The sequence below is a fragment of the Myxine glutinosa genome, unplaced genomic scaffold (genome assembly GCF_964187855.1).
Source record: "Myxine glutinosa unplaced genomic scaffold, kmMyxGlut1.1 SCAFFOLD_205, whole genome shotgun sequence".
NCBI classification, from domain to species: Eukaryota; Metazoa; Chordata; class Myxini; order Myxiniformes; family Myxinidae; genus Myxine; species Myxine glutinosa.
The window spans coordinates 409193-481281 of record NW_027616381.1 but is presented as its reverse complement, the minus strand read 5'-3'; the positions used below and the strand labels follow the sequence as shown (position 1 = coordinate 481281).

At 44.0% G+C, this 72089-nt stretch overlaps 1 protein-coding gene and 1 pseudogene across 2 annotated transcripts; one reads left to right on the top strand and one right to left on the bottom strand.

The window, feature by feature from the left end:
- The first annotated feature begins 30180 nt into the window (after window positions 1–30180).
- Window positions 30181–49785, top strand: LOC144888953 (alpha-ketoglutarate-dependent dioxygenase alkB homolog 7, mitochondrial-like). 2 transcript variants are annotated; one of them, XM_078768726.1, is made up of 4 exons: window positions 30181–30489; window positions 46459–46632; window positions 47225–47346; window positions 49605–49785. In XM_078768726.1, exons 1-4 carry the CDS (start codon window positions 30247–30249, stop codon window positions 49732–49734), a joined length of 669 nt encoding a protein of 222 aa, XP_078624852.1. In that variant the 5' UTR covers window positions 30181–30246; the 3' UTR covers window positions 49735–49785. The 2 variants fall into 2 exon arrangements, 1 of the variants encoding a protein (XP_078624852.1); XR_013621483.1 differs by lacking the exons at window positions 30181–30489; window positions 46459–46632 and adding an exon at window positions 49269–49371 and having other exon boundaries at window positions 47277–47346.
- Window positions 49786–50386: 601 nt separating this feature from the next.
- On the bottom strand, window positions 50387–56477 carry LOC144888950 (DNA repair and recombination protein RAD54-like pseudogene; annotated as a pseudogene).
- Window positions 56478–72089: the final 15612 nt, after the last annotated feature.

Here is a 72089-nt window from a genome sequence, read left to right as displayed (position 1 = left end):
ACCATAACACATGGTATTTTAGCACCATAACACATGGTATTTTAGCACCATAACACATGGTATTTTAGCACCATAACACATGGTATTTTAGCACCATAACACATGGTATTTTAGCACCATAACACATGGTATTTTAGCACCATAACACATGGTATTTTAGCACCATAACACATGGTATTTTAGCACCATAACACATGGTATTTTAGCACCATAACACATGGTATTTTAGCACCATAACACATGGTATTTTAGCACCATAACACATGATATTTTAGCACCATAACACATGGTATTTTAGCACCATAACACATGGTATTTTAGCACCAAATAACACATGGTATTTTAGCACCATAACACATGGTATTTTAGCACCATAACACATGGTATTTTAGCACCATAACACATGGTATTTTAGCACCATAACACATGGTATTTTAGCACCATAACACATGGTATTTTAGCACCATAACACGTGGTATTTTAGCACCATAACACGTGGTATTTTAGCACCATAACACATGGTATTTTAGCACCATAACACATGGTATTTTAGCACCATAACACATGGTATTTTAGCACCATAACACATGGTATTTTAGCACCATAACACATGATATTTTAGCACCATAACACATGGTATTTTAGCACCATAACTCATGGTATTTTAGCACCAAATAACACATGGTATTTTAGCACCATAACACATGGTATTTTAGCACCATAAAACATGGTATTTTGGCACCATAACACATGGTATTTTGGCACCATAAAACATGGTATTTTGGCACCATAACACATGGTATTTTGGCACCAAACACATGGTATTTTAGCACCATAACACATGGTATTTTAGCACCATAACACATGGTATTTTAGCACCATACTACATGGTATTTTGGCACCATAACACATGGTATTTTAGCACCATAACACATGGTATTTTAGTACCATAACACGTGGTATTTTAGCACCATAACACGTGGTATTTTAGCACCATAACACATGGTATTTTAGCACCATAACACATGGTATTTTAGCACCATAACACATGGTATTTTAGCACCATAACACATGGTATTTTAGCACCATAACACATGATATTTTAGCACCATAACACATGGTATTTTAGCACCATAACACATGGTATTTTAGCACCAAATAACACATGGTATTTTAGCACCATAACACATGGTATTTTAGCACCATAACACATGGTATTTTGGCACCATAACACATGGTATTTTGGCACCATAAAACATAGTATTTTGGCACCATAACACATGGTATTTTGGCACCATAAAACATAGTATTTTGGCACCATAACACATGGTATTTTGGCACCATAACACATGGTATTTTGGCACCATAACACATGGTATTTTGGCACCATAACACATCGTATTTTAGCACCATAACACATGGTATTTTAGCACCACAATACACGCTATTTTAGCACCATAACACATCGTATTTTGGCACCATAACACATGGTATTTTTGCACCATAACACATGGTATTTTAGCACCATAACACATGGTATTTTAGCACCATAACACATGGTATTTTAGCACCATAACACATGGTATTTTAGCACCATAACACATGGTATTTTAGCACCATAACACATGGTATTTTAGCACCATAACACATGGTATTTTAGCACCATAACACATGGTATTTTAGCACCATAACACATGGTATTTTAGCACCATAACACATGGTATTTTAGCACCATAACACGTGGTATTTTAGCACCATAACACGTGGTATTTTAGCACCATAACACATGGTATTTTAGCACCATAACACATGGTATTTTAGCACCATAACACATGGTATTTTAGCACCAAAACACATGGTATTTTAGCACCATAACACGTGGTATTTTAGCACCATAACACGTGGTATTTTAGCACCATAACACATGGTATTTTAGCACCATAACACATGGTATTTTAGCACCATAACACATGGTATTTTAGCACCATAACACATGGTATTTTAGCACCATAACACATGGTATTTTAGCACCATAACACATGGTATTTTAGCACCATAACACATGGTATTTTAGCACCATAACACATGGTATTTTAGCACCATAACACATGATATTTTAGCACCATAACACATGGTATTTTAGCACCATAACACATGGTATTTTAGCACCAAATAACACATGGTATTTTAGCACCATAACACATGGTATTTTAGCACCATAACACGTGGTATTTTAGCACCATAACACGTGGTATTTTAGCACCATAACACATGGTATTTTGGCACCATAACACATGGTATTTTGGCACCATAACACATGGTATTTTGGCACCATAACACATCGTATTTTAGCACCATAACACATGGTATTTTAGCACCACAATACATGCTATTTTAGCACCATAACACATCGTATTTTGGCACCATAACACATGGTATTTTTGCACCATAACACATGGTATTTTAGCACCATAACACATGGTATTTTAGCACCATAACACATGGTATTTTAGCACCATAACACATGGTATTTTAGCACCATAACACATGGTATTTTAGCACCATAACACATGGTATTTTAGCACCATAACACATGGTATTTTAGCACCATAACACATGGTATTTTAGCACCATAACACGTGGTATTTTAGCACCATAACACGTGGTATTTTAGCACCATAACACATGGTATTTTAGCACCATAACACATGGTATTTTAGCACCATAACACATGGTATTTTAGCACCATAACACGTGGTATTTTAGCACCATAACACGTGGTATTTTAGCACCATAACACATGGTATTTTGGCACCATAACACATGGTATTTTTGCACCATAACACATGGTATTTTAGCACCATAACACATGGTATTTTAGCACCATAACACATGGTATTTTAGCACCATAACACATGGTATTTTAGCACCATAACACATGGTATTTTAGCACCATAACACATGGTATTTTAGCACCATAACACATGGTATTTTAGCACCATAACACGTGCTATTTTAGCACCATAACACGTGGTATTTTAGCACCATAACACATGGTATTTTGGCACCATAACACATGGTATTTTGGCACCATAACACATGGTATTTTGGCACCATAACACATCGTATTTTAGCACCATAACACATGGTATTTTAGCACCACAATACATGCTATTTTAGCACCATAACACATCGTATTTTGGCACCATAACACATGGTATTTTTGCACCATAACACATGGTATTTTAGCACCATAACACATGGTATTTTAGCACCATAACACATGGTATTTTAGCACCATAACACATGGTATTTTAGCACCATAACACATGGTATTTTAGCACCATAACACATGGTATTTTAGCACCATAACACATGGTATTTTAGCACCATAACACATGGTATTTTAGCACCATAACACATGGTATTTTAGCACCATAACACGTGGTATTTTAGCACCATAACACGTGGTATTTTAGCACCATAACACGTGGTATTTTAGCACCATAACACGTGGTATTTTAGCACCATAACACATGGTATTTTAGCACCATAACACATGGTATTTTAGCACCATAACACATGATATTTTAGCACCATAACACATGGTATTTTAGCACCATAACACATGGTCTTTTAGCACCAAATAACACATGGTATTTTAGCACCATAACACATGGTATTTTAGCACCATAACACATGGTATTTTGGCACCATAACACATGGTATTTTGGCACCATAAAACATGGTATTTTGGCACCATAACACATGGTATTTTGGCACCAAATAACACATGGTATTTTAGCACCATAACACATGGTATTTTAGCACCATAACACATGGTATTTTAGCACCATAACACATGGTATTTTAGCACCATAACACATGGTATTTTAGCACCATAACACATGGTATTTTAGCACCATAACACATGGTATTTTAGCACCATAACACATGGTATTTTGGCACCATAAAACATGGTATTTTGGCACCATAACACATGGTATTTTAGCACCAAATAACACATGGTATTTTAGCACCATAACACATGGTATTTTAGCACCATAACACATGGTATTTTAGCACCATAACACATGGTATTTTAGCACCATAACACATGGTATTTTAGCACCATAACACATGGTATTTTAGCACCATAACACATGGTATTTTAGCACCATAACACATGGTATTTTGGCACCATAACACATGGTATTTTGGCACCATAAAACATGGTATTTTGGCACCATAACACATGGTATTTTGGCACCAAACACATGGTATTTTGGCACCATAACACATCGTATTTTAGCACCATAACACATGGTATTTTAGCACCACAATACATGCTATTTTAGCACCATAACACATCGTATTTTGGCACCATAACACATGGTATTTTTGCACCATAACACATGGTATTTTAGCACCATAACACATGGTATTTTAGCACCATAACACATGGTATTTTAGCACCATAACACATGGTATTTTAGCACCATAACACATGGTATTTTAGCACCATAACACATGGTATTTTAGCACCATAACACATGGTATTTTAGCACCATAACACATGGTATTTTAGCACCATAACACATGGTATTTTAGCACCATAACACGTGGTATTTTAGCACCATAACACGTGGTATTTTAGCACCATAACACGTGGTATTTTAGCACCATAACACGTGGTATTTTAGCACCATAACACATGGTATTTTAGCACCATAACACATGGTATTTTAGCACCATAACACATGATATTTTAGCACCATAACACATGGTATTTTAGCACCATAACACATGGTCTTTTAGCACCAAATAACACATGGTATTTTAGCACCATAACACATGGTATTTTAGCACCATAACACATGGTATTTTGGCACCATAACACATGGTATTTTGGCACCATAAAACATGGTATTTTGGCACCATAACACATGGTATTTTGGCACCAAATAACACATGGTATTTTAGCACCATAACACATGGTATTTTAGCACCATAACACATGGTATTTTAGCACCATAACACATGGTATTTTAGCACCATAACACATGGTATTTTAGCACCATAACACATGGTATTTTAGCACCATAACACATGGTATTTTAGCACCATAACACATGGTATTTTGGCACCATAAAACATGGTATTTTGGCACCATAACACATGGTATTTTAGCACCAAATAACACATGGTATTTTAGCACCATAACACATGGTATTTTAGCACCATAACACATGGTATTTTAGCACCATAACACATGGTATTTTAGCACCATAACACATGGTATTTTAGCACCATAACACATGGTATTTTAGCACCATAACACATGGTATTTTAGCACCATAACACATGGTATTTTGGCACCATAACACATGGTATTTTGGCACCATAAAACATGGTATTTTGGCACCATAACACATGGTATTTTGGCACCAAACACATGGTATTTTAGCACCATAACACATGGTATTTTAGCACCATAACACATGGTATTTTAGCACCATAACACATGGTATTTTAGCACCATAACACATGGTATTTTAGCACCATAACACATGGTATTTTAGCACCATAACACGTGGTATTTTAGCACCATAACACGTGGTATTTTAGCACCATAACACGTGGTATTTTAGCACCATAACACGTGGTATTTTAGCACCATAACACATGGTATTTTAGCACCATAACACATGGTATTTTAGCACCATAACACATGGTATTTTAGCACCATAACACATGGTATTTTAGCACCATAACACATGATATTTTAGCACCATAACACATGGTATTTTAGCACCATAACACATGGTATTTTAGCACCAAATAACACATGGTATTTTAGCACCATAACACATGGTATTTTAGCACCATAACACATGGTATTTTGGCACCATAACACATGGTATTTTGGCACCATAAAACATGGTATTTTGGCACCATAACACATGGTATTTTGGCACCAAACACATGGTATTTTAGCACCATAACACATGGTATTTTAGCACCATAACACATGGTATTTTAGCACCATACTACATGGTATTTTGGCACCATAACACATGGTATTTTGGCACCATAAAACGTGGTATTTTAGCACCATAACACGTGGTATTTTAGCACCATAACACATGGTATTTTAGCACCATAACACATGGTATTTTAGCACCATAACACATGGTATTTTAGCACCATAACACATGGTATTTTTGCACCATAACACATGGTATTTTAGCACCATAACACATGATATTTTAGCACCATAACACATGGTATTTTAGCACCATAACACATGGTATTTTAGCACCAAATAACACATGGTATTTTAGCACCATAACACATGGTATTTTAGCACCATAACACATGGTATTTTGGCACCATAAAACATGGTATTTTGGCACCATAACACATGGTATTTTGGCACCAAACACATGGTATTTTAGCACCATAACACATGGTATTTTAGCACCATAACACATGGTATTTTAGCACCATACTACATGGTATTTTGGCACCATAACACATGGTATTTTGGCACCATAAAACATGGTATTTTAGCACCATAACACGTGGTATTTTAGCACCATAACACATGGTATTTTAGCACCATAACACATGGTATTTTAGCACCATAACACATGGTATTTTAGCACCATAACACATGGTATTTTAGCACCATAACACATGGTATTTTAGCACCATAACACATGGTATTTTAGCACCATAACACATGGTATTTTAGCACCATAACACGTGGTATTTTAGCACCATAACACATGGTATTTTAGCACCATAACACATGGTATTTTAGCACCATAACACATGGTATTTTAGCACCATAACACATGATATTTTAGCACCATAACACATGGTATTTTAGCACCATAACACATGGTATTTTAGCACCATAACACATGGTATTTTAGCACCATAACACATGATATTTTAGCACCATAACACATGGTATTTTAGCACCATAACACATGATATTTTAGCACCATAACACATGGTATTTTAGCACCATAACACATGGTATTTTAGCACCAAATAACACATGGTATTTTAGCACCATAACACATGGTATTTTAGCACCATAACACATGGTATTTTGGCACCATAACACATGGTATTTTGGCACCATAAAACATGGTATTTTGGCACCATAACACATGGTATTTTGGCACCAAACACATGGTATTTTAGCACCATAACACATGGTATTTTAGCACCATAACACATGGTATTTTAGCACCATACTACATGGTATTTTGGCACCATAACACATGGTATTTTGGCACCATAAAACATGGTATTTTAGCACCATAACACGTGGTATTTTAGCACCATAACACATGGTATTTTAGCACCATAACACATGGTATTTTAGCACCATAACACATGGTATTTTAGCACCATAACACATGGTATTTTAGCACCATAACACATGGTATTTTAGCACCATAACACATGGTATTTTAACACCATAACACGTGGTATTTTAGCACCATAACACATGGTATTTTAGCACCATAACACATGGTATTTTAGCACCATAACACATGGTATTTTAGCACCATAACACATGATATTTTAGCACCATAACACATGGTATTTTAGCACCATAACACATGGTATTTTAGCACCAAATAACACATGGTATTTTAGCACCATAACACATGGTATTTTAGCACCATAACACATGGTATTTTGGCACCATAACACATGGTATTTTGGCACCATAAAACATGGTATTTTGGCACCATAACACATGGTATTTTGGCACCAAACACATGGTATTTTAGCACCATAACACATGGTATTTTATCACCATAACACATGGTATTTTAGCACCATACTACATGGTATTTTGGCACCATAACACATGGTATTTTGGCGCCATAAAACATGGTATTTTAGCACCATAACACGTGGTATTTTAGCACCATAACACATGGTATTTTAGCACCATAACACATGGTATTTTAGCACCATAACACATGGTATTTTAGCACCATAACACATGGTATTTTAGCACCATAACACATGGTATTTTAGCACCATAACACATGGTATTTTAGCACCATAACACATGGTATTTTAGCACCATAACACGTTGTATTTTAGCACCATAACACGTGCTATTTTAGCACCATAACACATGGTATTTTAGCACCATAACACATGGTATTTTAGCACCATAACACATGGTATTTTAGCACCATAACACATGGTATTTTAGCACCATAACACATGATATTTTAGCACCATAACACATGGTATTTTAGCACCATAACACATGGTATTTTAGCACCAAATAACACATGGTATTTTAGCACCATAACACATGGTATTTTAGCACCATAACACATGGTATTTTAGCACCATAACACATGGTATTTTAGCACCATAACACATGGTATTTTAGCACCACAACACATGGTATTTTAGCACCATAACACGTGGTATTTTAGTACCATAACACGTGGTATTTTAGCACCATAACACATGGTATTTTAGCACCATAACACATGGTATTTTAGCACCATAACACATGGTATTTTAGCACCATAACACATGGTATTTTAGCACCATAACACATGGTATTTTAGCACCATAACACATGATATTTTAGCACCATAACACATGATATTTTAGCACCATAACACATGGTATTTTAGCACCATAACACATGGTATTTTAGCACCAAATAACACATGGTATTTTAGCACCATAACACATGGTATTTTAGCACCATAACACATGGTATTTTGGCACCATAACACATGGTATTTTGGCACCATAAAACATGGTATTTTGGCACCATAACACATGGTATTTTGGCACCAAACACATGGTATTTTAGCACCATAACACATGGTATTTTAGCACCATAACACATGGTATTTTAGCACCAGACTACATGGTATTTTGGCACCATAACACATGGTATTTAAGCACCATAACACATGTTATTTTAGCACCATAACACGTGGTATTTTAGCACCATAACACGTGGTATTTTAGCACCATAACACATGGTATTTTAGCACCATAACACATGGTATTTTAGCACCATAACACATGGTATTTTAGCACCATTACACATGGTATTTTAGCACCATAACACATGATATTTTAGCACCATAACACATGGTATTTTAGCACCATAACACATGGTATTTTAGCACCAAATAACACATGGTATTTTAGCACCATAACACATGGTATTTTAGCACCATAACACATGGTATTTTGGCACCATAACACATGGTATTTTGACACCATAAAGCATGGTATTTTAGCACCATAACACATGGTATTTTAGCACCATAACACATGGTATTTTAGCACCATAACACATGGTATTTTGGCACCATAACACATGGTATTTTGGCACCATAACACATGGTATTTTGGCACCATAACACATGGTATTTTGGCACCATAACACATGGTATTTTGGCACCATAAAGCATGGTATTTTAGCACCATAACACATGGTGTTTTAGCACCATAACACATGGTATTTTAGCACCATAACACATGGTATTTTAGCACCATAACACATGGTATTTTAGCACCATAACACATGGTATTTTAGCACCATAACACATGGTATTTTAGCACCATAACACATGGTATTTTAGCACCATAACACATGGTATTTTGGCACCATAACACATGGTATTTTGGCACCATAAAGCATGGTATTTTAGCACCATAACACATGGTATTTTAGCACCATAACACATGGTATTTTAGCACCATAACACATGGTATTTTGGCACCATAACACATGGTATTTTGGCACCATAAAGCATGGTATTTTAGTACCATAACACGTGGTATTTTAGCACCATAAAACATGGTATTTTAGCACCATAACACATGGTATTTTAGCACAATAACACATGGTATTTTAGCACCATAACACATGGTATTTTAGCACCATAACACGTGGTATTTTAGCACCATAACACATGGTATTTTAGCACCATAACACGTGGTATTTTAGCACCATAACACATGGTATTTTGGCACCATAACACATGGTATTTTGGCACCATAACACATGGTATTTTGGCACCATAACACATCGTATTTTAGCACCATAACACATGGTATTTTAGCACCATAACACATGGTATTTTAGCACCATAACACATGGTATTTTGGCACCATAACACATGGTATTTTGGCACCATAAAACATGGTATTTTGGCACCATAACACATGGTATTTTGGCACCAAACACATGGTATTTTAGCACCATAACACATGGTATTTTAGCACCATAACACATGGTATTTTAGCACCATACTACATGGTATTTTGGCACCATAACACATGGTATTTTGGCACCATAAAACATGGTATTTTAGCACCATAACACGTGGTATTTTAGCACCATAACACATGGTATTTTAGCACCATAACACATGGTATTTTAGCACCATAACACATGGTATTTTAGCACCATAACACATGGTATTTTAGCACCATAACACATGGTATTTTAGCACCATAACACATGGTATTTTAGCACCATAACACATGGTATTTTAGCACCATAACACGTGGTATTTTAGCACCATAACACATGGTATTTTAGCACCATAACACATGGTATTTTAGCACCATAACACATGGTATTTTAGCACCATAACACATGATATTTTAGCACCATAACACATGGTATTTTAGCACCATAACACATGGTATTTTAGCACCAAATAACACATGGTATTTTAGCACCATAACACATGGTATTTTAGCACCATAACACATGGTATTTTGGCACCATAACACATGGTATTTTGGCACCATAAAACATGGTATTTTGGCACCATAACACATGGTATTTTGGCACCAAACACATGGTATTTTAGCACCATAACACATGGTATTTTAGCACCATAACACATGGTATTTTAGCACCATACTACATGGTATTTTGGGACCATAACACATGGTATTTTGGCACCATAAAACATGGTATTTTAGCACCATAACACGTGGTATTTTAGCACCATAACACATGGTATTTTAGCACCATAACACATGGTATTTTAGCACCATAACACATGGTATTTTAGCACCACAACACATCGTATTTTGGCACCATAACACATGGTATTTTAGCACCATAACACATGGTATTTTAGCACCATAACACATGGTATTTTAGCACCATAACACATGGTATTTTAGCACCATAGCACATGGTATTTTGGCACCATAACACATGGTATTTTGGCACCATAACATCGTATTTTAGCACCATAACAGATGGTATTTTAGCACCACAACACATGGTATTTTGGCACCATAACACATAGTATTTTGGCACCATAACATCGTATTTTAGCACCATAACAGATGGTATTTTAGCACCACAACACATGGTATTTTGGCACCATAACACATAGTATTTTGGCAACATAACATCGTATTTTAGCACCATAACACATGGTATTTTATCACCACAACACATCATATTTTGGCACCATCACACATAGTATTTTGGCACCATCACACATAGTATTTTGGCACCATAACACATGGTATTTTGGCACCATAACACATGGTATTTTGGCACCATAACACATGGTATTTTGGCACCATAACACATCGTATTTTAGCACCATAACACATGGTATTTTAGCACCACAATACATGCTATTTTAGCACCATAACACATCGTATTTTGGCACCATAACACATGGTATTTTTGCACCATAACACATGGTATTTTGGCACCATAACACATGGTATTTTAGCACCATAACACATGGTATTTTAGCACCATAACACATGGTATTTTAGCACCATAACACATGGTATTTTAGCACCATAACACATGGTATTTTAGCACCATAACACATGGTATTTTAGCACCATAACACATGGTATTTTAGCACCATAACACATGGTATTTTAGCACCATAACACATGGTATTTTAGCACCATAACACGTGGTATTTTAGCACCATAACACGTGGTATTTTAGCACCATAACACATGGTATTTTAGCACCATAACACATGGTATTTTAGCACCATAACACATGGTATTTTAGCACCATAACACATGGTATTTTAGCACCATAACACATGATATTTTAGCACCATAACACATGGTATTTTAGCACCATAACACATGGTATTGTTGCGGATATGGAATTTGGCCTCCATATCCGCTTGTAAATATTCCCCTATTTCCCCAATACTCCCCAACTATCCCCAATCCCCCATTCCCTAGTCCCATTGTCTGTAAACGACACTCAGTAGAGCCGACCTTCCCCTTCTTCCCCCATTAAATGTCGTGCCCAGGTCCACCGCATCTCACGTAGACAACTTTCGGACCTCTTGCTAGTTATTCTTAGTCTATGTCAGTTAAGGACTCGTTTCCATTAATTCTGACTCTTCGTTGCACCAGAATGTGATTGTATGGCACCAGTAGTGAGTTTAGGACCTTCCAATACCTCCCCACAACCTCATCTCCGCATCCTCCCATCATCTCATGGAACAACAACAACTACAACCACAGCGGGGGGCGGCGCGGCCGCGGTGCAGGGAGTGGGCGTCCTACCTCCGGCTCGGTTAGCCGCCATGGCCCATCTGCTCCAGGTTACGGGGTTACCACGAAGGGGCTGGCTGTCAGTTCCTCGTCAAGGGCGGAGCCCGGTAACCCCACCCCCCGCACCCAATGAGAAGCAACGGGCCGATGCCATCTGGGGCGGAGCTAACGAGCCGAGGGCGTGACTCCCCGCCGGATATACGAAGGACTCACCGGACGTGACGTGAGATGCGCCCCCAGCTTGAGACGACAAGTCACCACCTCCGAGCGCTGAGTGAGACCTCCCGCATCTTTGGGACTGGACCGGGTCGATTTTGCCCCTGAGCCAAGGTGCACCTTGAGCCATCGAAGACCTACCCCTCCTTGCCATCAATCCCCGTGTGAGTCAGTTTTGTCCCGTTTGTCTGTCGTCTGCCGGGGCTAATATAAGAGTGTGTCTAAGTGCCTATCTTCCTATGCTGTCCCTCATGTCGTTGTAATCTGACCTTCCGCCATAACAGAACCTCCTCCGGAGGTCTTGAGAACCGTATCCCTGGTGTCGTGTCATTTTAATCCCAGCCGTGTGTCCTTTTCCTCCATTGATTTAGCGTAGCGCGATTAGTCAACGTTCGGGTATAATCGGGTAACTTGTGCGGACACGGCGGCCATTCCGCTCGGCCCACCATAACATCAAAGTCGTGTCTGCAACAATTGGTGTCAGGAGTGTCGGATTCGGACCTGGGACTAAATTTGTTAGGCCCAAATTTTGGGAAGTAGAATTCGATCCGGAGCGCGAAATTTGATTGTGTTTTACAAAATATAAAAACCCGAATTTTGAAAGTCGCGCTATGGCAGACCAAGTCGGCTGGGGTCCGGTAGAGGAGAGTGAGGCAGGGTCGGTCCAGGACCAAATTGAGGGACGTGAGGAGAGCGAAGCAGCGAGGGTAGCAGACGCACAAAATAGCGTCGTTGCGCCCGACATTACGGGCGCGCAAAATGGCGCCTCGCTGGTCGCGGCGCCCGCGACCGTGGCAGCGCCCCTGGTGGATTCGAACCTTTTCCTCCTGCAAATGAGGGCCCTTATGGAACAAATGGGTGAGCAATTGGGAGACCAAATTAGAGGTTTGAAAAGCAGTATGGGACAAATGGGAAACGAAATGGGGGTAATGAGGGACGAAGCGAGGGGTACCGGTGAGGGATTAGACAAGAAATTTGGGGAATTAGACGATAGATTAGGGGAAATACAGGAGGGGTTAATGGGGGTAGAAAACAGAATGGCCGCTCAAGAGAATCAAATGGAAGGGATGCAAAAGGGGTTAGAGGGGTTAGAAAACAGTATGGAAGGCAAATTGAGGGACATGAGGGACCAAGCGGAAAGGGAAGTTAAACAAATGGGGCAGCAGATAGAGGGGGTCAGAATGGGGGTAGAAACCAAACTGGATGCTCACAGGGAGGAAATGGAGCAGATGAGGGTGGCATCTGGGCAGGAGATGCAAGTGATGGGAGAGGAGATCAGAAGAGGGGTGAGTGAGGAGGTCGGAGGAGTGCGCGAGGAGGTGAGGCACTGTAAGGAGCACATGGAGAAGGAGGTGAGAAAGGGGACTGTAAAGTTACAAGGGGGCATAGAGGACCTGACGCAGGAGGTGGAACAGCTGACGGAGGGACAAAAAGGACTAACGGAGCAGGTTCAAAGGAACACTGCGGTATTAGGAGGGTTAAAAGCGACACAAAATGACCTAAAAAATGACTTGGTAGCGACGAAGAGGGAATGTCAGATGGTACGTGAGGGACTGACAACGAGGTTGGACGAGGTGATAGAGGTAATGGAGACGAAGGACCGGCAGGTGAGGACGCACATGGAAACGGTCAAGGTAGCCTTAGGGGACGAGCTTGAGGAGACGTACCGGGGAATAAAAGAGGTGAAGCAGAAATTAGAAGAAGTGGAAGAAGGGGTGAGCGAAATTAAGAAGCGACAGAGAGAGGATAAGAAAGAGATAAAAGAGGAGGTTAAAGAATTGGTCCAAAGTCTGTGTTTGGATCGTGATGATGTGCTCATTAACCGGATGAGGGATTCGCAGGTGATGGAGGAGAAGCGAAGAGGAAGAGGACCCGGTGTAAGTGGTGACCAATATGGTCGTGCGTATGATGCGCCAGGTGATTTAAGAAGCTTGGGGGTCGAGATAGACCCGGGTGTTCGTGAGAGGCCGTTGGTGAAGTGTGCGACAGGTCTGGTGTGCGAAAAAGGAGGTGTGCGAGAAAGTCCGACTCTGGGGTGTGTGAGGAAAAAGTGCGTGCCAAGGAGTGAGGGTGCTGGCGAGAGTGAGTCGGTCGTAGCGCGTGTGCGAGGGGGTACATGGAAGCGCGGTGTGGTGAGTGTTACAGAGGATGTAACGAGGAGATGCACGCCTGTGGTGAGTGTTACAGAGGGTGTAACGAAAGAGTGTGCGCGAGAGGATGCGCGAGGAAGGTGTGTAACGGACAGGTGCGTGGGGAAAGAGAGCGCTGTCAAGAGTAAGGGTGAGTGCGCTGTCAAGAGTAGTGGTGAGAGTAGTACGAGTGGCACGGAGCGTGAGTTGGTTGTGACAGGTGAACGAGGATGTACACCTGGAATGGAAGGATGCACACCTGGAATGGTAGGGCATGAGTGGGAATGCACGCTGGAATTGGTAGTGAGGCACGTGGTAGGGTGTGCGAGTGAGAGCACACCTGTGATTGTCACAGAGGAGGTGACCGAGGAAGGGGCGCGAAGAGGTGTGTTGGTGAGGTGTGCGACCAACGAATGTGTGCCAAGGTGTTCGGTGGTCAGGTGTGTGACCAAGTCTGTGAGTGGAATGAGTGTACCTGGGTGTGTAAGGAAAGGTACGACGAGGAGCATGGAGACGGCTGGATGTGTGAGCAAGGAACGGGCTGCGGGGTGTAAGCATGCAGGTGAAGCATCGACGTTAAACGGAGCAGCGGTTAGGTCGACTTTTAGCCGAATCGGGCCCTCGGTGCGTGCCGGGCCTCGCTTTGAACGGCCGCATCCGTGCTCCACTAGGCGGAGCGGGCAGCTGGATAAGAAGGGTCGTCATGGCGACCACTTTTTGTGGAGACGTGCCGGCAGGTCGAGATCGGGACATTGGATGGCTCCACGCCGAGATGGTGCATGGGATCTCGGCCCGGGTAAACCTCCTTCCCTGCCCCGAATGCGGGACGTGTCCAGCCGCTGGCACCAAACAACCCGCATTCATGGCTTGGCTTTACGAAGCCGGGCTTTGGACGGGAATTGGCGCACCGAGAGGCATTAGTGAGTAGACTGGGTGATGAGGTTAGTGTTTTGGACCCAAAATTAGAGAAAAACAAAATTTGATGATTGGCAAAGGATTGGCAGTAGTGATTGGCAGATGATGGGTAGTGATTGGCAAATTTTTGATTTGTTGAAATTCGAGGTGCAAAATTGGTAGTGAGCGATGGGCCCGGTGGGTAAGGGTGGCATCCCTGCCACCCTTCCCAGGTGGGGCAAAGGAGCAATAGCTTATGGGGTGATGGCAGTGAAAACTAGCCCGGGTGGGTTAGGATATTGATAGGGCCCTAGAAGATGACATTAGGTAACGTTAAGTTTAGTTAGTGACTGATACCTGTAGTGGAGACGCAGGTAGTTTAGTGTGGATAATAATGACGTGGGAGCGCAATAGTTTAAAGGGACGACTGGGAAGCGCAAGTTTCAGAGGGGAGTAGTTAGATGAGATGATGCTGGGTGATTGAACAGGTGTGATTGCACAGGTGTGCAACTGGACGGGTGTGTGGAGCAGTGTGGAGCGGTGTGTGGAGCAGTGAGTGTTGTGGATCAGCGCGAATGCGCTTGGGGAGAGAAGGGTGCAGGCGGCACCAAGAGTGAGAGCACAGGTGTGCAAGTGCAGGTGTGTGGAGAGAGTTGGAGTAAGTGGTACGGAGTGGTGTGCATGGTGCGAAGGTGTGGATGGGGGAAGAGTGGACCCCTATCACGGATACCCGGGGCGGGTAGTGTAAATGTTAGGTAGAAGGTATAGGTAAATTGTGGTTGGATATTGGCATCTGTGGTGCGGATGACAGAATGGTATTGTGGATGGGTGCATTAGTGTTGTGGAAATGGCTGGGCGTGTAGCCTGTTAGTGTGTGCAGTTGGTTGGGCACTCCACCACTGTGAGGATGTCGGCCAGGTGAGGCCGCAGGTGGGCTCTGGGAGCCGGTAGAGTTGTGGATGGGGCCCGAGGATCCGGAGGACGGACCCGGGTAGCCCAGTGCCAGAAAGGGCACCGAGTGGGGAGAGCGCCAGAGGGCCTTCCCCAGGTAGTTAGGGTAGGGTAAGGAGCAGGTAAGCTCGGAGGCAACTGCAGTGGTGGAGGTGTGCAGGTGGGTAGACCTGCTGGGAGAGCTACACGTCGCGGCCCAGAAATTGTGCGAGGGCACCGAGTGTTGAATCGGGGGAGTGAGACCCCAAATTGAAAAGCACCACAGTTGGTCAATGGGAATTGGTTTTTAGAACCCATAGTGTAAGAGGGCCAATGGTTTGGCAGGAGAAAGACCCCGGGTAGTGTAAAGTTGTTAAAGTCCTTTAGGAAATAGTTAGGATTGATGAACCTGTCGCACCATACGCAGCCACTTACCTGTGGTGATGATGACTCCACACCTGTGTTTTCTTTGTTCTGTGTGCAGGAAATGAGAATTGCTGTTTGGATTTGTGAGACGCATCACGACGTGGATGAGACATTGGGGTGATTCCATCTCTCCCTCCTTAGGAGGGACTGATGATGAATTGGTGATGGCAAATTATGATGTTGAGTTGGAGATGGCAAATTTTGATGAGAGTTGAAAATGGCAAATTTGATTGGTTAGGAGGGAGAGAAGACGAATTTGGTTTATGGGAGGAACGGGGAAGACAGTAGGGACGGTTGTTGATTTGTAAAGTAGATGTTTATGGGTAGTGTTGTGTTTTGTGGATGCAGTAAAGGGTAAGGGAGGGGCCATGTAGGTTACCTGGTGGGGGGGGGGGGCGTACGGTAGGAACGTACCTGTCTCACCTGGTTCCCATGTGCCCCCAGTGTGCATCACCTTGTATTGCGTGCACTTTTGCGCCCTTACCACCTTACTCACTTGTCTTTTCTTTTGTCTCCCACCTCCGAGGATCTGGCTTTGGGGCAGATGGAGAGGAGAGAGGGGTGCTGGCTCTGCAGTTGTGGGCCTGCACTTTTGCTGCTTGCTGCTGGGATCGATACACCATATGGACCGCAATGTTTGTGGCCGCCCACCATGGACCGCAGTTCTTTTGCGGCCAAGCACCACCCGTGGATGGACCTATGGGTCAACGTGGCACCTATGCCATACAGGTGAACCACTTTTAGTTGACACCACTGAAGGCCACAATACAGAAATGGATGCGGTTGGCGCCTTTCTTTATTTTTGAAAGCAGTAAGAAGGCCAAGTGCACCACACGAAGAGCAAGAGACACCTGCAGGGTTAGGGGTTGTCGTTTTTATTTTAACGAACAATGGTGGTGCACCGGATGGTGCTGACTGTGCATGATGGGGTGGTGCTTTTGGTGCTTGGAAGGGGTGCTCTGCACATTATTAAAGGCCGTAAGGCCACAGAGCACTCGTGGGTTGGTGTATCGATGCTGGCATGCGTGCTCTCTCTATGCAATAACATCTGCATGTGTTCCTCCAAAAACAGGTCCTGGATCGTAGTGTAAATATCAGCGTAGTCTTGTAAATAATGCTCCCTACCGGCTGTATGTTTAGTTTGCGAATTCTTTCCGCAATTCGGTTATCCTGTGGGTGTGTTTCTGTGAGGAGAAGGGTGCAACGTCACAGGGGGACATATTTACTCATTTGTGAATATCTGTAAAACTGTCGCACTCAGGGTAGAGTTAATAGTAGAGGGAACTACATCTGAGTGCCACACTAAAATAGGTAAGAATTTATCGGGTCGGGACGCCCCGAGGGTAGAGAAGGGTGCAATGTTGCGGATATGGAATTTGGCCTCCATATCCGCTTGTAAATATTCCCCTATTTCCCCAATACTCCCCAACTATCCCCAATCCCCCATTCCCTAGTCCCATTGTCTGTAAACGACACTCAGTAGAGCCGACCTTCCCCTTCTTCCCCCATTAAATGTCGTGCCCAGGTCCACCGCATCTCACGTAGACAACTTTCGGACCTCTTGCTAGTTATTCTTAGTCTATGTCAGTTAAGGACTCGTTTCCATTAATTCTGACTCTTCGTTGCACCAGAATGTGATTGTATGGCACCAGTAGTGAGTTTAGGACCTTCCAATACCTCCCCACAACCTCATCTCCGCATCCTCCCATCATCTCATGGAACAACAACAACTACAACCACAGCGGGGGCGGCGCGGCCGCGGTGCGGGGAGTGGGCGTCCTCCCTCCGGCTCGGTTAGCCGCCATGGCCCATGTGCTCCAGGTTACGGGGTTACCACGAAGGGGCTGGCTGTCAGTTCCTCGTCAAGGGCGGAGCCCGGTAACCCCCCCCCCCCCGCACCCAATGAGAAGCAACGGGCCGATGCCATCTGGGGCGGAGCTAACGAGCCGAGGGCGTGACTCCCCGCCGGATATACGAAGGACTCACCGGACGTGACGTGAGATGCGCCCCCAGCTTGAGACGACAAGTCACCACCTCCGAGCGCTGAGTGAGACCTCCCGCATCTTTGGGACTGGACCGGGTCGATTTTGCCCCTGAGCCAAGGTGCACCTTGAGCCATCGAAGACCTACCCCTCCTTGCCATCAATCCCCGTGTGAGTCAGTTTTGTCCCGTTTGTCTGTCGTCTGTCGGGGCTAATATAAGAGTGTGTCTAAGTGCCTATCTTCCTATGCTGTCCCTCATGTCGTTGTAATCTGACCTTCCGCCATAATAGAATCTCCTCCGGAGGTCTTGAGAACCGTATCCCTGGTGTCGTGTCATTTTAATCCCAGCCGTGTGTCCTTTTCCTCCATTGATTTAGCGTAGCGCGATTAGTCAACGTTCGGGTATAATCGGGTAACTTGTGCGGACACGGCGGCCATTCCGCTCGGCCCACCATAACATCAAAGTCGTGTCTGCAACAGTATTTTAGCACCAAATAACACATGGTATTTTAGCACCATAACACATGGTATTTTAGCACCATAACACATGGTATTTTGGCACCATAACACATGGTATTTTGGCACCATAAAACATGGTATTTTAGCACCATAACACATGGTATTTTAGCACCATAACACATGGTATTTTAGCACCATAACACATGGTATTTTGGCACCCTAACACATGGTATTTTGGCACCATAAAACAAGGTATTTTAGCACCATAACACGTGGTATTTTAGCACCATAACACATGGTATTTTAGCACCATAACACATGGTATTTTAGCACAATAACACATGGTATTTTAGCACCATAACACATGGTATTTTAGCACCATAACACGTGGTATTTTAGCACCATAACACATGGTATTTTAGCACCATAACACGTGGTATTTTAGCACCATAACACATGGTATTTTGGCACCATAACACATGGTATTTTGGCACCATAACACATCGTATTTTAGCACCATAACACATGGTATTTTAGCACCACAATACATGCTATTTTAGCACCATAACACATCGTATTTTGGCACCATAACACATGGTATTTTTGCACCATAACACATGGTAGTTTAGCACCATAACACATGGTATTTTAGCACCATAACACATGGTATTTTAGCACCATAACACATGGTATTTTAGCACCATAACACATGGTATTTTAGCACCATAACACATGGTATTTTAGCACCATAACACATGGTATTTTAGCACCATAACACATGGTATTTTAGCACCATAACACATGGTATTTTAGCACCATAACACATGGTATTTTTGCACCATAACACATGGTATTTTAGCACCATAACACGTGGTATTTTAGCACCATAACACGTGGTATTTTAGCACCATAACCCATGGTATTTTAGCACCATAACACATCGTATTTTAGCACCATAACACATGGTATTTTAGCACCACAATACATGCTATTTTAGCACCATAACACATCGTATTTTGGCACCATAACACATGGTATTTTTGCACCATAACACATGGTAGTTTAGCACCATAACACATGGTATTTTAGCACCATAACACATGGTATTTTAGCACCATAACACATGGTATTTTAGCACCATAACACATGGTATTTTAGCACCATAACACATGGTATTTTAGCACCATAACACATGGTATTTTAGCACCATAACACATGGTATTTTAGCACCATAACACATGGTATTTTAGCACTATAACACATGGTATTTTTGCACCATAACACATGGTATTTTAGCACCATAACACGTGGTATTTTAGCACCATAACACGTGGTATTTTAGCACCATAACCCATGGTATTTTAGCACCATAACACATGGTATTTTAGCACCATAACACATGGTATTTTAGCACCATAACACATGGTATTTTAGCACCAAATAACACATGGTATTTTAGCACCATAACACATGGTATTTTAGCACCATAACACATGGTATTTTAGCACCAAATAACACATGGTATTTTAGCACAATAACACATGGTATTTTAGCACCATAACACATGGTATTTTGGCACCATAACACATGATATTTTAGCACCATAACACATGGTATTTTAGCACCATAACACATGGTATTTTAGCACCAAATAACACATGGTATTTTAGCACCATAACACATCGTATTTTAGCACCATAACACATGGTATTTTAGCACCACAATACATGCTATTTTAGCACCATAACACATCGTATTTTGGCACCATAACACATGGTATTTTTGCACCGTAACACATGGTATTTTAGCACCATAACACATGGTATTTTAGCACCATAACACATGGTATTTTAGCACCATAACACATGGTATTTTAGCACCATAACACATGGTATTTTAGCACCATAACACATGGTATTTTAGCACCATAACACATGGTATTTTAGCACCATAACACATGGTATTTTAGCACCATAACACATGGTATTTTAGCACCATAACACATGGTATTTTAGCACCATAACACGTGGTATTTTAGCACCATAACACGTGGTATTTTAGCACCATAACACATGGTATTTTAGCACCATAACACATGGTATTTTAGCACCATAACACATGGTATTTTAGCACCATAACACATGGTATTTTAGCACCATAACACATGATATTTTAGCACCATAACACATGGTATTTTAGCACCATAACACATGGTATTTTAGCACCATAACACATGGTATTTTAGCACCAAATAACACATGGTATTTTAGCACCATAACACATGGTATTTTAGCACCATAACACATGGTATTTTAGCACCATAACACATGGTATTTTAGCACCATAACACATGGTATTTTAGCACCATAACACGTGGTATTTTAGCACCATAACACGTGGTATTTTAGCACCATAACACATGGTATTTTAGCACCATAACACATGGTATTTTAGCACCATAACACATGGTATTTTAGCACCATAACACATGGTATTTTAGCACCATAACACATGATATTTTAGCACCATAACACATGGTATTTTAGCACCATAACACATGGTATTTTAGCACCAAATAACACATGGTATTTTAGCACCATAACACATGGTATTTTAACACCATAACACATGGTATTTTGGCACCATAACACATGGTATTTTGGCACCATAAAACATGGTATTTTGGCACCATAACACATGGTATTTTGGCACCAAACACATGGTTATTTTAGCACCATAACACATGGTATTTTAGCACCATAACACATGGTATTTTAGCACCATACTACATGGTATTTTGGCACCATAACACATGGTATTTTGGCACCATAAAACAAGGTATTTTAGCACCATAACACGTGGTATTTTAGCACCATAACACATGGTATTTTAGCACCATAACACATGGTATTTTAGCACCATAACACATGGTATTTTAGCACCATAACACATGGTATTTTAGCACAATAACACATGGTATTTTAGCACCATAACACATGGTATTTTAGCACCATAACACGTGGTATTTTAGCACCATAACACATGGTATTTTAGCACCATAACACGTGGTATTTTAGCACCATAACACATGGTATTTTAGCACCATAACACATGGTATTTTAGCAACATAACACATCGTATTTTAGCACCATAACACATCGTATTTTGGCACCATAACACATGGTATTTTAGCACCATAACACATGTTATTTTAGCACCATAACACATGGTATTTTAGCACCATAACACATGGTATTTTAGCACCATAACACATGGTATTTTAGCACCACAACACATGGTATTTTGGCACCATAACATCGTATTTTAGCACCATAACACATGGTATTTTGGCACCATAACACATGGTATTTTGGCACCATAACACATCGTATTTTGGCACCATAACACATCGTATTTTGGCAACATAACATCGTATTTTAGCACCACAATACATGGTATTTTAGCACCACAACACATCGTATTTTTGCACCATAACACATGGTATTTTAGCACCATAACACATGGTATTTTAGCACCATAACACATGGTATTTTAGCACCACAACACATGGTATTTTGGCACCATAACATCGTATTTTAGCACCATAACACATGGTATTTTGGCACCATAACACATGGTATTTTGGCACCATAACACATCGTATTTTGGCACCATAACACATCGTATTTTGGCAACATAACATCGTATTTTAGCACCACAATACATGGTATTTTAGCACCACAACACATCGTATTTTTGCACCATAACACATGGTATTTTTGCACCATAACACATGGTATTTTAGCACCATAACACATGGTATTTTTGCACCGTAACACATGGTATTTTAGCACCATAACACATGGTATTTTAGCACCATAACACGTGGTATTTTAGCACCATAACACGTGGTATTTTAGCACCATAACACATGGTATTTTAGCACCATAACACATGGTATTTTAGCACCATAACACATGGTATTTTAGCACCATAACACATGGTATTTTAGCACCATAACACATGATATTTTAGCACCATAACACATGGTATTTTAGCACCATAACACATGGTATTTTAGCACCAAATAACACATGGTATTTTAGCACCATAACACATGGTATTTTAGCACCATAACACATGGTATTTTGGCACCATAACACATGGTATTTTGGCACCATAAAACATGGTATTTTGGCACCATAACACATGGTATTTTGGCACCAAACACATGGTTATTTTAGCACCATAACACATGGTATTTTAGCACCATAACACATGGTATTTTAGCACCATACTACATGGTATTTTGGCACCATAACACATGGTATTTTGGCACCATAAAACATGGTATTTTAGCACCATAACACGTGGTATTTTAGCACCATAACACATGGTATTTTAGCACCATAACACATGGTATTTTAGCACCATAACACATGGTATTTTAGCACCATAACACATGGTATTTTAGCACAATAACACATGGTATTTTAGCACCATAACACATGGTATTTTAGCACCATAACACGTGGTATTTTAGCACCATAACACATGGTATTTTAGCACCATAACACGTGGTATTTTAGCACCATAACACATGGTATTTTAGCACCATAACACATGGTATTTTAGCAACATAACACATCGTATTTTAGCACCATAACACATCGTATTTTGGCACCATAACACATGGTATTTTAGCACCATAACACATGTTATTTTAGCACCATAACACATGGTATTTTAGCACCATAACACATGGTATTTTAGCACCATAACACATGGTATTTTAGCACCACAACACATGGTATTTTGGCACCATAACATCGTATTTTAGCACCATAACACATGGTATTTTGGCACCATAACACATGGTATTTTGGCACCATAACACATCGTATTTTGGCACCATAACACATCGTATTTTGGCAACATAACATCGTATTTTAGCACCACAATACATGGTATTTTAGCACCACAACACATCGTATTTTTGCACCATAACACATGGTATTTTTGCACCATAACACATGGTATTTTGGCACCATAACACATGGTATTTTGGCACCATAACACATGGTATTTTAGCACCATAACACATGGTATTTTAGCACCATAACACATGGTATTTTAGCACAATAACATATGGTATTTTTGCACCATAACACATGGTATTTTAGCACCATAACACATGGTATTTTGGCACCATAACACATGGTATTTTAGCACCATAACACATGGTATTTTAGCACCATAACACATGGTATTTTAGCACCATAACACATGGTATTTTAGCACCATAACACGTGGTATTTTAGCACCATAACACGTGGTATTTTAGCACCATAACACGTGGTATTTTAGCACCATAACACATGGTATTTTAGCACCATAACACATGGTATATTAGCACCATAACACATGGTATTTTAGCACCATAACACATGGTATTTTAGCACCATAACACATGGTATTTTAGCACCATAACACATGGTATTTTAGCACCATAACACATGGTATTTTAGCACCATAACACATGATATTTTAGCACCATAACACATGGTATTTTAGCACCATAACACATGGTATTTTGGCACCATAACACATGGTATTTTAGCACCATAACACATGGTATTTTAGCACCATAACACATGGTATTTTAGCACCATAACACATGGTATTTTAGCACCATAACACGTGGTATTTTAGCACCATAACACGTGGTATTTTAGCACCATAACACATGGTATTTTAGCACCATAACACATTTTTTTTTTTTTTTTTTTTTTTTTTTAGCCATGTGTTATGCGCATGTTATGTTATACGCATGGTACACATGGTATTTTAGCACCACAACACATGGTATTTTGGCACCATAACATCGTATTTTAGCACCATAACACATGGTATTTTGGCACCATAACACATGGTATTTTGGCACCATAACACATCGTATTTTGGCAACATAACATCGTATTTTAGCACCACAATACATGGTATTTTAGCACCACAACACATCGTATTTTGGCACCATAACACATCGTATTTTTGCACCATAACACATGGTATTTTGGCACCATAACACATGGTATTTTGGCACCATAACACATGGTATTTTAGCACCATAACACATGGTATTTTAGCACCATAACACATGGTATTTTAGCACCATAACACATGGTATTTTGGCACCATAACACATGGTATTTTGGCACCATAACACATCGTATTTTGGCAACATAACATCGTATTTTAGCACCACAATACATGGTATTTTAGCACCACAACACATCGTATTTTGGCACCATAACACATCGTATTTTTGCACCATAACACATGGTATTTTGGCACCATAACACATGGTATTTTGGCACCATAACACATGGTATTTTAGCACAATAACACATGGTATTTTTGCACCATAACACATGGTATTTTAGCACCATAACACATGGTATTTTGGCACCATAACACATGGTATTTTAGCACCATAACACATGGTATTTTAGCACCATAACACATGGTATTTTAGCACCATAACACATGGTATTTTAGCACCATAACACGTGGTATTTTAGCACCATAACACGTGGTATTTTAGCACCATAACACATGGTATATTAGCACCATAACACATGGTATTTTAGCACCATAACACATGGTATTTTAGCACCATAACACATGGTATTTTAGCACCATAACACATGATATTTTAGCACCATAACACATGGTATTTTAGCACCATAACACATGGTATTTTAGCACCAAATAACACATGGTATTTTAGCACCATAACGCATGGTATTTTAGCACCATAACACATGGTATTTTAGCACCATAACACATGGTATTTTGGCACCATAACACATGGTATTTTGGCACCATAAAACATGGTATTTTGGCACCATAGCACATGGTATTTTAAAACCATTACACATGGTATTTTAGCACCATAACACATGGTATTTTAGCACCATAACACGTGGTATTTTAGCACCATAACACATCGTATTTTGCGTCGGTTATCACACCACACGTGGAGAAAAATTATCTTGTGCCGTGACAACGATGGACGTCGTACGGATGCACTCAATGTCTAAGGAGGTATTGTAATTGTTGTATTACTGTAATATGTTATTATTATTATGCCTGTTATTGTGTATTACTGTTATTGCTGTAATATGTTATTATTCCTGGGGCTTATGCCTCACCCTGGTAGAAGGTATAAACGAATCTTGTATAAGCAGCTAAAACCGTGTCCTGGGAGTTGTGACTCACCTTGTAGATTCTGTCGATAATTCATGTACGGGCATGCTAGAGTCTGGAGACATGGCGGAGAATTTTTTTTCTAGTTGTGTCACTGGGCAGCGTGGTCGGTTGGGTGTGGGCAGCATAATGGTCGAGGCTGGCATTCGAGTTAGCCAAAGAACTGAACTTGTCATCATTCGGAGGAGAGGTATGACTTGTGTCGGATACAGGAATTACATAATTTTTGCATATTGTCATTCATCTAGTCCATCAGCAAGGTTGACACTTGTCTTTTTGGCCTGAATGACAATGCTCGTCCACATTATACAAATGTTGTCAACATCTGCACTTTAGGAACACAACATCACTGGCATGATCTCTGAACTTAAATCAGACTGAACATGTTGGATGTTTACGACACTCTCGGGAGGAGAGTTTGTGGGTCGCCAACTCCATGCAGTCTGTTGATCAAGCGATTGTGGCCTTGGTCGAAGAGTGGCGCAACATCCCACACAAAGAGAGAGAGAGAGAACTCGATGGTCTGATATGCTCGATGACAGATGTGTAGAAGCTTGTATCAGGGTCAGTGGTGGCCACACATGTTATTAAATCCATCTCTGCCAATGTAAACTTGCCTGTGACTGGTGTGATTGCCAATTTGCATACTCACGTCAGACAGCCATGTTGTTTTCTCATAACAACTGATCTTTGGCTTCAACTGACAAATTTGTTTTTATGAACTGTACAGATCCCTCACTCTACAACCACACTCTGACCAAGTTTGACCATAATATTAAAAAATATACATATAAGCCTCAAAACTTTTGCCGCTTAATTCCTTGCGCAGAGTGTAATATAAATACATGTCATCACTTGACTGTGGATACGGCCATGGCCCTGTATATATTGGCTGCCACAGCACACATGCTCTGGATAAATCCACAACTCGGCATGTAGGCCTGCATGGGGCATTTTGTGTTTATTATTCTCAGTCCGAACCCGTGGCCTGCAATGAATCCAAAGGCAGCGGAACATGCTTTAGGAAATGCACAAAGCAAGATGGACAATGCAATGCAGCAAAGACCCCAAACCCTTTCCCTGACACCCCTACTTCATTTCATGTATCACAAAAACAATTATGAATCCCATTAAGACGAATGCATTCATTCTGCTCACTGCTCAAATGAACAAGTATTCACCTTGAAGGGACTTTTATATGAAAACAAACACAACTAGAAAGCATCTGAAAATGCAAAGCCCGTCCATGCGTCCGTTTGTATTCGGACGTCGTCTTATTCTTCTTCCATATGCTCAAATTAACGAAAACAGTTTAAAAAAAATACAAAATGAAAATTAATGATTTAATGCAGCCTTGAACTTTGAGCTTTAGATCTAAAAAAAAAATCAACTTCTAGATTTTGATTAGTGAACCAATTCAGTGACCCAATATGCAAATTCTTAAAATTTCAGGTCAATTCGGTGATAATTGGCGATTTTATGCAACCTTGACCTTTTGATCTAAAAACAACAATCGGCTTCTAGCTTTTGATTGGTGAACCAATTCAGTGACCCAATATGCAAATTCTTAAAATTTTAGGTCAGTTGGGTGAAAATTGGCGATTTTATACCACCATGACCTTTGACCTTTTGATCTGAAAAAAACAAAACAATCAGCTTCTAGCTTTTGATTGGTGAACCAATCCAGTGGCCCAAGATGCAAATTCTTAAAATTTCAGGTCAATTGGATGAAAAATGACGATTTTATGTGATATTGACCTTTGACCTTTTGAGCAAATTATTAATTTGGCTTCTCCATATTCTCATAATATAGCTTTGTTGAAAATTTGATGACAAAACTCAAATGGTAAATTTCGATTTCAGGTAAATTGAATGAAAATTGATGATTTTAGGTGACGCTGACCTTTAAATTTTGACCAAATCCATATTATCATAATAAAGCTTTGTCGAAATTTGATGACAAAACTCAAATCGTAAATTGAAATTTCAGGTCAATTGGATGAATATTGGTGATTTTATGTGACGCTAATCAGTTGTTGATGTGAATTGCCTTGAGGAGTACAGCACGAAAAGCTTCGTTGTTATGGTTATTATGTCGTGTTTGCTTTCTTGCATATTAAAGTTCTGTAGTACCGGTACCAAACATCTGTATATATATATATATTGTTGCAGATCCCCCGAAGCCCGTTCCTGTTACAAAAGGGAGATTAAACCCCCTTTTTCCCCCTGGGTCTTTGGGTCCGAGAGACCGAGTCGCCACTTCCGGGCAAACGTGGAAAAGGGTTTCAGGACAAATTCGCACGTACTTTTGGTACCCACACCGCAACGGAAGCGGGGATCGAGCCACGCTTAATCGAGTACGCCCGAGCGGAATGCGTATCACGTGACTCATGCTGTTACTTTTCTATTGGAACCCGATTAGAGCGGTTTTATTCGTACCATGCGAAGCCAATGATGGAAGAGACAGGACGGTCAAATCAGAAGGAAGAACAGCATTTATTTACACTATGCACAATGATCAGAATGAAAGGAAAGGAAAGGGACACAGAGCAGAGCTTAGTCAGTCTTACTTATGCCCAGACAAATGGGCCCACTCACATACACGGGGAGATGGAGGAAGAGAAGTTCACGCGCCAAGCGGGCCCGCTTCGGTTGCTCCGGTAACAGCTCACTCGTGGTGTAGCCCTCTGGCGGTCACGGCATGTATCCAGGCAAAGGCAGGCAGGAGGAAGTCGCGCGTCTGTGGCCTGGCACCGGTCGTTCTTTACAGCGCGTGATTAATACTGCGCAGAGCGCGGCGAACAGGGCAAAGTTCGTGTACAACGACAATTCAATTCCTTCTGCGTTCTCGTGCCGTCCGTTCTCATGCGATCTCTCCTCATCTAAAACTAATCTCATGGGCTGCGCAACTCATCTGAGGTGGGGGGGGGGGGGGCTCAGAACAGGGTTATATTGAATTGTCGTATTGAACAGGCTCAGAACAGGAACAGGAACAGGAATACCGAGGACGATGGACGGACATTCCAGAGGTTCGGGTCCAAATCCGAATTTTAGATGTTTGTTTCACACACTCCAATTTATAACCGCAATTGTAAATCTGTCACCGTGGCGTAAACCTGTAAACCAATCATGCCCAGTTGAACGGTGTATAGGTGTCACGTAGATTACAGAAGCTGGATTGCCATTACCCGCGTCATTTTGCTTACTGTACGTACTGTACGTAGAGTAATGCCCATTTGTAATGATAGGTGGCTTGCCTGTTGGTGTTGTGTGTGCTTAACCCAAATGGCATAGGTGTATCACTTCGGACAATATAATTGTGGAAAGAAAGGTACGAACTAGTACTATGACGTGGACTGTTTGCTCCCAGTTAGGCCGCGTGTCTCGGTTAGCGAAGGCTAAAGTGTCACGACCCACCGCTCCCGGACCCTTCGAGCGCCGCCGCTTTGCCGCGCCTTCCGCGCCGCGACCGCCCGACGGGTTCGGTGTCTGTGAGGAGTTCGTGAGTCTGCGAGAGGAGCAGATTTTACTGGACGAAGTGGAGCCTTCGTTTCGGAAAATGAAGTTCCAGTTCGACCACTGGGACGATGTGAGCTTATCTCCCTCTGATTTGTGTTATTTACTCGATTTCTTGCTTCGCTCTGACCTTGAGCATTTCGTTATTGATTAAATGACATTTCCTCGTCACATTCGTTGTCGATTTCTGTTCAATCTGCCACTTGTTTGACCGCCTTGGCACCTCACCCTCTGCACTTCAATCTCCAGCCCCTATGTTTTTCTTTGAAACCCCGCCTCTTTAAAACCTCGCTCCGCCCTCTGCACGTCAATCTCCGCCCCCTCTTTTTCTTTGAAACCCTGCCTCTTTAAAACCTTCTCGCTCCGCCCTCACTTCAATCTCCGCCCCCTCTATTTTTCTTTGAAACCCCGCCTCTTTAAAACCTTCTTGCTCCGCCCTCTGCACTTCCATCTCCGCCTCCTCTATTTTTCTTTGAAACCCCGCCGTTTTAAAACCTTCTCGCTCCACCCTCTGCACTTCAATCTCCGCCCCCTCTATTTTTCTTTGAAACCCCACCTCTTTAAAATCTTCTCGCTCCGCCCTCTGCATGTCAATCTCCGCCCCCTCTATTTTTCTTTGAAACCCCGCCTCTTTAAAATCTTCTCGCTCCGCCCTCTGCACATCAATCTCCGCCCCCTCTGTTTTTCTTTGAAACCCCGCCTCTTTAAATCTTCTCGCTCCACCCTCTGTATTTTATCACGCTCCGCCCTCTCCGTACAGTCCTGCCTTTGATCTTCACAAACTCCACCTTCTGTCAGGTCTCTGATCAGTGCACCCTCTGCATGATCTTTTCATGCTCTACCCCTTGCACAATGTCTGTCTGCTCCCTCTGCCACTGTTTGTACTGCACCATTCGTACTCCTTTCACAGCTGGAAAATGGTCTTTGTTTTCTATACCGCTCTACTTTTATTTCCTGTCTTTGCTACTTCCACCTTTGCCAGGAAATGTTGTTTTGGAACCCATGCATTCATTGTGTTCTTTAACTTCTCAAAGGCTTCCTTTCACAATTTTATTTTGTTGTTTTAAACATGTAAATGAGTGAGCAACATTGGCAATCATTGATAATCCATGTTATATGTCACCTTTCTCCTAATCAAAAATAAAGCATGGAATCAACAATTGCAACAGGGCACACTCACCTCTAAGCTGTGCAGCCTGGATTTGAATCCCGATCCAGCCATAAACTGTCATCCCAGTGTTTCACAGGCAGGTTGAGCCGTCAATGTGTGTAACATTCATCAATGTTCAGCATTTATACACTTATGGTCTTGATTGCAGCCCTTATCTTATTCCTCAGATTTGCAATATCGGTAAGCTTCGTTCGGTACACCAGGTCCTTCACATAACCATATGAAAAAACATCCAGAGGCGTTATGTCCAGCAAACGTGGTGCCCACAGTTTCGGATCGTCGCACCCAATCCATCAATCATTGAAGTGTTCATTGAAGAAATTGTGCACTATAAGACTCCAGTGTGGGGGAGCTCTGTATTGTTGGTAAATGACCTCTTTCCATCAGATCCACCAATTGCGGGAGTACAAGGTTCTCCAACATATTCAGCTAATAATTGTCAGACTTTATAGTGGCTTCAGCAGAGAAGAATGGCCCAATGACTCGGTGATGCATGAGGCCGCACAACACGTTAACCTTTAGGCTGTTGTGGAAGTGTAACTCAGTGTAACGTATTGATTGGCACTGGTAACTCATTGATTAAATCTGGTAACGAAGCAGAATGTGCACGAACATGGTAATCTCTTGAAACACCTGGTCACAGCCCCAGGCTAGAGCACCCTCCTACTGTGTAAATGGAAATCACAGCAGGAGGGGTGCGAGCTGATGCCAGGACTTGGTGCAATGCATGACCTCGGGGCATTAGCGGAGAAAGGATTAACGTTTCAGCGGACAGGGGATTAAGTCCAGTTTGTCGATATAAACGAGAGCAAACGTTGAGTAAAAAGGACTTGCCACGATAACTCCTGCTCGACGGAGCGAACGAGTGCTCATCATCAGACCCTCTGCCCGACGGGAGTGGCGGAGGAACATCGGCCGAACGAGAAGGACCATGCGAAAAGAGTTAACCTGGTCCATTGAATTAAGCGGTATTATTTGGTAATTGGAAATGAAATGAATAACCAGTTAATAAACCAGACCTTTTGTAAAACCTGTGTCCGGTCATTGGAGTCTTGAGTCTCCCGCAATACTTCCCCGACAATTTGGAGGCACCGCTGACATCAATTGTACAAACAAGTCTTTAAAAGGTGAGTGTGTCTTGTTTTGTCCAATATGATTTACGAACTTGGAAGTTATGTGTACATACATGGGGGAGCAGGTGGTCTGGGGCTTCCTTGCGCACCGATGCCGCGATATAGGTGGCGTGACCCATCACGAATGGTACTTCGATAAACGACTGTAGCTATCATTCGTGTTTTTCTAAATGATTTCTGTAAATACGTATTTTTTGCGCTGGTCATTAAGGGTCTTACTGTGACCTGGGAGCAAACGGAGCATGCGTGCACCATGCGACCATTTGCTTCCAAGACGTGTAAGGCCGGTACACTCGTTTATACACCCGCACACGTGTAAAGTACTTCTTTTTTTTTGCACTTGTTCAAATCACGCGACTTGCTCGGCGTGCGACAGGGAACCGGGAAATGGAATTATATTTATATATATATTTTTACCTCATTCCAATTTATGGTATTGCGACAAAACGGCTTATATCTTTGGAACGACTGGTCGGATTTAGACAAATTAAACGGAATTGTGTAGGACGAAAGCCGTGGGTCCAAAGTAAAAAAAAAAAAAAAAAAAAAAAAGGGGGGGGGGTGGAGGAGAGAATTTTTTTTTCAGTTTTCCCGCCATATCTAAAACTCGTTCGATCAACAAATAAATTCATGACAGACAATCCCACCTCATGCCGGTCCAGAATTATTGTGAAAGATGGCGATTGGATAAAAATTGCATACCAACACTCCCTCACTGTCCCTCATTGTCCCTCATGTCCATTCCGGCACCCTGTCTCTTGCTCCCGCTCCTTCTCCCTCCCCTCCCTCTAGTTCTCATAGGCGGACGTTTTGCGAGAAGCAAAGCGTTTTGCAGGAATCTTCCAGGAAACAAAACCAGTGCTGTTGTTTTTTTGACGAAATTTGTCAGACAGATAGCATGGGTGACACGGACGAAATGATTGGATTTTGGTGAAGACCCAGGTGCGAATCCGGCTACGAGAATTGTTTAAAGTGATTCTTCACCATCAAGAGATCGGGTGAAAAGCGATATACATTATATTTAACATAATATACTTATTAATGTTATTATTTTAATATTATTCATATATTTAAAAAAGTTATGGATGAGTGAATGAACCTGGTGGATGAGTTGGGGAGGTGACGAGAACACGCCGATTACATTTTGGTTCAGGTCCGAATCCAGATCCGGCCTATCAGTGGGATACAAAACATAAACTGTTCACCAAGGCGGAGATATGCTCTCTCCTGAGCGTCGTTCTAGTTGTGTGTTTGTTCGTCTGGGCGATATCTTAGCCATCCTTTGAGCTAGGAAGCTGAAATTTGGGAAATTGGTGAACAAGTGCTTTTGAAAAAATAATCTATCTATAATTCCAGTAATCTCTGTGTGTGTGTGTGTGTGTGTGTGTGTGTGTGTGTGTGTGTGTGTGTGTGTGTGTGTGTGTGTGTGTGTGTGTGTGTGGGTCTGTCTGTCTGTCTGTATGCGACCGCTGTTTCTCGACAACTACCGGTCCGATATACTTGAAACTTGCCAGGTATATTGCTGGGGACCCGAGGATGTGCCTTTTCAAGGTTTAAAATTAATCGGACAAGTGGTTCCCAAGGTATGGTCACTGTACTCGCAAGCCGTTCGCTTTGGCTTTGCGAATGGACCAAACCATTTCATGTAAATAGAGGGGGGGGGGGGGGGGTTCTACCGTACTCGCAAGCCGTTCGCTTTGGCTTTGCGAATGGACCAAACCATTTCATGTAAATAGAGGGGGGGGGGGGTTCTGTGGTCGTTCGCTTTGGCTTTGCGAATGGACCAAACCATTTCATGTAAATAGAGGGGGGGGGGGGGGGTTCTGTGGTCGTTACTCCCACGTGGTTTCAAAGAAAATTTGTTGTTGTTGTTTGCACGCATTTTTTTTGCAAGCACGTACGGGCAAGCACATACGTGCGGGCACGCCCTAGTATACGTGCGGGCACGCCGTGACAAGATATGGGATTTTAATGGGATTTTAATGGGATATTGGTTTAGGAATGTTAAGAGGTCATTGCAATGTGATAATTACTTGTGATCATTTGTTGTTGCAACGTTTTGGGAACATTTAAATGTTGGGTTTTGCTGACGTTTCCACAACGTCGCCACAACGTTTCACTTTCGTTGTTGCAACGTTTTGCTCCAACGTTTTGTGAACATTTAAATGTTGGGTTTTGCTGACGTTTCCACAATGTCGCCACAACGTTTCACTTTCGTTGTTGCAACGTTTTGCTCCAACGTTTTGTGAACATTTAAATGTTGGGTTTTGCTGACGTTTCCACAACGTCGCCACAACGTTTCACTTTCGTTGTTGCAACGTTTTGCTCCAACGTTTTGTGAACATTTAAATGTTGGGTTTTGCTGACGTTTCCACAACGTCGCCACAACGTTTCACTTTCGTTGTTGCAACGTTTTGCTCCAACGTTTTGTGAACATTTAAATGTTGGGTTTTGCTGACGTTTCCACAACGTCGCCACAACGTTTCACTTTCGTTGTTGCAACGTTTTGCTCCAACGTTTTGGGAACATTTAAATGTTGGGTTTTGCTGACGTTTCCACAACGTCGCCACAACGTTTCACTTTCGTTGTTGCAACGTTTTGCTCCAACGTTTTGTGAACATTTAAATGTTGGGTTTTGCTGACGTTTCCACAACGTCGCCACAACGTTTCACTTTCGTTGTTGCAACGTTTTGCTCCAACGTTTTGGGAACATTTAAATGTTGGGTTTTGCTGACGTTTCCACAACGTCGCCACAACGTTTCACTTTCGTTGTTGCAACGTTTTGCTCCAACGTTTTGGGAACATTTAAATGTTGGGTTTTGCTGACGTTTCCACAACGTCGCCACAACGTTTCACTTTCGTTGTTGCAACGTTTTGCTCCAACGTTTTGGGAACATTCAAATGTTGTGTTTTGCTGACGTTTCCACAACGTCGCTACAACGTTTCACTTTCGTTGTTGCAACGTTTTGCTCCAACGTTTTGGGAACATTCAAATGTTGTGTTTTGCTGACGTTTCCACAACGTCACTACAACGTTTCACTTTCGTTGTTGCAACGTTTTGCTCCAACGTTTTGGGAACATTCAAATGTTGTGTTTTGCTGACGTTTCCACAACGTCGCTACAACGTTTCACTTTCGTTGTTGCAACGTTTTGCTCCAACGTTTTGGGAACATTCAAATGTTGTGTTTTGCTGACGTTTCCACAACGTCGCTACAACGTTTCACTTTCGTTGTTGCAACGTTTTGCTCCAACGTTTTGGGAACATTCAAATGTTGTGTTTTGCTGACGTTTCCACAACGTCGCTACAACGTTTCACTTTCGTTGTTGCAACGTTTTGCTCCAACGTTTTGGGGACACTCAAATGTTAAGTAAATCGGATAAGAATTCACGAGTTATTTAATTATTAGCGATTAAGGAAGTACTTATTTAATTAATTACATTTCGTATTAAATTACAGTAATTACATTACAGTAATTACCTGAGGTAATTACAGTAATTACAGTTCCGGTAATTACAGTAATTACAGTAATCATTACAGTAATTGCAGTAATCTTATTACAGTAATTACATTACATTAACTCAGGCACCTTTTGAGTAAGGAAGCTGATATTTGGACATGACACTGACCAAGTGATGTGGCTGTCAAGGAAACTTTTGATTTATTGATTAATCATTTAATAAATTAACTCGTTGATTTATAAATGACTTATTTAATTAAAAGTCCTCAGAGATACATCTTCGGATGAGATACTTGCAGATTGGTTATGCTATGAGCCAATTGATTAAGGAAAATATTTTGTGATGGCCATATTGGCAATTTCGTGGCCATATTCGTGGCAACTCAGTTAGTGCCACTGCACCTTTAAAATGCATCCCTGCGTTCATTTTTCGATCGATTGAGTTGAAATTTTGAACAATCGGATCTGGACTGTCGTTGTTAACGACTCTAGCACGCACTCGTCCAATCAGGATGGAGCGGTATGGTCCCCGGATCATCACTGCCCGCAGTGTTAATTAGTTTTACTTTTTTCTCTTGGTCATATAATTTTGAAGACATGCATGTCATGATAGAGGAAATGTTTGTTCTGTTGAACGGAATAAATGTTGTTTATTTGTGTGGGTGTGTATTTCTTGTGTATTTTGGATATATTTTCACGACTAATTCCAGTTAACATCCTGCAAAATTTGCTCGTTTGCTGGCCGAGTCGAAATTGCATTGAGTTCCTATGGCATGCGCCATTAAAAGCGCTGTGTAATGGTTGAGCTCCCTTTATTTCGTTTTGGTCATGCGGATGAGCAGACAAAGTGACGAATGCTGCGGCTGGAGCAGTAGAAGCGATGTTTTTTAATGGAAACGATGTAATGAGTAATTAAAAGTGGGAGGGGGCAACACCACGCATACCTCTTTTAAGGTGTGTATAAACCCTGGAATAAACGTGGGAGGGGGCAACACCACGCATACCTCTTTTAAGGTATGTATAAACCCTGGAATATTTCAGCAATCAATACAATGCTGAAACTATGTAAGTTAAGTTAATGAGTAATTTAATAAGTAATTTAATGAGTAATTTAATGAGTAATTTAATGAGTAATTTAATGAGTAATTTAATGAGTAATTTAATAAGTAATTTAATGAGTAATTTAATGAGTAATTTAATAAGTAATTTAATGAGTAATTTAATGAGTAATTTTATGAGTAATTTAATAAGTAATTTAATAAGTAATTTAATGAGTAATTTAATGAGTAATTTAATGAGTAATTTAATGAGTAATTTAATAAGTAATTTAATGAGTAATTTAATGAGGAATTTAATGAGGAATTAAAAGTGGGAGGGGGCAACACCACGCATACCTCTTTTAAGGTGTGTATAAACCCTGGAATAAACGTGGGAGGGGGCAACACCACGCATACCTCTTTAAAGGTGTGTATAAACCCTGGAATATTTCAGCAATCAATACGATGCTGAAATGATGTGATTACTGTGTAAGATGGTCGACATTGGGTTTGTTTGGGTTTGTTTATTTTTGTGGGTGTGTATTTTTTGTGTATTTTGGATATATTTTCACGACTAATTCCAGTTAACATCCTGCAAAATTTGCTCGTTTTATGGCCGAGTCGAAATTGCGTTGAGGTCCTATGGCATGCGCCATTAAAAGCACTGTGTAATGGTTGAGCTCCCTTTATTTCGTTTTGGTCATGCAGATGAGCAGACAAAATGACGAATGCTGCGGCTGGAGCAGTGGAAGCGATTTTTGAATTGTTCAATGATTATTCGATATTGTTATGACTTATTGTCAATAGGTATACTAAGTGGCCATGAGGTAGCCTGTTGCTATGTACAGTTTTATTCTATTGTTGATTATACCACATAGCTGTGGTGATAAAGGAAATGTTCGTTTTAAATAGATGATTATGATATGACCATGACTATAAAATCATGATGATTATTATGAATGATATCATAGGGTTCAAATGCAGAATGATTGCATGAACTTGGGAAAGAACTTTCAAGCCCTATGGGATAAATTGGGTGTTACAAGTGATGGAGTTTCAAAATTTAGCATGATTGAAGGAATTTTAAAGTCTTATTTCAGGAGTTTTACGAAATTTAAATTGCCAAGAGATTTTGGGTACTATTAAAGGAAAAATGATGAGATTTTTTTTCCAATGAACTTTAATATCTGCCATCCATTTTGGCTGTCTCACGAATAAAGGATGAGTTGCCTTTAGTGGCTGCAAATAAAATTTGTGGAGACCAGGCAAAATGGGGAAATATGTCAGATATGACCCTAGGACAGGACGGTGATTCATCAATTGACATGAGGTACAAACCAGAGGTGACGACCGATGAGAGTCGATCTCAGTCAATGGATGGACCTGTCCTGACATCATTGGGGAAAGGGCTTATGCAAGGAGTCATTCAAAATGATTAATTTGATTTATTGATGAATATTGATGAATTAATTGAAATTGAATAAATTTAACTGAATAAATTGAACTGAATAAATTGAATTGAATATATTGATTGTTTGATTGATGAAAATGCGGTCTCAAGAAAGAAGCTTTGATATCTTTGCGAGATATTATCAATGTGGAGACAACCTGGGAAAATTGAGCAAGGTGATGAGTTTATATACAGATATATATGTGCGGTTACCATTGTGTGATTTCCCCGTCAAACAGAGCGGACACCTGAGGATTCACCCATTTCATACTGACCCTCCGGCTCATCTGCAAATACTGATCTGTGAGATTGGATTGTGCAAAAGCCACAGCTGAGGGAGATTCTCTGGAAATCACCGTGTGAACAGGTGGAGAGATCCTTCCTGGAGGTACGAGTGAAGCTTTAGAGGAACCTGGAACAAGCTACAACACATCCAACGCTACTTTGATAAAAGGCAGAATGGGAAATGGAGCCTGCAAGAATACACAAGGACAACCAGAAATTCCACAAAAAGGTGCTTGTACACATCATATGTACGACCATTATGGTGCCGAAGCTATAAGGCAGGTCGAGAATTGGTATTTGTGGACAAAGGGACATGATGAGGAGTTTCCAAGAGATGGTACATTTGAGCGAAGTCGATTGGAAAGATTGGAACAAAGATTGAAAGCCAGGAAGAGACAGAATCTAATGGTAGACTGGCTTGCATTCCATCTTTGGGATGGTGAATCCAGACAACGGGAACAGCAAGAACGGATAACGGATCTAGAACTTAAAATTAAAATAAAAAGGATACAGGATACAGTGGAGGAGACAAATGCACAACTGCCCTCGAAATTAGGAATGAAAGTGACAGTTGTCCCATCTGATTTCCAGTTGTCTCCCCAAAAAGGACGGTACAGAGAATTTTTTCGTGTTTCAGGAAATAACGAAAGATTGCAGTGGCAACTCAGGGATGTAGAGATGCAGCCCAGCAATACAAGTGCACAGGTGCACAGATCAGACAACGACAGAAACCGGTGTTTCGAGTGTGGAAAGATGGGACATTGGAGAAGAAGATGTCCGTATGTCAACAGGAAGACAAGTTTATGGGGCAAACCAAGATCAAGGGTACCAGTGCTTACCGGTACCTCAGACAATGATTAGGCCTTCATTGCTGCAAATCCCAAATGATGATTGGCCTCAACAGATTCGATTACTGGACAAACATGAATAACTGTCGATGATTCTTGTCTGAAAAGTTTTCAGAGCAAGAATGATTCATTTTTTCTTTTTGCTTGTTAACAAATTAATAATTAATTGATCAAATGCCAAAATTGGATCTTCTATTTTGGGCACAGCAATTTTAAATTTACAAAGTTTGGAACAATTGCATTGCAATTTTTTGGCAAACCAAGTGACAAGAGTCACATGATGATCAGGTGGGAATTTCGGACTAGTGTTCTGCACGATTGATAGGTCAGTGGTCGACTGACATGCAAATGGGTGTGTAGTCAAAATTTGGATAGATTATTGTGGAGGCTGAAAGGGTAATTTCAATGTGACATCATAGGGGTTTTCTAAGAATGGACTTTTGGTTTATTTGTGTATAAGCATTTTGAATTTGATTGACAAATTTAATGAAATTGAAATAAAATTGACACCCATCTGATCTGTAAATAATGGTTCCAACGCAAACAAATATGCATAATGCATGTGTGTGTGTGTTTTTGTGTATCAATCTTACAAGATTGTTGACACCGACAGTGTGCCTTGTCTGAAAATAGATAGTTCCATGTGGATGGGATCGCATATCGAGAGAATTAGTAAAATAAAATAGAAATATAATTTGATTATGAACATTATCCTTTTTGTCAAGGGAGATGGAATATAAAAATTTGATTTACTGAGTTATGAGCAGCCATTCATTGATAGTAAATTCATTGATAGTAAAAATTGGGAGTAATCTTGAGATTCCATTTTGATAGAATTTATATGAGAATCAAAGCTATTTATGGATATGAGCTTCATGGAAATGTGGGAGTACAAAATTGGCCAAATTTGGGAGAGGTCTTGCACTGACTTCCCAGAGTGCTCTGCTCACGGATTTTATATATATAAACTTGAATTTTATCAGCATATAAATTGTGCTGCATGTATGGTTGTGTATTAGGCATAGATGATATGGGAAAATAGTAAAGAATATCTTGCTGGTTGGAACTATTGTGAGTTTTAAAACGGAATGCATTGTGAATCTTAAACCAAGGGGCAGACATGAACGCGCTGTTACGTTATTTATACTCAGAACGCGATGTCACGTGTACCTGCAACATATTTGTTAAACTCGCACACCTATATTGGCATACTGGTGTCAGTAATACTCACTGGCTGCATAGAAATGGATGAGCAACAGTTAAGGGGGTTTAAAATAAAAACACTTACTTGGATATTTTCTACAAAAGTATGGGTTTCAATAAGTGGTAGCTGTACACATGGGATTCGTCAAATTAAGTTTTGGAGTTCAAACAAAGTCACTGGTTAACAGATGGGAATGGATAGTAAATAAATTCTACGATGCTGGGTAAATGAAGTGAGATATTACAAAGACTTATGAGAGCTATTGTTCTTCCTTGCAGCAGTGGGAGAAAATTTAGATCCAACATAATGAATCTATAAATGAATGTGATAGGGATAATATCCTCAATTTGTACTAATTATTTGATTGTGGGTAAAGAAATTAATTTATCGTAGTGGATTGTTAACAAGCAGCCTGAAATGTCCTGAGAGTGTGCATCCATGTAATCAGAAATCCCAGATTTGTTTTTTACAAACAACATTTTGGTAGAGATCTTATGTGGACGAATACTTGCTTGGTAGATAAAAACGGTACTGCATGTTGGCAGCCACTTCGGTGGCCATTTAGGCCGAACAAATAGGGAGAAACTGTAATTGAATATGTAATTTACAGATGAGTATTTGGGAAGTAAAAAGGGAATTTATTGATTTGGGAGACATTTTTCGAAGGTTTATTAAAGTGTTGCAATATGACATTTGGCAAGGAAAATTATTGGATGGGAAAATTAGATCTGTTTATAAAATGAGTTTGTTGACCCACTGAAGTTAATTCTTTGAATTGTTGTTTAATTAGCATTTTTTGTTCAAATTGGAAATAGTTTGGTAGAGCTTTGGATAAAACCTTTGGTTGCGGTATCTTGGAACGAAATGATAAACCATAGGAGATTGATAAGAATAGAAACGAATATGGACCCAAAATAGAAAGTTGGATTCATGCCTCTCATTGCAAGCAAGCACATGGGGCTAAGGTGGACGATCCCACAGAAAATGAGGCTGCACCTAGCAGCCCAGCAGAACATTCAGTGGCAGATAAATGATAGTCGTGATTTACAATCATTTGAATTACATTTTAACACCCCTTGCATTGATAAACATTACATTTTCAACATGTGATATTCCTACTTGAGATAGCGACATTTATTTGCCTACATGACATACAATTACCTACTGATATTAGTACAGCATGAGTGATAATGTAGCACAATTACACTCATGATCAAGGGAGTTAGGTGGACCCCGGGATATAAGGGAATCAGGGAAAGGCAAATAATCAGATTGATGTTAAAGAATAAGGAATTTTTAGGGATTTTCTTTCATTAACCTGTTAGGAAGGTTATTAGTTACGATGTTGAATTTTATTGACATGTAATTATGTTATAGGTACGGACATATACAAGGGGTAGCTCACATGTTTTACAGATGGATACAGGTGGGACAAAGGGAAACACCTTATCAAGACAAGCCGACCAATCAAGGGAAACCAGAGACTTCTACTTCAGATACTCCTTGAAAATGGTGATATTTATCCTAGGAATGGGTTCTCTAGTAGTGGGGACTCTGTGTTGTATGGATTATTTTGGGGTAATGAGGGAACAAAACGCAACACCAGCAAATGATATACAGATATATGATCATGCGGAACGACAAAAGCAGAAGAGAAGTTTGATGAAGGATAAAGACACACCTTTAGAACCCGATGGATTACACGGGATTAATACTTTTTTACATTTAGCCCATACAAGGGCTGCTATAGCAAATGAAAGTAATTGTTGGATATGTACACAAATGCTGCATTCTAGTGAGATCGGAGTACCATTGGAGGCAGTTCCTTTTGGTTGGGCGGAGTTATGTAGCCGCTTCCCTCACACCCTGATAGCATCAGATTTTAACGGCCAACTGTCCGGGAAAGTGGGATGGCAAAAAGGGGGATATAATTGTAACCAATTTAAGGACAGTTATAGACCTACATATGATAAGAACAAAATGCCCTCTTACATGACCGTCCAGCAGCAAATGACAGGATTAATGTGTATCACCAGACCCCAAACGCCTACGCATAACAGGTCTATGGGAACCTCTAAATGCCACAATTATGGTCACGAAGAAGGCTGGATGAGAACACCTGTCCCACTAGGACCAAATGGCACGAAGGGTTTAGCTTTATATTGGGAAGGTATGTGGGGAATGGACAACACATGGACATATAATAATACGTATTTTATATGTGGACACAAGGCATATCCGTATCTTCCCTCGGGATGGTTCGGAACATGTTTTATGGGGTTTGTGCTTGCACACATGCGCCTGTTAACAAAGTCACCAACGCATATCCTGCATTCTAGGCAGAAAAGAACTATTAGCATGGGGGAATGGATTGGAATGGTAATATTTCCATTTTATGGAACCTGGAAGGCAGGGCGAGAACTCAGGCACATGGCATTGGCTATGGAGAAGTTGGCAAATAAAACAGCTAGTGGATTGGAAAAACTTACAAGAGAGCTGGCAACAACAAGAACGATGGCATTACAAAATCGTATGGCATTAGATATGCTGTTAGCAGAAAAAGGAGGTACATGTGCAGTCATTGGTACACATTGCTGTACGTACATACCTGATGAGTCAGAAGAAATTTATAACATAGCCGATACAATCAGACAAGAGGGAGCAAGATACCACGATTATATAAAAGGGGGTGCCTTTGCATGGTTGGGAAACACATTTGGAGGGGTGGTAGCTAAGATACTCCAATATTTGTTTGTTGGTTTAGTAGTTATATTGGCAATTGTTTTAGTGGTGGCTTGCTTGAAAGCCTTAGTGATGGTGTGTTTGAATAAAGTAACCAACAACACGATGATAACGCATGAAGTGACAAATGAGGAAAGAAATGTGGAACCAGAAAAGGAAGACTTTTATGGCGACATAAATACTGAGATTAAAAGATTAAATCAAGTGATGTTGCAAATGAATACAGTAGAATTAAGATAATGGCATAACGACAATGTTATGAGTTGTGTCAATTACAATATCAGTGAACTCATATCACCACGAGTGCCACACTGTTAAGGGAAAAAAGAGGGAAAAGAAAAAAGTGGAGAGGAATTATGGTAATAATACATTATGCTTAATTTGTTGGTTTGGGAAAATTGTTGTTGGGAATTAGGTATTCCCGTTTGTGATTGTAATCATATACAATTTATTTTCTTAGAGTAGTGCTAAAATACCTGCATGAGTTAATTTTTGAACTATATTAACCTGAAAGCAATTGTGGATGCTATTCTTAGTTTAGGAGTGAAATACATACCTGATTGAATATTATTTGTGTGACGCATAAAGATGAATATAACTTTTTGTGTTAAGGGAAAACAACAAATTGTTGAATGTGAAACTGTCGGAAGATATACATGATTATGCTGTTTCATGGTAAGATGTACCCTATCTGATTCAGTGTGTGCGGAAAGCAGATTCAGATGTGACTGAGCATAAGGATAAGACGAGATCACATTTTGAAGGGAGTGCTAACGGAATTTGGAAGAAGTTCGAGAAAGAAAATTTGTGGCTAAAAATGAAGTTAATCATGGCATACACCCTCTTTCTCAAAGAATGATGAAGACATTCTCCCGTGTAACTTGGAGATGAATGCCCGCAATACTTCCCCGACACTGTCATGCTCAAGTTCTCAGACCTCATGTGGAGGCTCAGAGCCACAAATCATGATATTATGTCTGTTAACTTTCCCAAAACATGGAAGGTTAACTCATTTGAGAAGAGCACGCATCATGGGAATCCGTCATCTCCGTCTCAGCATTCCAAAATATCCACTGAAAATGTGATTCATCGCATGCAGTCGTCCGGTTTAAGTGAACTTTCCATGTGTACAGCTGCAATCGCGTGTGCAGCACTTCATGTACTGTTGAGCAGTGTAGCTGCAGCTCCATGGTGGCAGTCCTAAAGGACTCATAGAGACTGCGCTCGAACGACTCACAAGTGTGTTCAACATCCTCACCACTCGTGCTTGGCTTTCTTCCATAGATCATCCTGAAGCGTTGTTGAACCCATGTAGATGATTTTGTCTTTATAAACCAGGAAACACATTGCGCTGTTTCTTGTGGGGGCACCATATGCAGCAAATGTCATCTACCATGTATCAGGAGACTCCTGGCACCAAAAAAAAATGTAAATAAAACTTTGAGGAATATTCTTTCACATGCAGCAAACCACATTGGGATATCCCATTTCATCGTTTTTTTATTTATTATGATTTGAATTTGGAATGGTAATTTGTGGAAACCCTGTACTTTGTGCCACATTGTATATAAGTCAACTCTGTGCAGGATAGTTCCTCACTGACCATAGCTTCCCCTCTCCCTCCTCCTACCTTCAAAGTCTCCCACTGCCAATTACGCTGCAGCAGCATCCCTCTCTGCAGATCTTGTGAAAATAAGCAACTGTTCATCATCCTGTAATGTCCTGTAATGCAGGAAAGAAACAATCCTCAATTTGTATCTCCATAACAAGCAGCTGGCAAACCCTACAATAGTTTATTTCTGTGGTTACTCTCTCATCTCTTGAGCTCCTGGGACTCGCCATCAGCTTTCATCTTTATTGGGCAGATCATATCGCCAAGCGAGCCTCCAAAGCCAGGTGCTGCATTGGAAAATACATGAGTTTCCAACCTTCTGCATGCAAGAAAAGTTTACACGAGACAAATAATGTCAGGAGATTCAGAGGCTACCGGAGGATCCCTCACTTTGCTGTCCTCTGAAGTTGGAGGCCTACAATATGAGGGAGGGAGTAGCTGTGCCACCCTCAAGGCTTTTCTGAAGTCTCATGGAATATGCTTCTCCATAGTAGACCACTGCTACTGCTTTCCATCTTGCCACCCTTAAAGCAATGACGTTTAAGGCCCACCTTGTCATCACCATCTTAGGCCAAAAGTCTGAATGTGAAGGTCAGCTTTTTGTTTATCATGAGCAAGTTAGTGGCGTTGCAGTCTTTAGGTCTATTTTCGGCTTGCTCTTGCTGTCCTCACCTGTCTTTCTAACTGTCACACACATTCTATCAGACTTGCCTTATGACTGTCACCAAGTCTAAACTCGTTGGTCACCTCCATTCACCCCCCCCCCCCCCCCAGTCACATTTTCTCTCACATATAGAACTTCCCGAATCTGTTGTCTCTTGCCTTTTCTCTCCAGGACCTTCACGTGTGCTGCCTACCTCATGGTGTCCCAATTTTACGACACCGATTGAGACCCTTCCCCCTTTCAACTGAAACTATTCGTACTGTGGTTAATCCTCACTTACATTCTTGTCCCTATTTCCTTCGCCACACTGTCTGTTGACACTTTTGTTCTGCTGTTCCATAAGCTTTGATATCCCTTGTTTAGAAAGTAAAAGCCTGTGGCCAATTTGCACTGTCCTGCAACCGATCTGTATAAACTAATAGGATTTTCTTCTCTTAGGCTATCCATGGCTATCATGAGATAGAGCGGGAGAAATGGAGTGCTGAGGCTGCCTCTCTGTTGCATAGAGTTTTTGAGACAGCATTTGGAACAAGAAGTGAAGTCAGCCCTCTGATCCACATCCTAGATTTGGATGCTCATGGGTACATCAAACCACATGTCGACAGCATCAAGGTGACATTCATTCATTCACCCATTTCTTCTTTGTAAGTAAATGACTAAAGGGGGGCCCGACAGGATGGCCTAGACCGAGAGGTATGCACACTCACCTCTAAGATGTCTGGCTTGGGTTTGAATCTCATCCCAGCGATAAACTGTCATCCTGGTGGTTCACAGGCAGGGCGATTCGTCAATGGGTGTGCCGTCCCTCTGACGTTAAATGGGCGTCCCATGTGCTGGCATTATTTGGTGGACGTTAAACATCTCATGGTGTCCTTCATGAAGAGCAGATGAGCTATCGCAAGCACCATGGCCAAAATTCAATATTTCTGGCATAACCTTAATTGAACGTCGTCAGGACTGGTTCGTTGAAGATTTGGGACAAGCTTCCCCCGGTCAACCCCACAAGGACGTAGGAATAATTGTGGCCGTTAAAGAAGTAGTAGATGACTGATAGATGGAGTGAAAAGGTGCTTCAACAGGTACAAGACCATTCCTGCCTTTTGTATCATCGGCTCTATTATGCTCTGCTTTAGACATAAGGAAGGAATTTTCCCAGTTAATAAGCAATGTTGGTATCAGCTAAGATGTTCTGGTGTCGATGCAGTTCTGTGGGAACACCATCGCTGGCCTCAGCTTGCTGTCCACCTGCGTCATACGTTTCGTACATGAAGGAACGGCTGAACAAATGGATATGCTGCTCAAACGGCGCTCCTTTTATATCATGCGGTGAGTAAAATGTTTGCAACTTTGTGCAATAGGCTACCAGTAATAGAAAAATCAACCCCCTGCTTTACCGCGTGATGAGTCTGTGCGAGACCGGACATTTTAAGAGAATCTTCCAGGTCATGGGCTACCCTTCACTCAGCTGCAAATGTTTCAAGGAGCCATCGAGAAAAAAAAAAGTCACAACAAAGATCCATCAGAACCAGTTGATGTGCTCCATCAGATCTTTGTATATATACTTATACCCCACTCCCCATTTTGCTCATACCCTTTGGGACTTGCTAACCTTGCTACCTTGTCGTTTAGCTGGAGCCTCGCAATCGGGATTGACAGGTCGATCCCAGAATCTTCACTCGTCGATCTGAACATTAAAAAAAAAGTATGGGAAGGGTCGTGGTTGTATGGTGGTTGTATTTGAAACTGCAGTGGCTGTGGGTCGCACACGCAAGCTGCTGGAGAGTTTTTAAAAGAGCTAAATGTGGGCGCACAGGTCAATCAGAAATTATTTGCATTTAAACGAACTGATTATCCATTAATGATGCAGTTGCTGTACTGCTGTGGCTGCCATACAGTTGTCGGTTGCTCATATCCAAAATGACGAGCGAGAAGCCGGGCCCGTCCAAGAAGGCATCTTTTCGCATTAGCCACCTGCTGGCGAAACATAAGAAACCATTCACCGATGAAGTTAATCAATGAGGCTATGACGGTTACTGCCGACAGCTTGTTTAAAGAAAGAAAAACAACGATGAAATTACGACAGCCATCAAGAGCATGCCACTTCTAAAGTAGCCAAAAGGGTGGAATCGCTGTCCGAGGACATGTCTCATCAAATACTGTGAATTTATCTTTAAAGACATCACATTGTGAATGTTTCTCATTGCAGTTTGATGCATCGGTATACACAATGGATACGGCCCAGCTGATTGTTTTAATTTGCATAGCATTCAAGACTCAGTAACAACGAACGACTTTCTCTCTTTTGCCACTTAGAGGACAAGAGGCGAGGATGTCTACAACGAATTTTAAAGGTGCACCGACATTGCTGGGTGCCAATGCAGGCCTTATTGCACTTTGCTGAAATGATCATGCATTTGCCTCCTTTGTCAATTACCACCGTGTTATCCACCAACAAGCGCTAGCGAGCAAGGATATCAACGTTTCTCATGTTATGACAGTTATCAAGATCGTCAACTCAATTATTGCTAGAGCTTGCACCATTGCTCGTTCAAATTGTTACTCGATGAGCTCGATGCCACCTGCAGTGAGCTCATCCTTCATGAAGATGTGAAGTGGTTAAGTCGAGGAAAAGTCCTCCAGAGATTTTTAGATCTGATTCCTGAAAATGTCACCTTTCCTAAATCAAATATAGGCAAAACTTAACGAGCTGAATCACGAACTGCAGGGGAGGGACAGGGACTTGTCACACATGATCAGTGCAGTGAATGCATTCAAGTTGAAACAAGGCCTGTGGTCCTCACAGTTAAAGAACAAGGTGACAGGACACTTCCCAAATCTGGAGAAAATCCTACAAAACACCAAAGAAGTGTTCCATAAAAATAAAATTGCATGACCACCTGACGATTGGAAAAGGAATTCAACAGACAATTTCAGGAGGGAGACGAGATGGAAGAAATCGTTTTGTCTCAAATAATTTTCTTGAAGTGGACATTGGAGAACTGAGCAAAATTTCAGCAGGTGTTTGACCAGAGCAGTGGACGTGACATGGAGATAATCACCATGCAAGATGACAGAGCTGAAAGCTAGGTCAAGGGAGAAAGAGTTTTGGGGAATTTCAAACAGAGAGAAGTACCCTCTTCTTACTTCCTGTGCACTCGAGGTGAAGGCCTACTCTAATTCCACATATGTCAGACGATGATTTCATCTGGGAAAAATCCATCTCACAAAGTATCGTCCTTATCTCACAGATGTCCATCTGATGGATTGTATGAGACTGGCCATCTCAAACGAGGACCCAGACTTCAAAGCACTCAGATAGTGTGCAAGCACAGGTGTCACACTAAGAACAAGGTGTGTTATGCATAAGCATATATATATATATATATTTAGTAAAGTAGAATTTTTTAAGGGGAGATCTTGGGTTGCATTTCGATTCTAAAAGTGATCTTATGTTTAAAAAGGTTGGAAACCACTGGGCTCGACCTAGACCCTTGCATTATGCAAACATTATTCACCTCTCCATGATTGGAGATATGTGTACACTGTGCAAAAGATCATGTCAGTTTTTAATCTCCCTTCCTCAGGGATAAAGTGCGATACATGTTCACTCACGAAATTCTAAAGAACGAAGAATCCTATTACGAAGGAAAACACATCCCGAGAAGCAGACGGATCGCCATCATTTGCCGGAACTTTCCAGAAGAGAAAACGTGAATCTATGAATTGTGTGAAAAAAAAAGTAAAAATAAAAGATGCAAAAAGAAATTTTATTCCTCCATCGTTTTGGGAAGTATGTTACATTGAACAAATAAATGACAAACCGTTTCAGTCGTTTTACACATTAGTCGACATCATCAAATTTACCTACCCCTGTCCTCCTCATAGCCCTTTCTCTCCAAAAGGTTCAATAATATAGTTTGATCCTTTTGATGTGGATAGCAAAGGTCAGAATTTGCTAGATTCCTCATCACCAGCATCTTAATTCTTCGACTTAGTCTGCCAGCATTGCTCCAAGCTGTCTGCAAGGAGAAGTGGGAAATTTAAACGGCCAACTCAAAACAGCACTTCATTTGCTTTACAGTATGGAGCAGACTTGCAAGTGCAGCGTGACGGCGAACTCTCAACCAAGCCATCGTTATGGCAACTGTGATACAGTAGATCACTTTCACCATTCCAACAATGGTGGAGGTTTGTGATACCATTCGTCAATCCTTTGCCTGGTGGCATGCTGCATTTCTGAGTTTATAAAACAAGTTTCCACCCAAAGTTCTCACTCGGTTCCTGAGGCCTGCGGGAGTGGTTCCACAGGAAGGAATGCAAGCGCTTGCTAAAAATGTAATGCCTTTAGGATAAAGTACACATGGGTTCACACGAGAGTGCGCGTGTCGTGAGAGCGTTGATGGAACACAAAGGAAATGCCGGCATCCCAAGCGGCACGGAGTGCAGTGTCTGGCAGGTGGCGCCTCTCAGCACTGTGCTGCCATTGCGATAGGGCTGACGTACAGTCTGCTTCCGTTGGAGGTGCGCGCACCTGGATGCCGTTCACACAACGACGGCAGCGAAATCTATGGGCAAGGGGAAAGGAGGAGGGGTGTGGTGGAGTTGGGGAAGGAAATGAAGAATTACATTCTTTCATATGATCTTGTACACCTTTCATATATAAGGCAGGGATATTAGAAGACACTATACATAATCATTAATTTGCTAACATAAATCAATGCAGTATATGCAGAGGAGGAACGACAGACATGCTTTTTATTGGAAGGCAGATGCAGAAGTACATGGAGGAAGAGGAAGAAGTTGTTTCTTGGGTTTGTTGATCTGGAGAAAGCATTCGATAGGGTTCCACGCAAAGTAGTGACATGGGCATTGAGTAAGTTAGGAGTGGAGGAATGGTTGATCAGAGTAGTGTTGGCAATGTACAAAAGAGCGCGCACAGCTGTAAGGACGAATGACGGGAACAGTGGTGAGTTTGAGGTGAAGGTGGGAGCGCATCAGGGGTTGGTACGAAGTCCACTACTATTTGTAGCTGTGATGGAGGTGCTGGCTCGGAACGTAAAGGAGGGTTTGCCATGGGAGGTGTTGTATGCAGATGATCTGGTGTTGATTGCAGAAAGTATGGATGGACTGAAGGAGAAGATGAACAAGTGGAAGGAATGTATGGAGACAAAAGGTCTGAAGGTGAATATGGGAAAGACGAAGGTGATGGCAAGTGGTAAAGCATGTGGTGAGGTGTAAAGAACTGGGAAGTGTGCTTTGTGCAGGAAGGGTGTCGGAGTGAACTCCATTCAATGTACAATGTTAAAGGTGGGCGCGATTTGGAAAATTTTAAGTCCGCTTACCGCTTATCCGCTCCGCCAGCCCGTGTAGTCCGATTCGCTTATCCGCTTCAGCGGCCGAAAATCTTAGCCCGCTTACCGGTTATCCGCTTATCCGCTTCGATTCGATTTTTAAAAAGCGCTTCGACGTTTTTAAAGCGATTTTTGACGTTTCTAAAGGGAATTTAATGCTTTTTAAGCCTAAATAGCCATTTCTAACTACTACAAAGACAAACAGCTTTTAAGATCAAAAATATACATTTTTAATTAAATAAAATTTATTCAAAATTTATTGAAATAAAGTTTTCCACTCGACTCTACTCTACTCTACAGTTAATTTAAATATAATTTTAATATATGCAAGTTACATTAAAGAAAAATCAATTTGCCCGTCCTTTCTTTGACAAGAGAGTCTACTAGTCAACAGACTAGCAGTCTGTTGACTAGTCCTCGTCTTCCTCCTCCACCTCATGGGCCTTCTTGAGGATTTGGAGGTTGCCCTTCATGAAGACGAGGGCCTCGAAGTTCGGTGCAGCCAGGGCCGACCTCTTAGGCCTGAGGATGTCCGACCCGTAGCTGAACACGCGCTCGACCGAGGCAAAGCTCGGGAGCGGCGTGTTATGCCTGAGAAATAGAGTTACCCAAGCATCACGGAACTCGAGCGGGAAGAGATTGGGCGAGAGCCCCGGGTTCCCCCTCAGCGGCTTCCTCGACCTGTTGTTGACCTCTTCCCTGATCTTCTCCTCGAGGTTCTCCTCCTGCTGCCCCTCCTCCATGGCGAACAGGTAATCCGTACTGCTCGAGCCGGGCTGGGGTCCCTGCTGGGGGGCAGGGTCCAGGTGCTCGTCAGGCAGGACGAGGGCGAGCAGGTCCCTGATGAGCTTGTCCCTCACCAGGTCGCAGATGGCGTCGTTGTTCTGCCTCCTGCAGATGGCCCTGACCGTGGCGAGCTTGTGCTGGGGGTGCAGCGCCGTGGCCATCAAAAGGTCCATGTCCACGAAGAGGTGGCTGAACCTGAAGTAAAAGAAAAGTTATAAAACAAATGTCAAATAATTTCAGATTTGTAAATTGAAAAATTAAATGTCATTCAACTGATTTTAATTCATTTCAAATGAATCATTAGACCGGCAAGGATTTTTTAATCATTTAATAATAATATAATATAAGAAGAAAGAAGCACTTATTAATTTTCAACTTGTTGTGATAAAATATAATAATAATATAAGAACTAACCTGCCGTCAAAGCCCTTTGTTCCCTTCCTGGTGCAGGACGGCTGGTGGAGGAGGCTGGCCACCAGGTTCTGGGCGTGGACGATGCTGCCGTCGATGGACAGCGCCTCCAGGAAGTCCTTGAGCACCTGGAGGTGGGGGAGAAGGCACCCTATGTAGGCCTTCTCCTCGCCCTGGAGTACGTCTAGGCAGGCGGCGAGGGGGCGGTCACCTTGACGTACGCCGACCAGATCTGCACGTCGTCCTCCGTGATGTGCGGCAGGGGGTGGGGGTGCTGCCGCTGACAGATCTGGTTCAGGTTGTTCCTCTTGTCCATGTCAAGCACCTCGGTCAGCAGGCACTTGTAGGCGTCGTGGCTAGAGTTCCACCTGGTGACGCCGGGGGTCACAAGCTTCTTGCCCAGGGCCGTCTTAATGTCATTGGCGGTCACTGTCTTCCTGTTCTGGGCGTTCCACAGGCCCTGGGCCTTGGCGGCCGGCTTGGTGAAGGCCGGCCTGGGCTGGGCGCTCCAGCCGGGCACCTTCTCGACGTCCCTGGAGGCCAGCAGGTTCACTGTGTGTGCCGCACAGCGGCGATGCTTGGGGACGTGCACCACCTCTTCCTGCTGGTCCACCTCCTCCAGGGCGTCCACCACGAGGATGGTGTTGGTCTGCACCACCTCTGGGTCCACCTCCACCACGTCTAGCTGCTCGTCATCGCGCCCGAGGGCCCCATAGTGATTCAAGGCGCTGATGTAGTTGGCGTCGTTGTCAGTGGTGGTGCTGACAACCTGAAAAGCAAAATACTGTTTTAAAACAAAGTTTATTTTCATTTTTCACTTACAGTTAATATTAAAAGTTTTAAAACTTAAAATGAATTGTTTTAGCAAAATATAATGTGTATTAGGTGACGTATTACTGTAATACGTCACTTAATACACATTATATTTTGCTAAAACAATTCATTTTAAGTTGCCTGAATAATCTAATTAATCTTGACTATTATATTTAAACACTGTCATAAAAAACGCATACTTTTATTGTTAATTGTAATCTATTGAAAATAAATTTTGTAAACAATTTTAAATTCTAAAACTACAGAGTTTACACACCTTTCTTTTGATGCCGAAGTCATCGTGCAGCTCGGAGATTGCCTCTGCCAGGTACTGGCCCGTCTGGCTGACGGTGATCTCCTTGATCCCGAGGACGGCGGACTGCCCCTCGAAGGTGACCCTCTCCAGCCAGGTCACCGTCATCCCCAGGAAGGCCCTGTTGCTTGCCGACCAGCTGTCGGCCGTGGTGGCGACGAACTCCTGTTTGACGAGGAGGTCCGTCAGGTCGGCCTTGGCCTGGTCCCCCATCGCCCTGATGTCCCGAGTGAGCTTCCGCCGGGAGGGGACCTTGAACTGTGGGCAGGCGTACGCCCACAGGGCCCTGTTGTGCTCGTTGTCTGTCTCCGAGGCGGGCTTCATGCAGCCAATGAAGGACCTGAATTATATATTATATCAATTTATTATAAATTGATATAATGAATGAAAACTCTTAACAATTTATATGTCTCATATAAATTATTTATATGAGACATATAAATTGTTGAAAGATATTTTTGAACAGTCAAAAAAACTTTAACATTGAATTTATAATTATTAACGTGCCTCCGATTGAATCCGATAAATTCCGATTAAATCGGAATAGAACGGACCGATTTATTCCGAAGTTATTAATATATTCTTACTTTAAGTTGACAAATGAAAATGAGTTTAATTAAAATATAAAATTACCTACCTATAGTAAAGGTCGAGACACCTCTTCTGGCTGAACTTCTCCTTGAAGGTCTCCTCGATGCTGGCCTGCCTCCTGGCGCCGGCCATGTCCTGGAAGGACTTGTGGCGGCCGGGTCTGCTGCCGCCGTCGAGGGCCGCCTTGAGGTCGTTGTGCTGGGCATCGTGGTACCTCTGGTAGTGCACCTTCAAGTTTGAACTTGATCCGGGCTGGGCTTTGAGTGTCTTTGAGCACTTGGTGCACGTGGCCTTGCTGTCCACGACCTTGAAGAAGGGGGCGATGTGCCTCCACTTCTGGCTGAGGCTGGAATTGTCTGTGTCCATTGTCACGTTGATCTCAGCCGACTCGATTGAGTCCAGCGACATCCTGCTCTCGCTGCGCGCGAGCTGAGGGGTCAGGGCGCAGATCTCCTGACTGTCCTCCACGTCCCCCATCATGTTGACCGCCGAGTTGTGGATGTCGCTGTGCTGGGACTGCTGGTTTGCGTCGCTCGTGTGCCTGTCCCTGGCACTGCCGCTGGGCTGGAGAGTCAGAAATCTCTCCATCTTGACGTTATTGCCGCTCTAGCGTCCAATAAAATATTCAGTTTTCACTTATTATTCACTTAAATAAATATTCACAATTCTAGAGTAACGGCTCAGGCTAACAGCTGATTTGGCGAATCGCGATGCGCTTTAATTTTTCAGTAGTCCGCTTACGCTTATCCGCTTCGGTTTCCGGGGGTTGTTCCGATTCGCTTATCCACTTCGAAAACGTTAGTCCGCTGCAGCGGATAAGCGGATAAGCGGACTTTCGAAGCGGACCGCCCACCTTTGTACAATGTGCGCTGAGTGGGTTCATCAAAAATGTAGTGGTCTGAGAGGGTCATTAACCAGTGTGGCAATTACATTCAAGTGTAAGGTGTGCACAGAGGGAGCTGCAGATGGAGGAAATGTTGAGTTGGATCTTGGAGATGGCATGAAGCTGGAAGGTGTGAAAACATTTTGCTACCTCAGAGACATGCTGAATGGAGAAGGTGGATCAGACTCGGCAATGGATGCTGGAGTGAGATGTGCATGGAAGAAGTTTTGAGAACTGAGTGGCGTGTTGATGAGGAGGGGAGTGTCGTTGAAGCTGAAGGGAAAGGTGTATGCTGCATGTGTGAGAAGTGTTATGATTTATGCGAGCGAGACATGGGTAATGAACGTAGAGCAACAACGAAGGCTGGAATGGGTGGAAATGCGAATGGTTCGGTGGATGTGTGGAGTATCGTTGAGAGAAAGGAAGACAAATGATGAATTGCGAAAGATGATGGGAATAGAGCCTGTGATGGATGCTGTGAAGAGAAAGAGGTTCAGATGGTTTGGTCATGCGTTGAGGATGGATGAAAGTGACTGGTTGAGGCGAGTGATGGAAATGAATGTAGAAGGAAGTAGAGGACGGGGAAGACCGAGAAAGACTTGGCTGAAGATGGTGGAAGAAGAAATGCGGGCAAGGGGGTTAACAAGGGGAGATGCAGAAAATAGGGAAAAATGGAGAGGATTGTCATGGGGACCACAAGGCTAACCCCTGCTCCAGCAGGGAAAATGGCCTTAAAATGCCTGTTGTGTTGTTGTTGTATATGGCATTCAACTCCAGGGTCCCAGTATCTTAAGCCAAGTGTGCAGATGGGAAAGGAGTGGAATGAGGAACGAACTTGTCGTGAGTGTCGCTCGTGGTTTCTTCATCGAGTACAAATAGGTCGCGAAGTTCACCCTGTGTAAAGTGCCGCTCAACATCCATCTCCTTATCCACCACGCAACTACTCAGAGCCTTCTTGTGAGTCTGACGTTGCAAAACCTTTTCCTCTATGGTCCCAGTCTGCAGTATCAGGAAGTGACCAACACAAGTCATCCAATAATGCCATTGCCACATTGAAAATACTTTTATTCCATTGACGTGCACGAATCCTTACCGATACGAGGCGGTACACGAAGCACGTTTTCTTCTGTCCGTCATGCCACACCCGCGCCATGGCCTGCTCGTCGTTTGCTGGATTCCAGTCGGGATCAAACATGATCAGGCGGTTTGCTCCAATTAGGTTCAAACCACAACCGCCAGCTTTGCTGCTCAACATGAATATAAATTCTGGACTCTGCTTGGGCAGTGTGACAGTATAAACCCCAACAAGTCAGTCTTTACATAGAAACAAAACAGTGCCATCATCGTCTTGTTCACCTAGATCACCGAGCGATTTATGAAGCATTTGTGGTCAAAATTTGGACAGCCAAGACATACTTTCATAAAGTGGTACTCTTTCTTTTTAACTTATACTACCAATATTCATTAAATGGACTGCAGTGCAACTTGATTTTATTTAATACATGATGGTGGCCCATGGAAAAGTGAGGTAACAAACTGACACTGGTGACAAGGAGCCATAGTTTTACAAAAAACAAGGAAATGAAGAAATGGGCAAAGAGGAGGAAAAATGATAACCTGCAAGTAATAGGGTTGAGATAGGTATGATTCATGGAGGTAGAAAAGATAATGGGTAGGGGACAGAGAATGGCATGGGAATGTGGTGATGTAAAGTATCTCGACAAACTGCGATCAATTGTCGTACGCGTTTATTCACTCTGCCGATCAAGGCCCGATTCACAGCAGCGCCATCCGAGCTCTGGCGTAGGGATACCACCCGGTCCCGGTGTAGGGATACAACGGTGAACATTTGCACTGCATACATGACATCCTCCCCTTTAAGTCCAAAATTACCAAGAGCAATATACGTGCTAGATTTCCAGAATTGACATTTCAAAAGCAACATTTCCAAAACATGTGAAAATATGTGTGCAAACGGTTATGAGAATAATGAAAATACGTGAAAATAGAACATGTGTCAACGTGAAAAAAAACATCTTCAAAGATTCAACCGGTCGGGTGCTTTTCTCTCACGCATTGAGCGTCGCGGTGTACCAGTGGATACAGAGTCCGAGGTGATTCCTTTGGGTCGCGGTGTACCAGTGGATACAGAGTCCGAGGTGATTCCTTTGGTCTCCACGAAGGGTGTAGCGTTTGCAGAGGTTTTCGGGGCATCCGAGCTGGCTGGAGCGGCCACGACGATCTCCGGCAGTGGCGGGTCGAACTGTTGTCCTGACTGTGACGATGCTACAGGCTCCATCGACTCACAGTGACGGTAGGTTATGTGGTCCTGATGTCGACGAATTTCGTGGCCGTCCTGCAGGCGAATCACACTGGACAGTGGACCTGGCTTCTCGATGATGTCTCCCGGTAGCCACGTCGCACCTGCACCAAAATTTCGGGCAAACACTGGATCTCCAATGTTGATACATCGACTGTTGGACGTCTTATCGTGCACCAACTTTTGATTAAGCTGGCTCTGATAAACATTTGATGATATGTCTGGTTTGAGATTGTCAAGTGTCGATCTCAAGTGTCGTTTCATCAATAACTCAGACGGAGCTGCAGCGGTTGTTGATTGTGGCGTGATGCGGTATTTGAACAGGAGACGAGACAGCTTTGTTTCCAGGGTTCCCTCCTGAAGTTTCTGCAATCCGGATTTGATGATTCCCACGGATCGTTCGGCCAAGCCATTTGAAGCCTGGTGATGTGGGCTGACAAACTTATGTTTGATGCCGTTCCGACGTGTGAACTTGGCAAACTCGGTACTGGAAAAACACGAACCGTTATCACTCACGATCATCCTGGGCAGACCATGAGTGGCGAAACAGCGTCTGAGTCTTTCGATGACAATGGCTGACGTAGTACCACGCGTCACATAGGCATCAATCCATTTTGTGTGCGCGTCCGTAATTATTAGAATCATGCTGCCGTTAATAGGCCCGGCATAATCGAGATGTAGGCGATGCCACGGTTCGCTGGGCCATTCCCAGGGATGCAGTGGCGCTTTCGCAGGTGTATTCCGGGTGCTCTGGCAGGGGTAACAATGTCGAACATGATGTTCGATATCAGCATCAAGATTCGGCCACCACACATAGTTTCTGGTGAGTGACTTCATCTTCACAATCCCGGGGTGACAGTCATGGATTTCATCCATGACCCTGGAACGCAGATTTTTCGGGATCACGACACGACATCCCCAGAGTAGGCAACCATTTTCCACGCTGAGTTCGTTTTTACGTGCTTTAAAAGCCGCAAAATCTGGGTCACCCTCAGGTAGCAAATGCCATCCAAGCTGTACAGCCTGGACAGTTCTGGACAGAACGGGGTCTCGTCGAGTATGAGTGCGGATCTGGCCAGAATCGACAGCACAATCTTCCAGATGATCCATCAGTGCGATAATGGATCCTGGTGTAGGCGAATCATCAACGGATTCTGGAAGGGGTAACCGACTCATGGCATCTGCATTTGTGATAGACGAACCGGGCTTATAACATATGGTGTAGTCATAAGCAGCGAGAAACAGGGACCAGCGGATGATCCTGGGCGGTAGTGTCAGATGTCGCCTTAGTTGGACCAAACAGACTGATCAGCGGCTTGTGATCAGTGCGAATCGTGAAATGATGTCCAAGAAGGTACTGGCGAAATTTGCCAACGCCGAAAACGATTCCCAATCCTTCCTTGTCAAGTTGGGAATAGTTTTTCTCTGCCGGGGTCAACGTTCTGGATGCAAATGCATCCGGTCTTTCTGTACCATCAGGCATCACGTGCGATAATACACTCCCCACTCCATACCGACAGGCATCGCATGTCAGCACAAGATCCTTCTCTGGATCAAAATGAACGAGAACATTGGACGATTTGAGCAGATCCTTAGAGGTCTGGAATGCTGATTGTTCACTAGACCCCCAGCTCCAGGAGACTCCTTTCCTCAAAAGCCGATAAAGGGGGCCCAAAACGTCGGTCACATTCGGGATGTAACGACCATAGAACTGAAGCAAACCGAGGTATGACTTCAATTCGGTCACATCTCGTGGAGAAGGAGCATCCTTGATAGCTCGGACTTTCTCATCTGTCGGGTGTAGACCCTCGGCATCAATCGTATGACCCAGGTACGTGACTGATGGCACCATAAACTTGCACTTGTCTCGACGCAAACGTAGGCCGGAGTCCGAAATCTTCTTCAGAACTCTCTCCAGGTTCTGTAGATGTTCCGCGTCCGTACGACCAGTAACCAGAATATCATCCTGGTAACAAACGACGTTGCGTTCGGCGGCAAACAAACTGTCCATGACACGCTGATAAATTCCAGGTGCAGATTTCACTCCAAAACTAAGTCGGTGGTACCTATACAACCCACGATGCATGTTGATGGTAAGATACTGTTTCGAATTCTCGTCCAAGCAGAGCTGTAGATAGGCGGATTTGAGATCGAGTTTCGTAAAAGTCTTGCCTCCCGTGAGACGAGCATAGAGGTCTTCGATCCTCGGGATTGGATATTTATCCAATGAAGAACACCTGTTCACGGTCATTTTATAATCTCCACATATGCGGATGGACTGGTCCGATTTTATGACTGGAACGATGGGCGCCGCCCATTCGGCATACTGGATTTGCTCGATGATCCCCAGATTTTCAAGATGATCCAGTTCCTTGTCAATCCGCTCACGCAGGGCGAAAGGGACTGGGCGAGCCCTGCAAAATATAGGATTGGCATCCCGGTCAACCCTGAGTTTAGCCGTATGTCCTTTCAAGGTTCCAAGCTCATCCTTGAAGACATCCGGGTACGTATCCAGCACATTTTTGAGTGTGTATGCTGCGGTAGGAGAAACATTGGCTGCCCGGAGTTGATGAATGCTTTCCCACTTCAGTCGAATTATGCTCAACCAGTTCCTGCCGAGTAAGGAAGGGCCCTTTCCAGGAATGACGATCAGGGGTAGGTGAAACTCACGGTTATCGTAGCCCACCGTGACATCACATGTACCGCAGGGAACAATCTTCTCACCTGTATAGGTGGAGAGTCCATAGGTAGTAGGTTTCAGATGGGGTCGGTCAGCATCACTCCACAGGTTTGTGAAAACAGCATGGCTGATGAGCGAGACGGCCGCACCAGTGTCGACCTCCATTTGCAATGGTCGATTGTTGACGACAACATTGGCAAGAAGAGGGTCCCGCCTATGGTGAGAATCAATATGAAGCAGGTCATACGATTCTGAGTTGTCGGAAACAGAGCTCACCTGGTCAAGCTCGGGTTCCTCCGAACCGATAAACTGATGAATCTTGTCAGCAGCTTTTCCTTTTCCCGATTTGCGAGTGATGCAAGCTGGAGCAATATGGCCAGTTTTCGAACAGAAATGGCAGGTGGCATCTTTGAACCGACACGTCTCCGGAGGGTGCTTTCCGTTGCACCGAAAACAGTTGTTGTGGGTTTGAGACTGCACTGGCTTCTGACGAGGAGCCTTGTTCCAACGTTGTGGCTGAACATGATCCAACCGATTCACAGCAGGGCTGGTACCAGATGAGCGAGTGGCACCGATGCTTGTAGCGTTGCGTTCAGCACTTTCCATGGAAATTGCGGTGTCTCTGGCATTTTGGAACGTCAGTCTTCTCTCAGCAAGCAGGCGTCTACGAGTGCGGTCATCGGACATGCCAACCACCAGCAAATCACGAAGCATGTCATCAATCGTGTCCCCAAACTCACACAGATGTGACAGTTTTTTGAGGTGTGCAATGAAGTCTGCGATCGACTGACCTTGCTGCTGTCTGCACATGTAAAAATTAAACCGACACAGGATGACTGAAGGAGATCGGTTGCAATGTTCCTTCAAAGCGGCCTTGAGCTCTGCATACGTGAGCTCCTGGATTGTCCGAGGCCGAATCAGGTTTTTAACGAGTGTGAACGTCTCACCTCCGCAAACGGACAGGAAGACGGCCTTCATCAGGCCTTCGGTCGCAATGCCGTTCGCCTCAAAGTAGAAAGACAAACGCTCAGAATACGTGTCAAAATCCCCCTCATGAGGGTCGAATTCATCGATATGGCCGAAAGATGTCATGGTCTAGATGTTTACCTTCGTCGCCATGTAAAGTATCTCGACAAACTGCGATCAATTGTCGTACGCGTTTATTCACTCTGCCGATCAAGGCCCGATTCACAGCAGCGCCATCCGAGCTCTGGTGTAGGGATACCACCCGGTCCCGGTGTAGGGATACAACGGTGAACATTTGCACTGCATACATGACAGGTGACCAGCCTGTTTGAAGCTCTCAAAGGAAGAGTGAGGTTAAAAAACCTCAGGAAGGTGTTTCCACAAATCACAGAAAAGTAAACCAAAGGATTGGAGGTGTGCGGTGAAAGTGCATTTTGAGAGTCTTAACACCGTATTGTACCGTAAAATACCCCTATCCTACTGACAGACAGACTACAGCTGTGTGACTCTCTGCTGATCCCGTAGATTATTTTGTGGGTCACAGGGAAGAGCAGTACACCATGAGCTACAGACCAAGCCCTTGTAGACTGATTTTCTCTTCAAGAAATTGTCCACAACATCCAAATGATTACTTGCAATCATTGCTTCTGGGTTCTCCTGAATGGACAGTCGAGTCGGTTAAACAATCACAATAATGGAGGCTCTGACTCCTGGTTAACATGTAGGCCTAAGCTGATGATCTTGCCATTTTGGGATCACATGCAGGCAAGACATTTGAGAAAGTTGAAGACACTAAGCAAAGATGTTGCAACAATGAGCCTCTACTACCACCAACGGTGCGACTGTCTCAATGTTCAGAAAACAGCATACTCCGTCTTCCATCTGCAGGATAGCAAAGCAAGGAGACAGCTGAAAGTCAAGCTGAACAACATCCCTCTCTCCTTCCCTCAGATACTTACTTACCTTTGTGTGCAACTCTATTGGGCTGTGACCCTCTGGCAGCATACAGAAAAGGTAGCAGTAAAAGCAGCTGCAAGACTCAAATTGATCCACAAACTCTGTGGCAATGACTTCTCTACTCTCCAAGCCTCAACACTCACATTAATATATGCCCCTGCAGAATACTGTCTCTGCTTCGGACAAAAGCCTTCACACAAAAAAGGCTGACGTGCAGCTCAACATATCTGAGGGCTAACAGTCAGTCAACAGCCCACTCTCTCTCAGTACTTGCTGGCATTCACCACCATCACGTCAAGCATCTAGCTACTAAAAGACATGCAGCACCCAAAGCTTCTAACATCTCAGGACACCCACGTCAATAAGTCTTTGAAGAATTCCCCCCCCCCCCCTCCCTCTTGCCAAACAATTGAAAAGCAGGAAGACCTTTATGAGAGAGGCCAACCCCACATCACTTCAGATGATGGGTCTGGCAGGCACACATGGCACATTAACTAGTGGTGACCGAACCAACCTGAAGGCCATCTACAATATCTCTCCACCTCCACTAAACCTCCAGGATGTGACATGTCCCTGAAGGAATGGTGCCGCTTGAACCAGCTTCGAACTGGCGTTGACCAGTTTAGCAGCAACAAGTTCACGTGGGGACCTGCGGAATCGCCTTCATGCGAGTGTGGTAACCTCCAGATTACAGACAATCTAGTGCAGGACTGCCAAACTCACAACCTGTAAAAGGGGATATGTGCCAGGAGCTACAAAGCATAATGTCACGTGCCCACGATTGGCAGAGTACAGCAACTTTTATTTCATCTATCCCACGCTTGAGCCATATGAAAGAAGAATGAGGTTTCAAAGACTCATTCCATTTGTCAGACCAGTATAAAACAATTCCAGATCAACAGAGAGTCAGACAGCTCCTGTCTGCCTGCCAGTGGGATGGCGGTACTTTATGGCACAATGCAGTCATCTGTAAAATGGAAGAGAGGGTTGTGCAGAGCATCAGAGAAGTCGTGCATTATTATGTGGAACCTCATGCATAAATATGCAGCTTTACCATGCAATAATTTTCTTTTATTAAAATGGACCAGTGTCATTAAAATGGAGACATTTATGCAACATAAACCATACCCCACAGACTATATAGGCTCTCTTCACCCACCATGTCCATCAGCTCACATTTCACTGCTTCACATGGCCCATTGGCCCAGCCTCATTATGGCTTCTTTGTAACATTTTCGATTCTGCATCTATCTATAATTCCACTAATCTCTGTGTGTGTGTCTGTGTGTTTGTTTGTCTGTGACCGCTGTTTCTCGACAACCACGGGTCCGATATACTTGCAACTTGCCAGGTATATTGCTGGGGACCCGAGGATGTGCCTTTTCAAGGTTTGAAATTAATCGGACAAGTAGTTACCGAGCTATGTCCAAAAAACGATTCAACCAATCAGAGAGCAGCGAGCTATCACGTGTGCCGAACGTGGCGAACAGACTCTGCCTCGGACAGCACATTTGAGAGCGTATTCATTTATTTCACGTTGGCAAACTATGTTGGCGCTATGTTGGCGTTAAACTATGTTTTAAAACTAATTAAAACTAATTTGCGATTCATCGTAACTGCGATATGCGACCCTCCGGAGCTCCTGTGAGAGCATGCACCATTACGGATAGTAATTGAATTAAAAACATGATGCGTGATGTGAGATGCGTGATGTGAGAGCGTACGGGTACGGCTATGGCGATTTAGCCATTCGCCGTTCGCTTTGGCTTTGCGAATGGACCAAACCATTTCATGTAAATAGAGGGGGGGGGGATAGTCACCGTACTCGCAAGCCGTTCGCTTTGGCTTTGCGAATGGACCAAACCATTTCATGTAAATAGAGGGGGGGGGGGATATAATTTTAGATATAGATATAGTACGGGCATGCCCTAGTCTATCTATAATTCCATTAATCTCTGTATGTGTGTATGTGTGTATGTGTGTTTGTATGTTTGTCTGTGATGTGTGATTAGCATCATGATGTTCCTGGTCATACCCGCAAACCGTTAGATTATCCAGATAAACAAAGACATCGGTCAAGTTCTCCTTAGCGATGAGGTCGTCCATAGCCCTCTGAAAACAAGTGACCCCGTTCGTGACCCCGAAAGGTAGCCGGGTGAACTGGTATAACCTCTGACCCGATTCAAACGCTGTATAGATGCGATCCGCCTCGGAGATGGGGATTTGATGATACGCACTACGCAGATCGAGAGAGCTATAGACCGAATACTGTGCCACCTGTCGAACCAGGGAGTCCATTCCCCCGGGAGTGGGTAGGCGTCCAGCTGTGTAAACCGATTAATCGTCTGCGAATAGTCGATTACCATGCATCTGCGATGCGATTCGCTTAGTACCACCAGAACTTGGGCCCACCATGGCGACCGACTAGGTTCTACGATACCTTCCTTTAGTAGCTGGGCCGTTTCTTCCGCAATGAATTGTGCGTCAGCTCGTGAGTAGCGTCACAATTTAACCACGACAGGTGTACAGTCCGTGGTCATATTGGGGAACAGCGACAGTGGCTCAATTTCCATCCCTGCAAGAGCACACACAGCAAGATTATCAGTACCACCAAATTCCATTTCCAAACGTCCATGTCGCTTGATAAAATCATGTCCTAGCAAAACTTCTGCACATAATGCTGGTAAGACCATTAGATGCACATCCGGAAACAATCGACCCTTAATCACAAGCTTCAGTCGACATTCCCCTTTTGTGCTAAGCCATAGCACTTGAGGCCATAAAGATTCGGCATCTTGTCCCAAGGATCGGCCATCCATGTTTCTGCACAAGTCGAAAATCAACATAACTATCCATGGATCCCGTGTCGATCAAAGCATTAGCAAAAATTCCCTCGATCATGAGTGGGATTATAGCCACGAGCCAGGCCAGGTGGACCTGTAGTTATCGATTCGTCAAGGCGAGGCGCTCGTGCCTCACGTGTGGATCCAACGCCAGCTAAAGTCTTTCGTGCCGTTGAAGTCGTGTGTAGGCCAGTCGTGCGGCCTCCAGAGGGCGCTCGTGCCACGTGCAGAGTTTCAAAGCCAGCATTAGCTGATCGGGTAGCCGATCCCGGAAGTTGGCAGGGTGTCGGAAGAATGCCTGTCAAGGACGGTCGCGCCGCGTACTGAAGTGATTGCGACACTTGTTTAGTCGGCGCGGCGAGTCTCACCAAGGTCGAGCTCTCAGCTCGGGGCCCACGGAAAGGGGCGATCCCCATCAAAGTCGGGCGAGGCGCGCCGCACGCCGTTCGTACCGCTGGCTCGGAGATAAGCACATTCATCGTCGAGCGGGCTCGTTTGCCCCGCGACGCTCGGCAAACTTTTGCAAAATGTCCCGGCTTTGAGCACAAATGACACTTCGCATCTTTAGCAGGGCAAACAGACCTGGGATGATTCCGATTCCCGCAGAAATAGCACGTAGCGTTACTTCCGGACTTGGGTCCTGCTGCAGCGGCCACCTTCAAGCCCGGATCGGGATCCTCGGGAGTGGCCGGGGTCTCTGATTCTGGCGGAGGTGCCAAGGCTGCATCTACGACCTCGGCGGTAGCTCTCTCTGGTCGAGTCTGTCGAGATGTCCCCGCAGTGATGTATGGGCGTTCATATGCGTCGGATTGTTCCCGTGCTTCGGTATACACGCGAGATAGCCGGAGTGCTTCGGCTAGTGTCAAATCGGCTTCTTGAAGTGGTCTCTGTCTGACGACCGGTGATCTAAGACCTGCGATGAAAGAATCGCGTACAAGGTCATCACAGACTTGTTCATGAGTGCGTACCTCAGGGGTACTCTCCTTCAGGAGGTGTCGGAGGTCTTGAGCAAATTGATCTAAAGTCTCAGTGGGCTGTTGTCGTCGAGTCGCAAGCAAATGTCGTGAATAGACCACGCTTCGTTTTTTTATGTAAATACGCTTCAGCTCAGCCACAGCTGTATTGAACGTCTCACATTGTTCAATTGCCATGTACACGGTATGGTGCACCTTTGATTGCAGTACTTCGAGTTTTGTTTAGTTGGAGACAGCCTCCTGAGCATTGAACTGGATATTCAAGATTTTCAGCCAATGTGTCAGTTCGGCAGCCGCGTCCGCCGCCTGAGGGTCTGCTCCGAAGATCGGAACTTGGATCATCTTATGAGTCACGTTGTTCTCGTTCGTGTCCCGTTATCGTTCAAGATGAAGAGATGAATTTGCTTTAATTGTTGTAAGAAGTCAAATCCACAACATTGTCCCAATGATAGGTTTAATGCAAATTCAATCTCTGGCAACACCTGTAAAAATACGATCATGCAATATATCAGGATTATATAATCAAGGAGAAGCCCAGCAATCAACAATCAGTGCAAGCAAGCCTGGATCATCTAAATATACACACCATTCGAGTCTACGCTGTCACACAGATTATATGTCACAGGAATGATCCGGAGCGATGGTCGTCCGAGTTCTTATAGACGCCCCTCAGTGGTTGGAGAGAGCATAACACCTGGGTTCAACTTAGGTACAATTTCATTACAGTGTGCACACAAACAGTTATTACAAGCAATAAATCGCTTAACAGGCGGAAATGAAGCACAAACAATTAAAATAACTACTCGACCGTGAAATAAGCAAAGCATGCGAAATAAGTATGTGCCAAAGTGAACACAGATGGTGGATGTTTCAAACCCATGCATTTTGGGGATTGTTATATAGTTTTTGCTTTTGCCATCTGATGGAGCACTGCAACTCAAGTGAGATTCTGTCATTAGATAAAACTATAAACGTGTATTTGTCCTGGAAACGTTTATTGGGGTGCATTGCACATCAGATGGGGATATTACCTCTTGCTCACCATAGGCCTTTGGTGGCTTTGTGGGTTTTTACGATCTGAATTCTGGTCTTGCTCCTCCTGCTCTCTCATCATGCCACTTAGCTCCTGTTTTTACAGGTTGCACACATTCCACCAGAAACCTTTTCCTTGTTGCAGTCCCCAAGTCAAAACTCAATAATCACCTCCATTCTTTCATCCCCTTCTTTTCTTGCCTATGGAACTGTCTTTCTGTGGGTACGTTGGCTTGAACTCTTCCCTGCAGGGTTTCAAGTCCGCTGCCGAACCGTCATTTTATGGTCTCTACCATTTCCACTGCTGAACACCCACTGAGGTCATGTTCTCACCCTGCTCCTATAGATTCCTCTCCTTGTGCTGTAGTGCATCTTTTTGTTGTCGGCACACTCTTTTCTCCTTTATCCCATTCTATCTGTTTATCCATTCTGTTGTTTTTTCGTTCTTCTGTTCCATGAGCATGTAGTACCTGTATAACTAGAACGGCACCCAGTAGAGTGTGTACCTCTACCAGGCTGAACACTTTATGCTTTGTATCCCACTGATAGGCTGGATCTGCAAAATGTAGTCTGCAAAATATCTCAAAAAAGATCTGCAAAATCTAATCTGAGACCATAACCAAAATCGAATCGATTCGTCCTCGTTACCTCACAAACTCATTCACCAAGTTTCATCATAACCTGTCCACTACGTTTTGAGATGTCGTGCAATATATCTTTTTGGCCCAATCTCAACGAAGATTATTTTAAAAAAATTATCATCTGGATCTTCACAAAAATATTGTCAATTTGTCTTTGGCATACATCCAACCTGTCCACAAGGTTTCGTCCAAATCCACCCATAGCATTTTGAGATATTCTGCGAACATACAGACAAACAGAATTGAAAACATAACCTCTGTTCACCTTTGGTGGCAAAGGTAAAGATCGATAAAATTGTAGCGGTTACCGGTAGCATGACACAATTACCTTGCACCGGCCGATGACGCAACCTGCGAGCGGTCACGTGTCCGGACTCGCCCGGGCGTGTTCAGACTTGCCTTTCCCGGGCGAACACTTGTCTTGCATACCACGCCCCGTTGAGAGGCGTGGCTTACCTATTCGCATACCACGCCCCACCTGAGAGGCGTGGCTTTTGTGTGTTGAGTTTCTCTTATAAATTACCGGCCGTTCGATGGGCGGATTCAGTGCTTTTGAGTTCTTTTGAGTGAGCTTGAAATAAATAGCTCAAGGAAACTTCATTCCTGGCGTCGTCCATTTTGTCCGGTTTTATCGTGCGAGCACAGCTCCCACAATTGGTGACCCCTTTTTAAGAACACGGCGATGGAGTCGTCTGTAGCTTTGAAGCTCCCGGGCTTTTGGGAGTCGCACGCGGCCGTTTGGTTTGCTCAAGCGGATTCTCAATTCGCCCTGCGGAAGATTACGGAGGATACGACGCGCTACCACCATGTGGTCTCCGCGCTCAACGCCTCCACCGCTGCCCGGGTCCTGAGCTTCCTACAGCACCCACCGAACGCCGACAAATATGGCGCACTCAAAGGCCTACTCCTCGGTGCGTTTGGACTCACGGAGACCGAACGCGCGCGACAACTACTCGACCTCCCGGAGCTGGTCGAGGCCCTTCCATCCAAACGCATGGACCACATGCTTGCTCCTCTCGGTGAACACAGCCCGGACTTCCTCTTCCGTGAGCTGTTCCTCCGGCGGCTACCCGGGCAGGTACGGTTAGCTTTGGCTAACTCGCCCATCACGGACCCTCGCGCCCTGGCCAAGGAGGCCGATACATTTTTCTCGGCCGGGCGACATGTCGGAGCGGCCGCCTGGAACCCTGGGCCGACCGAGGCAATGCCCACTCCACGACCGGCGCCACCACCGGCCAAGTCAGCGCCGCTGATGGCAGCGGCCGCCACGATGCCCCGTCGACCGAACCCGACGCGACCGCCGGAGCCTCCACCAGAGCGGACCATGTGCTATTACCCCGCCAGGTTCGGGCAGAAGGCCAGAACGTGCCGCCCACGGTGCACTTTCGGCAGGTCGGGAAACGACCAGGCCGGCGCTCGCTGCTGGCCATGAGCGTCGGCCATTCAGGCAGCCTTCTGTTTATCATGGACACAGAGTCCGGGCGGAGTTTTTTATGTGACACCGGCGCTCAGCTGAGCGTGATACCTGCCTCGGTGCAGGACAAACAGGCCGCGCTATGCGGCCCCGCTTTGGTCACCGCAAACGGTTCCTCCATCTGCACCTTCGGTTCGTGCAGCGTCGCATTCTGCTTCGGGGGCCAGCGCTTCAGGTGGGACTTTGTCACGGCGAACGTGCCCATGACCTTGCTGGGTGCAGATTTTATTTGCGCGCATGGGCTTTTGGTCGACGTCAAATGGCGTCGGCTCATCAACGCGGAGACCTTCAGCTCGCTCACTTGCTCATTGAGCGGCTCCGCTCCAACCAAGCTAGCCTGCACGCTCCCGGCCGTGGACGATTTCACCCGCCTACTCGCCGAGTTTCCCGCCCTCACGCAGCCGACGTTTTCGGCCGTCGCTCTCAAGCACGGCGTCGAACACCACATCCCGACCACAGGTCCACCGGTCTACGCCAGGGCTCGCCGCCTCGACCCGGCCAAACTCGCCGTGGCGAAGGCTGAATTCGACGTGCTGGAGCGATTGGGCATTGTGCGGCGCTCGAATAGCGCGTGGGCCTCGCCCCTGCACATCGTGCCTAAACCGGGTGGCGGATGGCGACCATGCGGCGATTACCGCCGCCTCAACGATGCCACCACCCCCGACCGCTACCCGATACCACACATACAGGACTTTTCCGCCCGTTTGGCGGGGCGGGTGATCTTTTCCAAGGTCGACCTGATTCGGGGCTACCACCAGGTACCCGTCCGGCCGGCCGACGTGCCGAAGACGGCGGTAATTACACCTTTTGGCCTCTTCGAGTTCCTTCGCATGCCGTTCGGCCTTAAGAACGCGGCCCAGGCCTTCCAGCGGCTGATGCACAGCGTGCTGCGCGACCTCACCTTCCTTTTCGTCTACTTGGACGACATTCTCGTCGCCAGCACTTCCCGGGCAGAGCACCTCATCCACCTGCGCATGCTTTTTGAGCGCCTCAGCCAGCACGGCCTCATCATCAACCCGGCGAAATGCCAGTTTGGCGTAACGGCCGTCGACTTCCTGGGGCACCGCATCACGAAGCGCGGGGCCGTCCCGCTGCATACCAAGGTGGAAGCAGTCACAAGTTTGCCGCGCCCCCGCTCCATCATGTCCCTAAAGGAATTTTGGGGGATGGTAAATTTCTACCACCGGTTCGTGCCTCGCGCCGCCCAACTCATGCGCCCCCTGTACGAAGCCCTCCAGGGCAAGCCGGCCAAGCATGACGTCGCCTGGACCACAGAGATAGATGCGGCATTCACCGGCGCTAAGCTGGCCCTCGCCAACGCGACCATGCTGGCGCACCCGGCACTTGACGCACCCATCGCCCTCACCACGGACGCTTCCGACTACGCGATGGGCGCCGTGCATGAACAGTGGGTGAACTGGGCCTTGGCAACCGCTGGCCTTCTTCAGCCGGCAGCTTCGCCCTAACGGGCGCAAGTATAGCGCTTTCGACCGCGAGCTCCTCAGCCTTTACCTGGCCGTTCGCCACTTCCGCCATCTTTTGGAGGGCCGCCCGTTCACGGCGTTTGTGGACCACAAACCCCTGGTCTTCGCCATGGCCAAGGTTATGGAGCCATGGTCGGCCGCCAGCAGCGCCACCTCTCCGCCGTGTCCGAATTTACGACGGACATCCGGCACGTCGCGGGCAAGGACAACGCTGTGGCCGATTGCCTCTCCCGGTCCGGCGTGAATGCCGTCCACCTGGGTGTGGACTTCGCCCGCATGGCGGTCGACCAGACCGCCGACCCCACGGTGCAAGCCCTCCGGACAGCGGACACAGGCCTGCGGTTGGCCGACGTCCCCTTCGAGGACACAGGCACAGTTCTCCTGTGCGACGTTTCCCTGGGCCAACCTCGCCCCATCGTGCCCACCGGATGGCAGCAGCACATTTTTGACGCCCTCCATGGCCTTTCCCACCCGGGCCGGAAGGCGTCGCAGAAGCTCGTGGCAGAAAAGTTCGTCTGGCATGGGCTCCGTAAAGACGTCCGCGACTGGGCCAACGCCTGTGTCGCCTGCCAGCACGCGAAGGTCCACCGGCGCACCCAGACCCCGTTGGCACCATTCGACGTGCCCCCGTGGCGCTTCGACCACGTCAATGTGGACCTGGTGGGACCCCTTCCCTCCTCGCGGGGCTTCACCCACCTCCTCACGATGGTGGACAGGACCACCAGGTGGCCGGGGGCTGTCCCGCTGGCATCAACAACATCCGTCGACGTGGCGTAGGCCTTCATTGGCACTTGGATTGCCCGTTTCGGTGCCCCCTCGGACATCTCCTCCGACAGAGGCCCGCAATTCACCTCCGAGCTTTGGGGCGCGGTCGCCCAGGCCTTGGGGGTCAAGCTTCACCGCACCACGGCCTACCACCCCCAAGCCAACGGCTTGTGCAAGCGGTTCCACCGCTCGATGAAGGCCGCTCTCAGGGCCAGCTTCCAGGACGACGGTTGGGCCGACAGGCTCCCGTGGGTCCTATTGGGCCTCCAAACGGCCCCTAAAGAGGACCTCCAGGCTTCCACCGCCGAGCTGGTCTAAGGCCAGCCACTGCGCGTGCCGGGCGAATTCATCCCTGATGCCACTGACCCCTGGTCCACGGCTCGCCAACGCTCGGTCCTCCAGGAGGCCGCCAGGAGATTTGCCCCCATGCCCAAGTCCCACCACGGCTGCCCCCAACCCCACATCCCCCCAGCACTTCGCACTGCGGGGTACGTTTTTATCCGGCACGACGCACACTGGGGACCGCTCCGGCCGCCGTACGATGGACCTTTCCGGGTCCTGAAGAGGGACGACAAGTCGTTCATCATCGACATCGGCGGCAAGCCGATCGCATCTCCATGGACCGCCTCAAGCCGGCCCACTTGGACCTCGACCAACCTCCACGGTTGGCCCTTACTCCACGACGGGGCCGTCCCCCGTCAACCAAGCCCCCCGCCCGACCATCCACCGCTACGCCACCTACCACCCCCACACGAATCGCCAGGGGTCGTTTCCGGTGCATGTTA

What these genes read in the sequence shown, in the direction of transcription:
- LOC144888953 (XM_078768726.1), top strand. Translation starts at nt 30,247, where the DNA reads ATGACGTGGACTGTTTGCTCCCAGTTAGGCCGCGTGTCTCGGTTAGCG. An exon ending in AGTTCGACCACTGGGACGAT is followed by an intron (nt 30,490 to 46,458) that starts GTGAGCTTATCT and finishes TTCTTCTCTTAG; the next exon opens with GCTATCCATGGCTATCATGA. An exon ending in CGCTCCTTTTATATCATGCG is followed by an intron (nt 47,347 to 49,604) that starts GTGAGTAAAATG and finishes TCCCTTCCTCAG; the next exon opens with GGATAAAGTGCGATACATGT.